Genomic DNA, 70622 nt, shown 5'->3' on the forward strand with positions numbered 1-70622 from the left:
TTTTGGCTACAAAGACATCATGTCCATCCATCTTTCTTTAACAAAATCATTTTTGACAAGTCTAAGCCCTCGGTCAGCGGCGTCATTGGAGAAATTAAAGTCTTAGGCTTTCTTTGGATCAAACATCGTTTGAATGTTAGTAAAGCAAACCGGAGTCATTTTGATTTATTGTAATCTTTCGTTTTTGTTTTGTTGCGCCAGAGGCTGTGGACCTACTTAGTCGAGTTCAAAGGGTCATGCATAGTAATGTTATGACCCCGAGATCTATGGACGTAGTTTTTAAAAGGCTTAGTTTCGCTATTCAAAAAGGGGTAGCGGCGCAGCTTGTTGCCCGTTTACCAACTATCTCAATGTAAATTATCTTTAGTTAATTATTATTAATTTTCAAATTTAATCATTCCTATCATAATAATAAAAAAAGTTGTTTTCCTTTTTTGTGTTCCCTTGAGTTTCTTGCTTGAGGGTTCGTTCTTAATGAAATGCCACCTTTCAAAAAAAAATAATAATGATAAAATTTTTATTTCAACCAATTACCTTTTTATAATGATTTTCCTTCCTTCCTTTGTATAATCATTAATTCATCAAGTCCGGTTATAAATAGGCATATATGTACCTTATCATTAGCCATATTAAACCAAATGGGCATCTCGACTGAATGGCCTCTTATAGCAGCACTAGTCCTCCTCATTTTGTCCATTTTTGTATACCCCAAAAGATTGTCCAAGGCTTATAAGCTTCCCCCAAGCCCTCCAAAGCTTCCCATACTCGGAAACTTGCACCAACTGCTCGGTAAACCTCGTCACGAGGCACTTTGGCAACTTTCAAAACAATATGGCCCCCTTATGCAACTCCATATTGGTTCAAAACACTTCCTTATCATATCTTCTCCTGAAATGGCCAAACAAGTCTTGAAAACTCAAGATCACATCTTTTGTTCCCGCCCGAAGTCTCGTGCGGCCCAACGGCTAACATACAACTATCTGGACATCGCCTTCTCGCCTTACAGCGGTCACTGGAAAGAGATGCGCAAGCTTATGGTGTCTGAGTTCTTGGGTCCCAAGAGAGCTAAACTCTCTAATCATGTGTTGGTGACAGAGATGGAGAGCATTATCAATTCCCTATCACCAAACACAGAGGTAAACCTAAGCAATATATTTTCAGAAATGCTAGAGCATATATTATGCAAGGTGGCGTTTGGTAACAACTATAGAGGAGAACCACAGATGGGTCCGTCATTGAAAGTCATGCTTAGTGAAACTAGCGAATTAATAAACGGAGGTGTTGGTGACATTTTTCCAGTTTTGGGTTTTTTTGTTGACCACTTAAGTGGATGGAACCGTAGGTTGAATGATCTCTTTAAAAATCTTGATGTCTACATCGACAAAATCGTTGATGACCATCTTAAAGATAACGTTGAAGAAATAAGTGAGGAGGACAAAGATTTTGTCCATACTTTACTTGAGATGTCTTCCAAAGAAAATGCTTCTGGCTATCGCCCAAATCTTGCAGATGTAAAAGCTCTTGTGATGGTAAATTAAGTATTTATTTTGTTGTATGTATTTTTATTTTTATACCAAATATATATGGTGTAATATTTAACTAACGTTTCAGAACATAATTCATGCGGGGATCGATACAAATGCCACGGCGTTGACATGGGCTATGTCCGAGATCATTAGAAATCCTAGAGTGATGCGGAAATTGCAAAACGAAATCCGAAATTGCACAGGAAGAATACAAAAGGTAGAAGAAATGAACACCACAAAAATGACATACTTGAAAATGGTGGTGAAAGAGACACTAAGATTGCACCCGCCTGCCCCATTGTTGGTTCCACATGAAAGCTTAAGCCATACTCAAATTGATGGCTATGACATATTGCCTAATACACCCGTTATAATCAACGCTTGGGGGATAGCAAGAGACCCAAGCAATTGGGGGGAGAATGCGGCCGAGTTCTATCCAGATAGGTTTGAAAACGTTGGTGGTGATTTTGGAGCGGATGGGTTTGAAATGCTCCCGTTTGGAGGGGGGCGAAGGTCTTGTCCAGCCAAGAAAACTGCTCCGTTAAATGTAGAGTTTGTGATTGCAAACCTTCTTTACTGGTTTGATTGGGAACCGGCTAGCGGAACCAAGTGTGAAGACTTGAACATGGAAGACTTTGGTACAATCGTTCTTGGAAAGAAAGTTCCCCTTTGCCTTGTACCCACAAAGCATAAGTGGAAGAATTAATGGAGCCTAAAAAATTAAATAAAGTACCAACATACATGCAGGTTAATTTGTATCGATTTTTTAAACGTGTTGGGTTTTCTGTATGTTAGTCTTTATATTTCCATGTAGTCACCGTAACATGTATTCATATAATTATCCACATATTTTACTTGATTCTATTCTTAAGGATAACAGTTTTTTTTTTCAAATAGTGTTACAACCAAACCAGCTCCTTTCCTTTTGGTGTCTTGTCTTTTTTCTTCTTTCAATGTGTGAGGTTATTTGTAGAACTTCATAAACTTTTGCATTTCATTTTATTTTGAAACACTTGATAACAAAGACAATAACCACCTTTGCATTATAGGGAAAAAAATCAACCCTTGATTAAAGAAAGAGTGAATTGCGGTTTTGCTCCTTGTGGTTTATAGTCTATTGTAATATTTTACAAAATTCAAATGTGTTGTAATTTACATACCAAGTTTTCTTTTTTATTGCAATTTCAATCTATCATATTAACTCCATCAATCTTCTAGTTAAATCTTAGTAGACATGTGATGAACAAATACATAATTAACCATCAAAATTGAAGGAAACAAATATTATTGAGATTTTTACATATTTCCCCTTCTTAAGCCTCCTTATTACATATTTCCCTAGAATATAAAATCAATTACATATTTTCCCTTTTTTGAGAAATTACCTAACTACCCTCAATTACTCATGCGTATAATGTAAATCGAAAACCCTACACGCGACCTTTCTTCTCCTCCCCTACCATCGACGTTCAACTTTCAGGTATGTATCTATTCATCGATTCTTACTGGTTCATGGATTATCTATCTGTTCATCGAAAAACGATGTATTTTACAATCGATTATGCTTGTGTTCTTTTTTCTTCATCGATTTTATTCCTGATCCTATTCGATTACTGATCCTATTAATTAGTTCGATTACTGATCGTGTGTTACAATCGATTATGCTTGGTAGTTACAATCGATTATGCTTGGTAATTACAATCGTGTGTTTAACTAGTTCGATTACTGATCCTATTCGATTACTGGTTCGATTCGTTCATAACTGGTTGGAAGTCATCTGATGTGTATGCATATAATTATTGTAATCATTTATGAGACTAAATTATATTTAACATTCAAGAAAATAGATTAAATAAAACCATTATAATACATGTTTTATAAAACAATGGTAACAGCAGCTTACTTATTATTATAAACCAAAAACTTTGAAGGCACAATAGGACAATCATGTTTGTAGTGTTTGGCTGTTTGTATTTATTTTTTGATATATTAGAATTACAACTGTACATCTGTAGGTGTTGGGAAAACTTCTCTTGTTCATCTAATTGTGAAAGGTTCGTCAATAGCTCGTCCTGCTCAAACAGTTGGGTGTACGATGGATGTAAAGGTTTGCCCACATATATTTTCTCCACAACTTGTTTTCAGTACAACCACACATGAATCATATGCTTTTTTCTTTGTCTAAGTATGTTTTTTTATCATAATACTTCTGCAGCATTTTACATATGGATCATCTAGTACTAGCTCTTCAAGTAGCATTAAAGGCGACATGGATAGAGAATTTTTTGTCGAACTTTGGGACGTCTCTGGACACGACCGCTATAACGATTGTCGCTCCATGTTCTATTCTCAAATAAATGGTACAGGTTAGACCAGGTGACGACCGCTATAACGATTGTCGCTCCAAGAATGAACAGAACTAGACCAGGTGACGAGCCTAAAAAACGACAAAAATGTCCACGATGTGGTGAGTAAGGACACCGTGAAAAGACATGCAAAAACTCAGCACCTAAAGATCCTACTCAACAACAAGCCTCAACAAGTAAAAGGGAACGAGGAAAAAGTACAAAAAAGACGTGAAAGTAATTAGTCAAAGATGAGCGGTTGATTTCGAATTTTTGGTATCGTATTTATGTTTTTTGAACTGAAATTATTATGAACGGAATTTATGTTTTTATTATTATGAACGGAAATTATTATGAATGGAAATTATGTTTTGTACTTTTTGGTTTTATGTTTTTATCATTGTAAACAGGGGCGAAGTATAGAAGAATTGGGGTGATAATAGATAAATTGGGTAAATATGTAATTGATTTTACATATTAGAGTGAGGAAATATGTAAATATTCATTTACTAGTTCATTAAGAGTAAAATAGTCATAAATAAGAGTCATTTTAATGAAAAGGGGAAATATGTAATATATATCAGTTAGGGAGGGGAAATATGTAATTGATTTTATGATTTGGGTAAATATGTAATAAAGCAGCTTAGGAGGGGGAAATATGTAAAAAAGCCCAATATTATTTAAATCCATTTATAATTCTTTTGTTTCTACTCTTAACATGTCCCTAAACTTCTCTTTATCTCCTAAAGCTCATGTGGCTCAGGTTTTTACTCATGCCCATTAACTTAAATGAAAAAATCACGTATTCATAAAATAACTAAAATTATCCCCCCCACCTTCTCTCTATTTCCCCCACCATTAACCACCACCCTCCTACCACCTACAGTCCCTTGGTACCAAAAACTAGATTCAAACAGAATTTACGTATATACACACACAAAAAGAGAAACAAAAAGTAATAACCTCATTATGACCAGCAAAGTTAATTTTCTCCTTTTAAACACAGAGGTTTCAAAATTAAGAAGCGTAGATTTGGTTATTGCTGGTGCTGAAACCATACGAGCTCCGAGAGCAGATCCAGATCCGTCATTAGAGCGAGCTCGGAGGGTTTTCGAAGCAGTTTTGGAGGAGAAAAGTCCGATGTTAAACCCTAGGGTTTTGGGAGCGGCCTTGAGAGATTTGGTGGTGGTTGCGGAGGAGGTGGTAGGAGCTAAGGTGGAGAAGGTGGTTGTGGTTGTTGCCGCCGCCATTATGGTGGTGAAATGCGGTGGAAGAAGGGAAACGGCGGAGCAGAGAGAGGTGGAGATATGTGTACGACAGGGTGTAGTGATATGTTGTTCGCACGGTTTGAATTTCAGTCGGGTTCGGTGGAGTGGTAACCGGGTTCAGTGATGTGTTGTTGAAGGGGCGGACCTTAAGTATAAAGAGCCGTAGCACGGGCTCAACTTTTTATCGGTAGTGTAATTTTTTTTTTCGTTTTTTATATCAAGGATACGTCTAACAGCTACGAGGACACCCCTAAGAAAAGTCTGTAAGCCCAAATTGCAGTCTATAAACTTAGTTCCTACTTCTTAGCCCAACCCAAATCAATAATCAATTATAAGAGTATTACAACTTATAAACCTTTATTTATTTGTTGTCGTTTTTTTTTAATATTGTATGATTGCACGGTGAAAAAAAAATTGGGATACCCCTGAGTTAATGTTCTAGTTCCGCCAGTTGTTCGCACGGTGGGGGAACGAAGAGAAAGGTGGGGGTGGGTGAGGTTGGGTTGTTTTTTTTTTTTTTTTTTTTTTTTTTTTTTTTTTTGAGACCGGAGAAGATGAAGGGTAATTTTGTTATTTCACATCCACCTAACGGAGAAAACTAACGGACATCCATTCCAGGGACTATCCGAGTAACAAACTGTCAAACCACAGGAAGCACCGGTGTAATTTCCAAAAGTTGAGGACTATAGGTGTTATTTTGCAAAAACACAGGACTATCCGTGCATTTTACTCTAAAACATACCTTGTAACTCAAATAACACTGCTTATAAAAGTCAACAGCTACAGAGTCAATGCTACCTACAATAAATATTTTTTTGAGTTCTTAATTGTAAATTAATTTAGTGAAAACTTGGTATGCTTCATTCTAAAAAAGCAAAATAGATATAGAATAGTATTTACATGTGAATACAAAGTGATGACACACATCAGAGTCAATTCTTAGGGTGGAGGGAGTGGTAGTGGTGAGTTAGGTTGTTTGAGTTATTCTCTAGCTAATAATATCGTGCCATGTCAAGTCCCTATTTCACTTCTCATTTTGCACTCAATTACTCACAATGATCAAACACCTGGATCGGTGATGGTGACTCCCTGATACACTCCCCGATAGGACTCCGTCCACCCTTATAAATAAATTATCAGAATGGCCCCCCATAATTAGATGCTGGAGAGTGTTAGGGGTCGATGAGCGATCAAATCTTACACCAGAAGTATAAGGTGCCTCTCCAAGGGTACTCACCATTTGGCAACACGAATGGGGTTGTTGCCTTGTATGACATAGTGGCAACAATGTCATAGCGGCTGGTAGCGGCGAACGACATCACAACGCCAAATGAGTAAAAACTTAAGTCACATGATCATTAGATTATGGGGTGTGGGGCGTGGGTTGAGGTGGCGGATTGGGTTTAACGCTGGCTACACCACACCGGCTAAGAGTTGGACATGGCGTTGCCCGCTTGGTGTGGTGATTGTGCCTGGCGTGGGGTGGAGGGGCTGGGTGACATGGCTGGCTTTGGTTGGCTGGTTCAAGGTAGCCGTTGCCAAACGGCTAGTTTAAAAAATATATATTTACATATTAAACCAATATATATACCCACCATTTTTTTACAATTTTTACCACTTCTCTATTTCTTCTAGTTTATCTCTTTATTTTTTATAAAATCAACCCACAACATCCTACAATGCATTTAATTTCCTCCAACAACAAAGGATTGAGATCAGGAAAAATATCCAAGTGTCGTTCGATAAGAAGATATCTCTAAAAGAAAAACGCGAAGATATGAAACTTCTCGCCATGCATATCGATCACCTTATTGGCCCACAATTGATAATGACATTGTAAATGAAAGAAGAAATAATGAAAAAATATAACATGGAGTAACTTTTATGTAGTTTTTAATTTTATGTAGGTTTTTTTTTTTATTTTCTTTGTAGTTTTTTAAAATATTCTATGCAATCTTCTATTTTAATTAGTTTGTTATTTTTAGTAAATTACATATTAAATAGTTTAAACAAAAAAAGATATAAAAAATTCCACATGGCTGCCATGCCCAGCTAAGCCACGCCCCATCACACCCTTAGTTTTTTAGTATTAGTTTGTGGATCTCATCTCGCCACGTGTCGAGCAATGCCTCCAACTCAAGCCCCTCCACACTCCATATTCTTAAGATCTGTTAACGATAAAGAGAAGCTCAGGGACATGTTAAAAGTAGAAACAAAACTACAAAAGAATTATAAATGGACTTAAATAATATTTGTTTCGTTCAATTTTGATGGTTAAATAGGTGATGCTTCTTATGTGACTAGGATGATGGTTGGAGTTAATCTGGTTGAGTGAATTGCAATAAAACAAAAACATTGGTATGTAAATTGTGTCAGGCGGCTATCTGGTACACGCTCATTTGCTCTAAAAAATAACAATTTTGCTCCCAGTTTAAAATTATAGTATTTCCATCGTTTTAGTTTTTTTAGCAAAAGTATAGTAGTGTTTCGTTTTAATTGGTTGACTCGATATAATTTTTTTTTTGAGATCATGTCATGAGTAGTATGTACAAGTAACCAAAAGACAGACATACATGTTATGAGAGAGAAATATTCTACTCGGTGCCTCGCAACGTGGATGGGGCAAAGACTAGTTAACATAGATTTAAGATCAATGAAAGGTGAAAATGACAAAAGTTCTAAAAGTATTGCGGGAATGGGATAAATTTTAAGGTTGTTGGATTTTAATAATTCAAACTTTGACCAATTGGCCAATAATAATCCTTACTTAAAAAATTATCCCTGCCATTCTCAACTTTCAAGTTATTTTCCTCCATCGAGCCTTTACTAACTAGGTTATAACCTAGTTAGTGTTTTGCTGACGTGGCCGCTTATGTGGCACAAAATATGGTTATATGCTGATGTAGAAGCTTATGTGGCAGCATCACCATCACCACCTTCATCACCACCACCCACAACCACCATCTGCCACCACCATCACCCCCACACACAATCGGTAACCTGTTCCGCGACCTTACAACTTGTTTCGACAACCTGCAACTTACTCCGGCAACCAGCAACTTGTTTCAGAGACACTCTTTACTTTTGAAACCACCAAAACGAGACAACCACCAGTCATCTCCAACCTCTTGTGACCTTCTCCACCGCTCAAAACTTCAAAATTTTCCACCATCGTTTTGCCCCACGTTTTTGTACGACGAGGTTGGAGTTGTGGATGGTAGTTTAATAGCAGTGGTCGGAGGTTCAAAGGGTGAAGTGTTCGGTGGATATCCACCTTTCGAACCTCCGGCCACCACCATTAAACTACCATCCACAACTCCAACCTCACCGGAAAAACGTGAGACGTGAAGATAGTTGAATTTTGAAGTTTTGAGCGGTGGAGAAGGTGATGGGAGGTTGGAGATGATTGCTGGTCGTTTGGAATGATGTGCCATGCTAACTAAACAGTCTGTTAGATGGACTTAGCCACTGTTGGAGATGCTCTAAGCCGGTTGTACATAACTACCTTGATAACTAGGAGAGTAGTGACAGAGCTTGAATGAAAAAATCAGTGGGGTCGGACTCTCAAAATCCACATCAGTGCGGTTGGACTCTTAAAAATCCAATATTTTACACTACAAAAAAAAAATTCGAAAATTTTCGGTAAAGTTAACACTAAGAGCGCCCAGCCCACCAAGAAGCTGTGCCAATGTTGGAGAGGGAACATCGCATGGGATTTGATATTTGACAACTGTGTAAGCTTTCTTCGCAATATCGAAAATGGCAAAAGGTATGCCAACTTATATTATTGAAATCTTTTCTTAGTCTCTTAAGTTCTTGCTTTTAATCTTTATTGTTGCAAGTATATTGGACGTTATGATTTCTATTTTTGCTTTAGTGTCAACTTTAGAGGCGCAAGCCTCTTAGAGGGTGGCCTAGGTTTAAACTTGGACAAGAAAAAATAATTCAGAATTATTGGTGTGGAGGAGTAACATTAGCCTTTTAAAAAAAATACAACATAATGGAGTTTTGGATTTCTTCGTTAAAAAAAATACAACATAATAGAGTTTTAGATTTCTATATAATTTACTAGGTTAGAACCTTTTGTATTACACACACTTAATAAATATAATTTTATATACTAAGTAATAAAAAAGTTACATCTTTAAAAACCCATGCATTGTACTAATTGAATAAACACGTGTATTAAACGACTTGAATACATATAAAGTAATTGGTTAACACACACAGTCGTCAATATATGTTTTTGAAAAAATAAACTTTGATGAACTATATACTTTTTATAACATTTACTTTATCTTTTATTAATATGTTAGAAACTTGTATATTACACAGAAAAACAAAATAAATAGTTAAAAAAGATATTAAATAAATAAGCGAAAACCAAAATAAAATAATTATATAGCAATAATCATTGAAATTAATATTAATATAAATAACTCACCTTATTAACCTTATTAACCGACATATATTGATTCTACTATCTAACATAACAATCCATTTGTATTTATTATATGCCTATATTATATATCAACTAATATCTAGTCTAATTTAATATACATAATGTGACAACCTGAACTCTCAAAGTTAGTGACGTCTCATCTTGTGATATGTTAACTTTGTTAAAACGCTACATGGTTATGTATTTGGGCCACCGCACATACGTGAATCAATTCGGCCCAGTTTACTTGTGTTTTTGCATTTCGGCTACATGTTAAACCTACTTCTCGGCCCAACCCTTTCCCCTTTAATCAGATTGGCCCAATATTAAACTTATATGTATGCGTAAGCTAGTGTATATTGAGTTTGCCTAATCCCTAATTTAACAAAGCAAACCCTACATCCCCTACGTACGTGCGGCAGACCCCCTCCCCATCGAAGTGATCCTGTAGTTCGAAGACATCAGCTTCTTTAGTCGAGTCCTCTTGGTTAGTACACTAGATTCCTTGTTTAAGTTGAGTGCTTTTGGAGACCTTGATTTGTGTTATAGTTATTATTATAGTTCTAGTGCAGATCGGAATATACGTGAATATATGATCGGAATCTGTTTCAATGTTGTTTACCAATGTGATCCGAGTATATGTTTAGTTTGATATAACCGATCTGAATGTTAAAGATATATGCTGCTCGTGCATGATGTATTAAGTTTGTAGATTATACTAATAATATGGTTGTACATGTAAACTAGGTCGGTTGATGCCATGATCATATATTCAGGTTAATAAATGAATGATGTGTGTTGTGTATTTGTATGATATTAGATGCATGTTTATAGAACTTTTGGTATGCACTTTATGACCCAGGGATCTAATATGATTGATGATATTGTTCGGCTACACAGACTTCAAGTATGAGGATAAGGTTGCATGTTTATTGATTAGTTGGAACAATGATTGGTATGTCAGAATTAATTCATGATTAAACTAGGAAATAGGGATGAGGCATGTGCATGTTGTCTGTTACGATGATGGGAATGTATGCGATTTAAATGAGACTGGTTGATTAGGGTGATTGTTTGCAAAAGTCAAGGGACTAATTGTCAAGATATGTAACTGTTCGACACAATTTCAAAACTAAAGTTATGCTTTTAGAATAGGTCACACACCTTCATTAGTTTATTAAATTGGGCGACACACGATCGGATTAAACTTGGGCCGCCCTACTTAAAGCTGGGCCACAAGTTTAACTACTCGCGCATAGGTGGGCCGGGTCCCATACTTCAGTCCGGCCAGGGGCTAACTGGGCCACACCCTCGGCCTCAGGTGAACGGACAGGACTCTTGTACCTCGATGGGCCTCATATGTTAATGTTGGGCTTTGATGACTGTGTGAGTGTTATGTGTAGGTATGTTAAGTTTGGGATGTTATTAGTATTGTTTGTAAAACTAGAATCAACATATGAGATGTTATATATGTTTGATGTGAATCCTGAGTACACGAATTAGTTGTAACTGACTGTATCGATAACCCTTTTAGGGTGTGGTTGATCAAACTGTTAAACGAGTAAATAATCTTACCGAGCAAAACCAAGGTGAGTTCACTACTTTTGAGCATGGGTCCCGGTGGTTGGGACAGTCAGTGGGTATCCCGGGGAGGGATAAGTCTTTTGGGTAAAAACTGGTATATATTGGATAATATTCTCAATCTATCATTCTTAAGTCCCATCTTTTGTTACCGGGGAGGTAACGGGGTATTAGTTGGTAGCGCTACTTAGGTTTGGCACCCTCACACCGTACCGGGGAGGACGGTTGTGAACTAATGACCCAGTCGGGCCCAGTGCTTTGATAGGAGCACTGGGGAAAGGGCAAAATATATATCAGGAGCCGTCTTGTTCAGCATCGAGATATTATCAATATTACCTTTACATTTGTTAATAAACTGGATTAGACACTTGGTAACAAACGTTTTCGTAAACTGTGAACTCGCCAGCTTTGTCTGATACACTTGTTGCATGCTCGCAAGTCGTTAGGTATCTTGGATTTAGAAACTTGCTGTCTGGAGGAGCAGGGGTGCTCATGGGTCGACTGAAGAGACTCATATGATTATTTGGTTACTATTACACATTGGTTTTGAACAACTTAGTTATGGTTTAATATTTGCTTCCGCTGAACATATCGGTTTTCGTATAAACTTGTGATGGGATTTTATTATTAATTTGAAAACTTTATTTTGAAACTTGTGGGTTCAATGTAATTAGTGGCGCATTGTCAGTACGTCACACGCCTATCAGGGACACGCCCTAGATGGTATTTTTGGGGGTGTGACAGTTTGGTATCAGAGCCACTGGTTATAGTGAACTTGGTTTTTAAAACGTTTTTATAAAACCGGACTATAACCGAACAGATCCGAAATCGACCATGACACTCAGCTCCAGACTGCAAGGTTCGTTTCTTGTTTACTATTGCATAGTATCTATAGTGTTTGCTTATGGATAACGTCACATGTGAATGCACACTTGGCACTGCAGTATGAACTCTTATGTTACCAACCCACGTTACGTGTTTTAAGAGTGCAACCCTTCTTGAACTTTCATGATCTATGTTGTGGTGACACTTGTCTTATTGCTTGAATTCGGGGAACCTTTCTAACACGAATTGAGTGGAGCTGAGATGAACATGAAAATTGGATTATTATTGTGGGTGCACACATAATAATAATGTGGGGTGCATGTGAGTCCCAGTGAAACTTGACAAGTGTGAAAAGGTTTCCGCTCTGTTAGTTGATGTTATGTTAGAACTCGGAAACCTGGGGAGATCATAGTAATGCTTGACTCCTACTTGAACTTGCTTTTTGAAATCCTTCCTTTACTTGTATAGAATCGTGAGTGGACGTGGAGGACGTGTGGAGGCCGCGGTGGTCGGCGTGGCTGTAAGGACTCTAAAAAGTTCCTAAAATATACCCGTATTTATAAACTCGGACCACTGAAACCCTAAACCATGTCAAAAATCAAGAAAAACAAAATTATGGGTCTCAGGCGGGCCGCGTAAAAGACAAGTCTTGTCTTACGCGGGCCGCGTCAACTTGAGGTTGACCAGATAAGGATGTCGGGGCCACGTGTTGACCAACTGGGGGACCTACTTGTGACCAATCAACCCTACGCGTAGACTAGGCGGCCACGCGGGCCGCGTAACTGTAACATGAGGGTTTACGCGGGCCGCGTAAAACCCTAATTTCAGCTATAAATAGCCTGTTGCATGCACAGTTCACTGATGTCGAAATATTTTCGTAACAACGAAGTCCCACTGCTCTAAAGTCGAAATTTAAATTAGTAACGAGGTGCTGCGACAATACCGGGTATTAACTCGCTCGCTATTACGATTCAACGTCCGATCGATTGAAACTATCCAACGATTATTTAAGTGCTGCTCAAATTGGGTTTATACTTTGTTATTCGTCGTGATTCCGGCAGGATATTTGGGTATTGCCCAAATTCGGGCTATGCTTTGTTATTCGTTGCGAATCCGCTGGATATTTAAGTATTGCACTTTGTCAATCGTTGTGAGGGTTTAATCTCGTGAATTGTCGTAACTGTTGTATTAGTTACTAACCCAGTTTGTGTGCATTGTTATTTAAATTAGGATCAAACAAGGCTAATCAGTAGGCTTATACACTGCTCGTTAAATCTGCAATGTGAGTCATTATCTTTTTATCAAATTACTTTCAAAACCCTATTTGCTTTTCAGTTATAATTACAGGGATTAAGTCTTTGCAAAATCTTAAATTACTGGCAGTAAGTGGGGTATTGTGCACATTACTGTTGTTTTATCAGATTAGGTGGGCGCGCCTAAGTCATGATACATGTCACTTTTAGGTGGCTGGACCTAAATAGTGATATACGTCACTGTTGGGTGACAGGACCCAATAGTGATATGACCACAGTCATAGATCCGGTCGAATGACAACTGGCCAAGATAATTATAAGATAGGAGCAATTGTAATCGCTCTTAATACTGTAAGTTATAACTAAATATTGTTTTAAATAAAAAGAATGATTCACTCAGTATTTCCCCGCTGACAAAACCTTTTTTCAAACATGTTTCAGGTGATCTGGTGTAATCCAAGAAAAGTGCCGTGAAGCACTATAAGCTTAAAAGAGTGGCTTAATGTAAATAAATAAAGAAACATGTTTTGAGAAATAAAGATTTCCCCGTGAAATCACCTTATTGTAAATTACAGGGTTTTATCCCTAAACTTTATGTAATAGAGTAAACGGGCATTTTTAGTATTAAAAAGATCCTGTATTAAAAGACTTCCGCTGTCGCTTTAAATTAAATACCATGGGATTCCTGCCCCACGGCTCCCGAACCGGGTCAAACCGGGCACGTGGGCCGTGACAGGAAAAGGTGGTATCAGAGCCACTGATTTAAGCCTACTACTGATTTAAGATATCACAAATTAGATACTGCACCCAAAGAAAAAGGAACTTCCTCAAAATATCCCGCAAATATGGATGAAGGAATACTTGTCCGTAAAGCACAGTTTGAAAAGCCACTTTCTCCCAGTAAAATAAATTCGATACTTAGGAAAAGTCAGCAAAAAGGAAAGACATCCCAACCAAAGAAAGTGAGGTTTAATCCAGAACCCTAGGAAATAGGCAATAATCCACCATGGGAAGACAAATTAGATGAAAAATGGGCAGATCTTTACATGTTAGCCACTGTAGCAGTGAATGCAAACCTTTAAATCAGTACCTATAAGCCAGAAGCTCTAGAGAAAAGTTATCCCGTAAATAAATAAGTTGTACTAAGTCCTGGTGTGTCTAAAGTTCAGTTGTTCTTTGTATTAAATTAATTACACGGTATGCAATAATACTTAAAATGGTATTTGTGAAATTTTGTTATAAAATTTTAACTTAGCATTTTTGTGCATTTTGCATATATGCTAAACAGCGTGAATGAGCTATCTGAAGCCCTTCAGAATCTCAATCTCTATCCAGTACCAATCGAAGTCTCCACCGACTTTACTGGTTACTTTGCTGATGTGGAGGAACCTATGGAATCTCAAGCTCCACCTCCTGAGAAAGCAAAAGCTAAGAAAAGAAGAAGATATGTAGGTTGGAGGAAACTACGTAGGAGGAAACCCGCAACTAGGAGAATTCCAAAAATAGAAAATCCTACAGATAAAGGAAAAGGAATCGAGACCGAAGAGAACTCTAGGACAGCAGGAATAGAAATCGGGGAAAATTCTAGACCAGCCAAGAGAGAAATAGGAGAAAGTTCTAAACAAACTGAAGAAGTAACATTTCAAGATGAAATAGATCGTCTACTGGCAAACTGTGATATTATTAGACCTATCAACAACAACCTTTACCCTTACTCTGCTGAAACCCAAATTCCTATAAATTTGGAACCAGCCATCCCAGGCCCTTTAATCCACACACAACCTTTAGGAGGAATGGACGAGTGGTGGACTAACGATTTGCAGTTCCAGAACATAATAAATAGTCCTTATACCTTTCTCCCTCAGTTTGATCCAGAACCTATACCAAACCCGCCGCTGAGCAACGAAAACTTAGCTGAACTCCGCCAGTTTGGAGAAGAACTGATAGGTACGGGGAATAGAATCCGGAAGATGGGAAAACAAATCTCCTGGAAATACGACGAGAGGGAGCGTCGCTACTAAACTGCCAGTTGACAAAAAGAGTAGTGGGGTTAGGAAGTATGTCTGTATAATAACAGTAGTAGTAAAATATAACTCTGTAAAATAGCTCAGGAATAAAACGTTGTAATATAAACAGTGTGTATCGATGCCTAATATAATCTATAGAAATGGAAGTCGAGAAATCGACAATTTTGGCTATATATGTATTATGAAAAAGATTTATGTGATTATTTGCAATTGCTTTGTTAGATTAACAATTATTTGATACTAATAGTTATACTTATAATAATTATTAGATGGAAAATGCTAGTAAATGTGCCGAAGAAGATAAAGTAATGTACGCATCGCACCTTTTCAAAGAAGGGGCGCTAGAATGTGGAACACGGTACTTCAAGCCAAAGGAAGAAATGTAGCTTATGCCATGAGCTGGGAAGAATTTAAGCAATTAATGGAAAGAAAATTTTGTCCCGAATATGAAAAAGAACAAATGGCAAATAAGTTTCTGAACCATCGCATGCTAGGTGTAGACTGTCGGGGATATACTTTGACTTTCTTCGAATATGCTAGAGTGGTACCAACCCTGGCTTCGCCAGAACCGGTACTCATTTCTCGCTATATTTGGGGATTAATTGGCGAAATCCATAATATCGTTAAAGCTGTGAGACCTCGCACTATTGACGATGCTGTAGAATTAGCTAATACCCTAACTGATGAACTGGTACGCACAAGAGAAGAAGATCGAAAGAAGGAATTGGCTCAAAAGATTACCCAAGGATTTCGTGTGGGTAATAATAATAATAATAATAATAATAATAATAATAATAATAATAATAATAATAATAAGTTCAAGAAGAGAGGAATGAGGCAATCCGCAAATCCGTCTTTTTGCCGAAATTGCAGAAAGAATCATTTTGGACGATGCAATGTGACCTGCAACTTTTGCAGAGCTATAGGACATCGTGAAGAAAACTACAGAAAGAAGACTATAATCTGCTACAACTGTGGAGAAGCTGGACATTTTAAGACAACATGCCCTAAGCTAATAAAACCAGCAGACAACAAAGCCAAACCAGCAGACGGAAATACTAAAAAGAATGCACGAGCATTCCAGCTGACCACTCAAGAAGCCGAACTCATCCCTGATGTGATAGCTGGTACGTTCCTAGTTCACGACGTGTTTGCAAAAGTATAATTTGACTCTGGTTCAAACCAAAGTTTTATAAATACTTCGTTCTGCCAAGCTCTTAATTTACCTTTAACCACCCTTAGGCAGATTTTTACGGTCGAAACGGCAGATAGGAATTCGTTTAACATAGATAAAGTTTTGCAAGAAGGAAAGATAGGACTTTTAAGCAATAAGTTTTCTGCAAACCTGTTACCTATGAAGTTAGCCGGATTCGATGTGGTGTTAGGAATGGATTGGTTGGTAGCCAACCATGCTCGAATCCTTTGTGATAAAAATTCCGTAGAAATCCATACCCCTACAGGAGAAGTAATTTTAATTACAGGTGATAAGCCACGAAAACCATTGAAATTCATTTCAGTAATGAAGTTGGCCAGTTATTCAAGAAAACAAGAAGTAGTGTATATGATTTCTGTAATCACTAACACTAAAAGTAAGGAACTTCATGACATCCCGGTAGTCTCAGAATACCCAGACGTCTTTCCAGAAGAATTACTTGGATTACCACCTGATAGAGAAGTAGAGTTTAGAATTCATCTAATTCCTGGAAATACCCCAATAGCCAAGGCACCTTACCGACTAGCACCTACAGAAATGCTAGAATTGAAAAAACAGTTAGATGAATTACTAAGCAAAGGTTTCATACAACCTAGTTCATCCCCGTGGGGAGCACCAGTGTTGTTCGTGAAAAAGAAAGATGGATCGATGAGAATGTGTATCGATTATAGACAATTAAATAAGGTTGCAATTAAGAATCGATACCCATTACCTAGGATTGACGATCTTTTTTATCAACTCCAGGGAGCTAGATATTTTTCTAAAATAGATTTACGCTCCGGATATCATCAATTGAAAGTACAAGAGGAAGACATACCTAAAACTGCTTTTAGAACTAGGTATGGTCATTATGAGTTTACAGTCATGCCCTTCGGATTAACGAATGCACCCGCGGCATTCATGGACATGATGAATCGAATCTGTAAACCATATTTGGATAAATTTGTGATCGTTTTCATCAACGATATACTTATTTATTCCAAAAGTCAGGAAGAACATTATGAGCACCTACATGCACTCTTAACTTTGTTAAGAAAAGAAAAGCTTTACGCCAAATTCTCGAAGTGTGAATTTTGGCTGCAAGAAGTGCAATTCTTAGGTCATGTGGTGAATCACTAAGGTATCCATATAGATCCTGCTAAAGTAGAAGCAATTACTAAATGGAAAGTCCCACAAACAGCTATGGAAATCAGAAGCTTTCTAGGCTTAGCTGGATACTATATACGATTTATTAAAGATTTTTCTAAGATAGTTGTACCCTTGACTAAGCTGACCTGTAAAGCAGTTAAGTTTGAATGGGGACCCAGACAAGAAGAAGCTTTTAAGATATTAAAGCAAAAGTTGACAAATGCTCCAATTCTAGCTTTGCCAGAAGGAACTGAAGATTTTAAAGTATATTGTGATGCTTCCAAATTAGGATTGGGATGTGTGTTAATGAAACGTCAGAAATGATTGTTCAGATCAGGAATCGTATGGCAGCGGCACGTGATCGTCAGAAAAGCTACGCTGACAAGCGTAGGAAACCGTTAGAGTTTGCAGTGGGTGACCGTGTTATGTTGAAAGTGTCGCCATGGAAGGGTGTTGTACGCTTCGGGAAGCATGGCAAGCTTAATCCGCGTTACGTCGGGCTTTTTAGAATACTGGAGCGGACCGGTAAAGTTGCTTACAAGCTTGAGTTACCTGCTGAGTTGGGTAACGTTCACGATGTCTTTCACGTTTCGCAGTTGAAGAAGTGTCTGTCTGATGAGACACTGGTTGTGCCATTTCAAGAGCTAAAGATTGACGACAAGTTACAGTTTGTCGAAGAGCCTATTGAGATCATGGATCGAGAGGTCAAGGTGCGTAAACATAATCGTATTCCGATTGTTAGAGTTCGTTGGAACTCAAGACGTGGACCGGAGTTCATGTGGAAGCGTGAGGATCAGATGAAGCTCAAGTATCCTCAACTTTTTCCTAAAGACAAGTCTAAATCTGGTAAAGCTGGCAAATTTCAGGACGAAATTCCTCTTCAAGTTGGGGATGATGTGACACCTGAGCAAAATCCGCAACAATCCTGATTATCACTTCATTCCTTTGTGTTTACTTGTCAAATTTCGGGACGAAATTTCTTTCAAGTTGGAGATGATGTGACAACCTGAACTCTCAAGGTTAGTGATGTCTCATCTTGTGATATGTTAACTTTGTTAAAACGCTACATGGTTATGTATTTGGGCCACCGCACATACGTGAATCAATTCAGCCCAGTTTACTTGTGTTTTTGCATTTGGGCTACATGTTAAACCTACTTCTCGGCCCAACCCTTTCCCCTTTAATCAGATTGGCCCAATATTAAACTTATTTGTATGCGTAAGCTAGTGTATATTGAGTTTGCCTAATCCCTAATTTAACAAAGCAAACCCTACATCCCCTACGTACGTGCGGCAGACCCCCTCCTCATCGAAGTGATCTTGTAGTTCGAAGACATCAGCTTCTTTAGTCGAGTCCTCTTGGTTAGTACACTAGATTCCTTGTTTAAGTTGATTGTTTTTGGAGACCTTGATTTGTGTTATAGGTATTATTATAGTTCTAGTGCAGATCGGAATATACGTGAATATATGATCGGAATCTGTTTAACGTTGTTTACCAATGTGATCCGAGTATGTGTTTAGTTTGATATAACCGATCTGAATGTTAAAGATATATGCTGCTCGTGCATGATGTATTAAGTTTGTAGATTATACTAATAATATGGTTGTACATGTAAACTAGGTCGGTTGATGCCATGATCATATATTCAGGTTAATAAATGATGATGTGTGTTGTGTATTTGTATGATATTAGATGCATGTTTATAGAACTTTTGGTATGCACTTTATGTCCCATGGATCTAATATGATTGATGATATTGTTCGGCTACACAGACTTCAAGTATGAGGATGAGGTTGCATGTTTATTGATTAGTTGGAACAATGATTGGTATGTCAGAATTAATTCATGATTAAACTAGGAAATAGGGATGAGGCATGTGCATGTTGTCTGTTACGATGATGGGTATGTATGCGATTTAAATGAGACTGGTTTATTGGGGTGTCTGTTTGCAAAAGTCAAGGGACTAGTTGTCAAGATATGTAACTGTTCGACAAAATTTCCAAACTAAAGTTATGATTTTAGAATAGGTCACACACCTTCATTAGTTTATTAAATTGGGCCACACACAATCGGATTAAACTTGGGCCGCCCTACTTAAAGCTGGGCCACAAGTTTAACTACTCGCGCATAGGTGGGCCAGGTCCTATACTTCAGTCCGGCCTGGGGCTAACTAGGCCACACCCTCGGCCTCAGGTGAACGGACGGGACTCTTGTACCTCGATGAGCTGCATACGTTAATGTTGGGCTTTGATGACTGTGTGAGTGTTATGTGTAGGTATGTTAAGTTTGGGATGTTATTAGTATTGTTTGTAAAACTAGAATCAACATATGAGATGTTATATATGTTTGATGTGAATCCTGAGTACATGAATCAGTTGTAACTGACTGTATCGATAACCCTTTTAGGGTGTGGTTGATCAAACTGTTAAACGAGTAAATAATCTTACCGAGCAAAACCAAGGTGAGTTCATTACTTTTGAGCATGCGTCCCGGTGGTTGGGACAGTTAGTGGGTATCCTGGGGAGGGATAAGTCTTTTGGGTAAAAACTGGTATATATTGGATAATATTCTCATTCTATCATTCTTAAGTCCCATCTTTTGTTACCGGAGAGGTAACGGGGTATTAGTCGGTAGCGCTACTTAGTTGGCACCCTCACATCGTACCGGGGAGGACGGTTGTGAACTAATGACCCAGTCGGGCCCAGTGCTTTGATAGGAGCACTAGGGAAAGGGCAAAATATACATCAGGAGCCGTCTTGTTCAGTATCGAGATTTTATCAATATTACCTTTACATTTGTTAATAAACTGGATTAGACACTTGGTAACAAACGTTTTCGTAAACTGTGAACTCGCCAGTTTTGTCTGATACACTTGTTGCATGCTCGCAGGTCGATAGGTATCTTGGATTAGAAACTTGCTGTCTGGAGGAGCAGGAGTGCTCATGGGTCAACTGAAGAGACTCATATGATTATTTGGTTACTATTACACATTGGTTTTGAACAACTTAGTTATGGTTTAATATTTGCTTCCGCTGAACATATTGGTTTTCGTATAAACTTGTGATGGGATTTTATTATTAATTTGAGAACTCTATTTTGAAACTTGAGGGTTCAATGTAATTAGTGGCTCATTGTCAGTACGTCACACGCCTATCAGGGACACGCCCTAGGTGGTATTTTTGGGGGTGTGACACATAAATAAAGAGATGCATGATTATTTAGATGTTTCTTAGCTAAAAGAACACACAAAAATATACAGGAATAATATATGTCATGTAAATAAATGAGGATGAAAGAAATTTAAAAAAAAAGCCGGTAGAGAATAATGAAAAATTGATTGTATTAATATTTTATTTATATAATTTGAAGATAATTTTATGTGAAGTTAATAGATAATTTTTATATATCTTTGAAAATTTATAGGAATAAAATAGCATATTATTCGTTTTAAAGTAAAGATGACGAAATTAAATTTGATGTTTCTTCTAGTCTTTTAATATCTATATATAATAAATATCTTTAGTTATAAAAAAAATAAGTATTTATAGTTAAGTAGGGGATAGAAGCAAGAAAAAAAATAGATAGCTTCAACGAATGACACGTGTCCCTATATATTTATTTTATTATATAGTACTAGTTTATGAGCTCGCGTATTACACGAGTTGAATAAAGGAAATATCTCACGTAAGTAAAAAATGTGTATATGACATAAATATTGCTTAAAACAACCCATAACCAGGAAAATATCAATTTCTTTCTTTAAAAATTAAAAGACAACATAATTATCACAGAGAATTATTGCTAATTATCAATAAATACATAAAGTTAAGATTTACCATTTACACAACTTGAATTATTGATAATTTGAAATGAAAAGATACACATGGAAAATCTTCTATTGCTAAATTTTAAACATTATGTTCAAACCAAACTGTTCAACCCGTAGACATCTGGCCTGTTTACATGAAACCGACCGTGTAAACCAGACTGACCGTGTACAAAAAAGAAAATACATTTTATACATTATTTTCATAAAAGAATAAAATAACCAAGGAAAATTTAATCGCTTTATTTTAATACATTTCGTGCAACTTGAAACCACATACGAAATAGTTACCAAGGAAAATTTGATCATTATTTTTAAAAATATAATCTAGTATTTATTTAATATTATTTTATAGTATGATACAATATTAGTAATTCAAATTTGATTTATTACTAACATATGATGATAAATATATCTAAAGTTCTAAACAAATATATTTATATATTAGATATTTAATTTATATTTATATTTATTTGTTATTATATATTTAAAAATATTAGATTAGTATTAATAATAATATTATTAAATTGATGAAGAAAATGTCATATGAGGTTAGATGAAATTTTTTATTAGATTAAATGTCATGAGACATTATATAGATATGGATTTGTCGACACCAATTCTAGAAGCATTAATATGTATACAGATTGGATTCGTAAATCAATATAGGTCCACTCCAATTCTAGAAGCATTAATATGTATACAGATTGGATTCGTAAATCAAGAAAAGAAATAAACGCTACAATAATTCGCCGAACTTTGACGGTTGAAAAAGGTTAGTTCACATACACGTCCTTCTATCCATTTCTATTGGTTGGAAAGACTTGGGTTTTCCTTGGAGATCCAAGTTCAATCCCTATTAGTATCATATTTGGTGGATAAAGGCAATAAAGGTTAGTTCTCTCAGACCCTAAGTCAAAAGTTCGAGCCCGAGCCAACCCAGGTTTTAGCAAAACTCTGACGTCAGCGTGAACCCGGTCAAGACAACATAGTCTGGCCAGAGTAGGGTTAGGGTCCTCTATTTAGGAGGGTGTGAGAACTCTCTCACAATAAATTAATGATTCTCACAGTATACACGTCCTTCTGTCATTCAATTATGTTATATTAATAATTAGGTTAGAACCCCGTGTATTACACGGGTTTAATAAATGTAATTTTATATACAATATAAAAAATAATATATTTTTAAAAACCTCATTTATTACCCGTGTTGAGTAAATATAATTTTATATATTAAGTAATAAAAAATATATCTGTAAGAACCTCGTGTATTGTAATAAAAAATATATCTGTAAGAACATTGTGTATTGTGCAGGTTGAATAAAAATAATTTTATATACCAAACAATAAAAAGTTATATTTAAAAAAAAAACCTGTGTATTCACGGGTGGAAGAAATGTAATTTTATATACTAAATAATAAAAAAAGTTATATTTAAAAAAAACTTTGTGTATTGTACGGGTTGAATAAATTTAATTTTATATAACAAATAAAAAAATGTTATATCTTTAAAAATCTTGTGTATTACACGGGTTTATCTTTAGTTAAAAAATCTTTCTAAATCAAAATGGATTTTTTATTATTTTTTAAGTTAGGTTAATACTATTTAAAATTTTTGGGTTGATTAATAAGTCATTTAATATAATTTCTCATAATTAACAATAAATAATTCATTCATGATTTTATTATTATTATTACCTCCGTGGTAAATGTATTATTAGTAATATGTAGTTCTAACATCAAGATGTTACACAAATAAAACTACATAAAAGATAATCGGCTTATAACCTAACGCTATCATGAAGTGTGATAAATGTGTTCTCATAAATTATCTGCCAAACCACATAAAATACTTTTATTAATATTGTTGTTGTTGTTGTTGTTAGTATTATTATTATTATCATTTTGCATCATATATTATAATTTGCAACATATGTTAACTATATTTATTTTTCTCAACTCGTGTATAAGAAAGAGTACGCAAGGTAAAAAGAAAAGGATAATATGTTTTGTTTGTATATGAATCTAGATTTTTGGGTATTGATATTGAATACGAAAAGAAAGATTTTAATCTATGAATATTTTAAAGTGTACCCAAAAGTTGATGGTTTAATTATCTATACTTGCTCCTTAGTATGAATTTTTGGTATAGATTATTGATTATTAGTAAGAAATAATTTTTGTTATTAAAATAATATTTCTTATAACTAAAGATAATCATCATATTAATTTTAATTTGAAAATAAAATTTGGATAAATTAGAACGATTTGAAGTAAAGTTATATTAATTTAATTTAAAGTTATTTAATTTAATTTAATTTAATTAATATTTAATAATTTAAATTAAATAATAATTATCTACAATTAAAGATGGTCTAGAATAATGACAAGTGTCTCAAAGTTGGTTTCTTTTATTATATGTATAGATTATTATTTGTATTAGATTAGATTAAATATTATTATTATTAGTATTATTAATAATTTTAATCAATTAAATGAGAGAATCTATACATATAATAAAGTAAACCAATGTGTGACACGTGTCATTCATTGGATGCACCTATTTTTGGGTTTTCCCGCCTTTCTTTCATATTTATTTTCTAATAATTTATCTTCTAATTTGTAGATAATATTAAATAGAAAAATGTTTATCTGATAATTATAACCCTTTTATTGAAATTTGAAAAGGGTTTCACGCTTTTTTGGATTTTATTAAAATTCATGACTACATTATATAATTATAAGTTTGAATATATATGTCAAAATTAAAAATTATTCTTCAAAAATTCAGTAACACTTGGGTTTTCCCGCCTTTCTTTCATATTTATTTTCTAATAATTTATCTTCTAATTTGTAGATAATATTAAATAGAAAAATGTTTATCTGATAATTATAACCCTTTTATTGAAATCTGAAAAGGGTTTCACGCTTTTTTGGATTTTATTAAAATTCATGACTACATTATATAATTATAAGTTTGAATATATATGTCAAAATTAAAAATTATTCTTCAAAAATTCAGTAACATCCATACTCTATATATACATTTAGAAAAATGTTAATAATTGCAAATAATACTAAATAGAAAAATGTTAATTGAATACAAAAAAAAATATAGGATATCATCAAATGTATATCGATTACTTAAATGAGTATACACATGCATGGGCGGTGATAAGGGTGTGCGGGGAGGACCACCGCACAGGGTCTGTGATTTCGAGGGGCACGTGTTTTTTATAAAAAAAAACCCGATATCTATTTTAATTTTTTTAAAATAGCATACCAAACATGCTCTTAGTGAGCCCAATACCCATTGGCATTAGCTTTAGGGCATGTTTGGCTAAGCTTTCTGAAAAAAATTATTGCCTTATTGGCTTTTTGAAAAGTCATAATCTACAAAATGATGTTTGACAATATGGGTGTATGTGAGAGGAAAAAACCAATAAGTCAATAAGACACTCCATACTGACTTTTCCAAAACCCCAATAAGTTTATAAGTTGTTTCAAAAAACATAACCAAAAATGCTCTTACTGAGCCCAATACCCATTTTATTTTAAAATTAAATAATAATATTAAAACATTATGAAAGAACATATTTTTTCGAGCTCAAACAGGGTACATGAATTCTTACAGACGACTCTGTACACATGTATGAGATTTTTTTACTATTATTATTAGTTTCATTATTTATCAAATATATATAAATGTCTCCGTCTTTGATTTGCATTTACAAGAAATATTTATTATATAGTTTAAATTGTTCAACCCGTGTAACACACGGGGAACTAATCTAGTATTATATAGTATAGATAGATTCATATAACAAAAAATAAAGGGTTGACTTTAAAACATAAATTAACGTAAATCCAAAATTTTGATATTTATACCGAAATAATACATAAAGTATAAAATATATAAAATATAAAATTAAGAGTAGGGTTCGCACGGAAAATGTGTTTTTCCTAGAAAGTCTAGGAAGCGATCTGGTCCATCCGATTGGTGTGTTTAAGGGTTGAGATTAAATCAATGGCAATCTTGTAATATTTGAGTTTAATTAATTGATTGTTTTAAATGAGTAGGGGCAATTTTGGCAATGGTCGTGTTTTAAATCAATTAGATAACCGCCCAGTTCCTAAATTCAAGCGATTTTCCCTCTCTTTCTCTCTCTCTCTCTCTCTAAACCCATCTTGGAAACCCCAATCCCTACCAAAAATAACTACAATCATGGAAGAAGATAACTTTAGAAACGATGGAGAGCATCGGATCAAATTAAAACACTTCTCCATCTCCACCATCTCCGAGTTCATCATCACCATTCAAATATTGTTCTTATCATCTTCGTTTTCTTGACGATGTGTTTTAACAGCAAGCAAATTAATACAGTTGTGTTTTAGCAGCAAGCAGATTCATACAGTTGTGGTTTAGCATCCAGATTCATACATATGTGTTTTAACAGCAAGCAGATTCATACAGCTGTGTTTTAGCATTCAGATTCATACAGATGTGTTTTAACAGCAAACAGATTCATATAGTTGTGTTTTAACAGCAAGCAGATTCATACAGATGTGTTTTAACAGCAAGCAGATTCATACAGTTGTGTTTTAGCATTCAGATTCATACAGTTGTGTTTTAGCATCCAGATTCATACATGTGTGTTTTAACAGCAAGCAGATTCATACAGTTGTGTTTTAGCATTCAGATTCATACAGTTGTGTTTTAACAGCAAACAGATTCATATAGTTGTGTTTTAACAGCAATCAGATTCATACAGTTGTGTTTTAACAACAATCAAATTCATACCTCCTGTGTTTTACCATCTTTATATTGTGGGATCTATAAAAAAATTGACTTTAGCCCTGTAAACTGTTAAATTCCAGTAATCTTCTGAACAATGGAATATGCGATGTAATGTGACATGGAATTTTAGTTAATGAACACATTGACTTCCAGATTTGAATTCGAAAATAATAAAAATTCCGAAAATCATGGAATTTTAGTTAATGAAGATACATTCCAAAAATAAAATTAAAATGTGAAATTACATGATAGCCATTCTACTTAAAATCCCTTTCCACCCAACTCCTACTCTAAAATTAAAATATCTATATATAAAGCAGTTAAGAAACATGACATATAATCCCGGTTTTTTTAATGATTTTCCTAATTTTACCGTATTAAATGGAATATTTAGTTATGATATCAGTAGGTTGTGACAAATATACTATGCAAGTGGAAAATCGTAGTTAAATATTAGATTAGATTAAATATTATTATTATTTGTATTAGATTAGATTAAATATTATTATTATTATTAGTATTATTAATAATTTTAATCAATTAAATGAGAGAATGACAAGTGTCCCAAAACAAGTTTCTTTTATTATATAGTATAGATATAGATATAGATATAGATATAGATTTTTTTTTTTTTTTTTTTGCCACTAGTTACGAATAAAGACTGGAAATATGAAGGCATTGCATCTTTAATGTGGTTGACTTCTTGTTCATCTTCTTCTTCTTGTTATTTTTGTTATTATTTACTCCATTCTTTCTCGTGGCCATTCTTTTTTATCCAAACCCGATAAACTACTAGGCCCAAAAAACCCGAACCCAATCTAGTGTAAAACCCGAACCCGATTGCCCTTAATCAGGTTGGTGTTTGGGTGAAGTTTGCGAAATCCGGGTGAACCCGAACAACCCGAGAAAGTTTCAAACTTTTAAGTCGTGAATACGTTTATGGAAATTTCAAAAATAAAGTTTATGGCCACTGACCTATTATGAATTATCTTTTACTTATAATACAATTCCATGATCTGAGTTAATTTATAAATACATCGGCATTCTTGTTTCTTCGATCACATCTAGCAGCTAGGGGTATTCAAAAAAAATTGATTCCGAAACCGAATCCAAAATATCCAAATTTATCAATATTTTTTATAAATTTGGTTTGGATATCTTCGGATATCCGAAATTTCGTATACGAATTCGGATATTATTATTCAGTATCTGAAATTTTCGGATATTCGAAAACCTGATAATCTGATCTTGAACACCCCTACCACTCTACCAGTAGCAAACTTTCATTCGAGACTTTTGAGTTTCAATCTTTCCATATGGAGTTTCAAACATTCAATCCAGTTTCCATCTTTGCTAAGGTTCGAGTTGTTGTTTACTCATTAGAATTTGTCTTACATCAGTGGTTTGGTTTATGATTTTTGATTAACAAATTTTGTTTATGATTACAGAACCCAAAATAAAATTCATATAATAAATTAATAAGAATATCAGCCATAACATATTTTTGGATTGATATTCATGATTTTAACTTGAACATTAAACTTGAAACCATCCATAACAATATTAAACTTATTCATGCTTTTTTAACTTGAAATCAATTTTGGATTGATCTTTATGAATAACAACTAGATTTACCACCCGCCGCAATACGGCGGGGCGTAAAACCGTGCCGAATAGCACCAATACCATACCACCGCCAACAACAATCAATACTGAAGTTACGGTGTATTAATGTAAAGAAATTAGACTGCAACGTAAAACAAAGAAAATAATAATTAAGTCGATTTAGGACCCCGCACGTTGTAACGAACCTCTCAAACAGGGAAAAGATAGACGACGTAAAAACGTTGAACCACACACGCACGTTGAGCCGTGTTAACTCGCAAAATCTAGTACGAAGCGTAAAACGAAATGTTAAAACGTTGAACAACACACACGTTGCGTCGTGTTAACTCGCAAAATTTAAAACGAAAAATCAATGAGATACGAAAAGTGTGGGGACCAAAGTTGAAAGTACAAAGTTGTAAGGTTGAATTGCAAGAGATGAAAACTTTTTGTGTTATAAGTAGAAAAACAAACAGCTTTGGGTTAAAAATGAAACATCATTTTTTTTTTTTTTTGAAAACCACCCTAAGCATGAGATACACACCTATATGCATAGAGATGTTTATTTATAGTTTGTTAATTTGTTAATTTGTTAATTTGTTAATTTGTTAATGTCAGCTATAACATGAGTTTTGGTATTTATACATTTATTAATCAGTAGTCTTCTTCCTACAAATATTTTCATACATAAGCAAATATTTTTATTACATTTTCTATGTAATCAGCTAAATTGTTTTATTTTTCATTAGTTATTAATTTATTTTTTCATAAACAATAAGTTATGTAAAAGTTATATCAAATTGCAGGGTAGGGAGAACTAAACAGCCTAGAACCGATAAATCTATACTAACCCAAAACCCAACCTGATAAAAACCCGAATCATTTAACCTGAACATCGAAGAACCCAGACCTAGAATGGTTTGGTTATTGGATTATATTTTTAGTTTTGAAAACCCGAATAACCCCAAACCCAAGAAAACTCATGGTTGAATTAGTATTTAGAGTAAAATGCAATTTCCGTCCCTAAGATTTGGCTAATTTTACGACTTTCATCCAAAAGTTTGTTTTTCTACATTTGGGTCTTTGAGGTTTTCAAATCTTGTCGTTTCATCAACTTCACTAACCCCATCCATTTTCTAAAGTTAACTAATGGGCAATTTGTCTTTTTATATTTTTTTTATTTTATATATTTAAAAAAAGAGTAAATTGCTGTTTTGGCCCCTGTGGTTTAGCCGGTTTAACCATTTCAGCACAAAAAAGATATTTTAACATATCAGACCCCAAGGTTACATTTGTAATGGTTTTGACCCCTGGCACTAATTTTGTTACTTTTTTGCAGTTAAGTGTAAGAGTAATTAGGTCATTATATACCTCAGGGTTGTTTTTGATAATTACAAAGTTTTTTTAATATTTAAAAGATTATTAATGCAATTACTCAAGTTTTTTTTTTTATTTCGATATTTTCACGATTATTATTTAACAGAATATGTTTTAAATATAAAAATAAATATGTATTTTCATTAACCGTTTATTTGTATAAAAGTCGTTTAAAAATAATTTATTATTTTACAACTTAAAATAACGAATTGTTTAAAAAAGTTAAAAAAATGATTTTAAAAAGAACGGTATAAAATGAATCGTTTAAAAAAACTTTAAAAGACAAACAACTTTAAAAAGAACGATTTTAATAAACAAGCGGTTTAGAAATGAATAAATTTAAAAACGATAGACGGTTTAAAAAGGTTAAAAACAAGTGATTATAAAACGACGTTTATAAAAAAACAAACACTTAATGAAAATACATATTTATTTGTATATATAAAACATGTTTTGTTAAATAATAATTGCTAAAATAACGGAATAATAAAAAAAACTTGAGTAATTGCATTAATAATCTCTTAAATATTAAAAGAGCTTTGTAATTATCAAAAACAACCCCTAAGGTATATGATTACCTAATTACCCTTACACTTAACTGCAAAAAAAATAACAAAGTTAGTGTCAGAAGCCAAAACCGTTACAAAATACAACCTTGGGGTCTGATATGTTAAAAGATTATTTTTTTGGCTGAAATTATTAAACCGGCTAAACCATAGGAGCCAAAATAGTAATTTACTCTTTAAAAAATAAATAACTTTTCAAAATATTCAAAACCACCAACGGTTGACCCCGATTGAAATCTAAATAGTAATACCCCATCGCACTTCGTCTAACCCATCAAAACCCATAGCCGGAAAAACATGGTGATCGGTTACATTAAACAGATCATAAACCTCCACAGTCTCCTCCCCTATCTTAAACATTACCATCCTCTCTCTAGAATTCACACCACCCTCACCATCACCATGTCTGCCTAAATTACACACAGTGATTTAACTCCATATTTTGAAAAAATATTCTATTATTCGGACTAGTTAAAAATATATACTTTCACCTCGCCATCGCCATCTCTACCTAAATTAGCACACACAGGTATTAATAATTAATACTAATATGGGTAGAATAAATCTTAAACTCCATGACTCGAATTGAGTAGACGCCGGAAAACTCATGGGCTCATCAAATCACCGACAAGTGACAACGAGCGCTCCCAGATCGGCGAATTCTTGTTGCCATCTCCATCACCAAACATCACATCACGATGATACCACGGTTTAAAATTGAATCAGAAACAAGCAGCTCACGGCTGAAATCGATGTTGATAAACCACCGTCAAAATCGACAATGTTGGGTTTTCAGTTACAAATTCATTTCTGGTGGTGGCGATCTCATGGCGATGGTAGGGTGTGGAGTTGGTGGTTTCTTGGTGTGGGTTTATATCGAAGCTTCTTCGAAGGGAGTGGGCAGTGGTGGCCGAAGTAGGTGGTGTGGCAGTGGTGGTGATCTCCGGTTGAGGTGGTGGTTCAAGTGATTTGTGAACCAGGTTTGAATGAGGTTGAAGATGATTAAAAATAAAAGGGGTTAAATTTTATTAAGATTGTTGTTATTATAGATTTTTCTTACTTTACAAATAAAGATTTCAAAAGAAGGGTATTTTGGTCTTTTAACATAAAGTAAACGGAAATTCTGAATGGGGTTAACGAGTAGGATGAATATGACAAGATTTTGAAACCATGAGGACCCAAACGCGAAAAAAAAAAAAAAAAATTTAAGTGAAAGTCGCAAAAGTGGACAAATGTCAGGGACGAAAACGGCATTTACTCTAGTATTTATCACATTTGCTTCAATGGGTTTCTGCCACCCAAGTGTTTCTACTTTGAGTTCTATATAAAAGAGCTTAACTACTAGAACAAATTTGGTTAAATGATTGCATGGTGATGCAGTCAGTAATAGAATTCCGTCCAGATCTAAAAACACGAGATGTATAGCAATATCTACACACACCGAATCTAAGAGCACTAGATGTGATACTGATTTGTTGTTTCTAGATAACTTTGTTATTCTCACTTCTACTTGCAGTATCTCTAGATTTGCCTTGTGGGCTACAATCACTGGTTTGCATCATGTTTGAAGCTTACTTTGGAGCCGAGTTTACCCTAAAATCGGATCGTCTTCATCAGTATCAATCTTCGATTGCCTACCTGAAGCATAAAACCCAGAACAGCCCACATCCAAAATCTATACATAGGTCTGGTCCTTGGTTCCTGTTTTTATATGTTATTTGGTCTCGGGCCGATTCGGGTTTAACCCGGATTTGTCCAGTTTATCTAATTTGCTCACTCTCATTAATTACTATGGTTATTTAATAAATTATCAAAACTGTAAAGAAAACATGAAAAATGTATTTAACACACTTTTGCACAATAACTAAACAAGGTTCAGATACATTTTTCCATCAAAGGAGTATTGACATGATCCATGCATGCTCAAATACATCAGTAGTTCCTTAATTACACAAGCATTCAGTTTTATCTATCTAAAAATGCTAAAACCATAACAGCAAGCGGACTTACTCGTCTTTTGAAGAGGATTCTAGTCCAGCTGAAGGGTTATCAGCAAAATACTCCTGATGTTTAACATTTACACCATACTGCACCCAAACACCCATCATTTCATCTCAACTGATCAATTCAATAGAATCTCAAAACAAAAAATAGCAGTTCACACCACAAATATCTATCCATCAATGAAATGACCATTTTTTCTTAATCTCAACGGATATTAAAAAAATCAAATATCCAGATTACATTGTTCATGAAATAGAGTTAAAAGCACCTTATTTTTTTCTAATGCTGAAAGATATCTTACGGCATGTTTAATTGTAGTTAAATCTCTCCACTTTTCTATCTCTAATTTTCCAAAAAAAAAAAAAAATTCCTTCTCCAGAAAACTACAAAAACTTTAAAAAATGTGTAAAAGAGAAAATCAATGTGTGTTTAGTACGTCTTCTCGTGTCAAAAATAGTCTACATTCGACAAAGAATCCAAACCATTTTAATTAAACTAAGGTAGTGTTTGGTATGAAGGAATGGAAGGTGGAATGGAATGGATCATTATGATGGAATGAAAAGAAACATGTTTGGTTATCATGTGGTAATGGAATGGAGCATTCCAAATGAATGTAACTCCTTCCAAATATAATAATTTTCATTCCTTGGTATGTATGTGTTTTTTTTTCCATTCCTTCAAGGAATGGAAAGAAATATGTTATTATTATTATTATTATTATTATTATTATTATTATTATTATTATTATTAGTATATTTATACTTATACTTTTATTTATATTTATATTTATTAATATTCATACTAATATTAATATATATAAAAAATCTATAACATTAATATATTATTATTATATATATACTTATACTTTTACTTGTGTTTATATTTATATTTATTAATATTCATACTAATATTAATATATAAAAAATCTATAGCATTAATATATTATTATTATTATTATTATTATTATTATTATTATTATTATTATTATTATTATTGAGGCAATTATATTTTTGTCGTTTTTAATACAGTTGTGTTTCGTTACTTCATCTTTTTTTGTTTATCAAATTGTACAAAGTAATGATTCATTATATTCACATATGAGTAACCAAACATCACAATGGAATGGAATGATCCATTTCATTCCGTTGTCCATTCCATTACCTCGTCCATTCCATTCTCTCATCTATTCCATTACCCCATACCAAACAGACCCTAAGATAAAAGCTAGAGTGATGCACCACGACATTAATAAATGTCAATATTAAAGATTACCTCTTGAAGAGCCTTAGAGAGGTCCTCCATGTTCATAATTAGACGCTTATCCTGTAACAACATAAAATTGAGATGATACAAAGAAGAACAAACACTAGAAATACATAATATCAAGTACCTTTTGCTGTTTGTCTTTTTTGTCCCTGACAACAGCTGCCTGTCTCGCCTTACAGTGTCTACAATAAGATTCAAAAAGATACAAATAGGGGACATACATGTAAATAGTAGAAAAGCAAGGAAATGTCATTGAGCTTCGAACAACCTATCAAGTAGTCTTAAGCATCAATTACAAGTAAAATCATAGCCACCTTTATACCAACCAAGTGTATCAATCAAGATTTCCACGTGTCTACATTTATTTTCAGCTTCTAGGCAGATATTTAATTAATACCAGAATTGACGTTATAATAGGAAACATTTCATGAAGTAAAAAACTTACTGAAGAGCATCAGTCGCAACGTCGGACACAAACTTTTGTGCAGCGACAGCTACTAGCCTGGTTCTGAAATGTAAAGGACATGTTTTACGTCATCAGATTCATTGAAGAAAACTGTCTTAAACTCTTAATCAAGTGCATAGTTATCGATAGCGAATAGCGACAAATAGCGACAAGGTACCTATATGCTATGTAGCGATAGCGATGAAATAGCGCCCGCTATTTCGTGTTTACCGATAAGGTAGTTAAAAATTAAAGTAATAAAAAATAGCTATCTATAAATTTTTTATACATATATAATGTTAATGTTATACCTTTTTATGTATAAATTTAGAAGTTTATGGACCAAATGTAAGCTAGTGAAAATAGGGAGGTTAAATGTTAAAAATACACAAACTAATTTTACACTGTTATGTAATTTTTTACAAGTTGTAGGGACTAAATGTAAACTAATGAAAGATAGAGGGGTTAAATGTTAAAATCCATAAAGTTTTTTAACCCTAAAAAGACTAAAACGCAAGAAAACGCAGCCCGCTCTTCTTTCTCCTATTTTCCAGCAAGTTTCCGGCAGAAATTGCAGGTTTCCAGCCAGAATTCGTCGCCGGAATCCGCTAGAATCACGCCATTCAGTCGCTACATACAGATTGCGAGACCTTGGCGCTTCGCTACGAAGCGCGCGATAGCGAACGCTATCTGCACTATCAATAACTATGATCAAGTGAACTGACGGGTAACCATTCTATTTGTCAAACTTATTGTAATACTTCCTAATTTCCTATAATACAAGAACAATTGCAGAAAAACAAATTAAACATTAGTGTGTGTGTCACACATAATAGGGAAGATATCAGAAACCTACATTCGAACATCTGGACATTGGAATCCACTCTTGGCTAAGTAGTGTTCCACCAATTCATCGGGAATCTATATGGAAACATAGCATAGGTTAGTTTTCACTAAACCTTTTCTACAAATGGAACAGATTGAATAACTAACATTCTAATAAATCTTACAGTTGGGGTGTAATCCGTTAAGGAAGCAAGAAATTCCGAGAGTGTGTTTTCATCATCATGCCTAACATCGTTTGATTGCTGATTGTGATTCATTTCTGTAGTAACTAGCAAGGATAGGTTCCTAAAAAATTTAAGACGATTCAAACATATGATAAAAAGTTATAACTTATCTACTGAAAACTAGAGTTCAATTCCAATTACCGAATGAAAAGTTGGCACATTGGCATGCATATTTTTTCTAAAGATTGAAGATGTGAATTCTGAAAGTCAAACATGTGTACTCAATAACTCAACAAAAATATGTATACTTCCGTCATTCTTGAAACCCATTGATTCCACATTAGGATACTTCACTAATTAAAGCATGTGTTTTTTTAGAATTAACCGATAAAAGAAGATTATAACATTAGGCTTTAACTAACAAATAACATTACTACAAAATAGCATTAAGGGAAATGATTAGGGCGATCCATACGGCGCCATACAAGGGGTTATGAGAAGAAATTATCCTAATAAGTATTCAGCTCTACATTATTATTTTCTTTAAAAATTAAAAATGATCAAGTCCATGACTCCATGTGTGAACTGTTTTAATTATTAAACTTCTCATGAGATGCATCAATACACATACACAACCATTTTCAGAGTTTCTATCAATAAAAATGACCTTCGTGTGAATTTGCTAATATGATTTCCATATTACACATTTGAGCCAAAACCTTGTATATTCTTAGATTGAGTAAGTAGCAACCATTCACAGTTTATAGATCCATTTGCCACATGCTCAAGTAAAAATTATTTCCTTAACTTAAAAAGAAACTACATTCTGTCTTTCGATACAAAGCCTAAATTTTCAATTGCATATCTGATATTTAGAGTTAAGTTCACGTAAAAATAAAATAAACGTACGAAACATACGAATTGAAAGAAAGTCAAAAAAAGTGGCGGTATCATTTTGGTAATTATCACCAACTTCAAAATTACTCTAGTAGAGTAATTTTAGCTTCTGTAGAGTAATTCACTAACCCCCCCCCCCAAACCAAAAGCTAAAAACTAAACCATAAAGCTAAACCCCATAACTAAATGCTAACAAAATTACTCTGCAAGACATTTTCCAAAATTACTCTACAGAAGTCAAAATTACTCTACTAGAGTAATTTGATAATTACCCTACATTTCCCAAAATTACTCTACAGATGCTCAAATTACTCTACAAGACACTTTTTGCTTTTTCCCCCGTTATTTTGAAGTTGCCCCATAATTACAAAATGACACCGCCACTTTTTGCTTTTTCCCTCAATGCGTACGTTTCGTACGTTAATATTATTTTTATTTGATCCTTTACCCTGATATTTAAATGTTAACTTAAGGATAAATACAATAATCAAATAAAAAATTTACAGCAAGTTAAACAGCTGTGATAATTTTCGTGATAAGTTTGTAACAAATAGACATCAATTTGCATTTATAAAGAAAAATAGGTGTGAATGTTTCATGATTCAACTTTGAATTTGCAACATTCAACATTTTTCCGGTAAGTTAATAACAAATTTAAACATCAATTGCACTCATAACACCCTACGTTTCATAATTCAATTTTAGGTTTTCAACCTTTAATCATCATGAACGTACTGCAAATAACAAAATACGGAAACTCAGCACCAAACTCACAAACACGCAAATGAACATAACCATAACAATAACGATGATGACAGCAGTAACAAATTCTAGAGGAATCACTGACTAAAATAGTGAAATAACGAAATATGAAATCAAATTATGAGTTAACAACAAACAGAGTGATAAGAATAGATACCGGTGCCGGATAAACAACCAGTCGCCGGAAGAAAGGGTCAACGAGAATCGAACCAGTAGCCGATCTTCCGGTCGAGAAGCGAAAACAAGGGTTCGTTCTTTTCTCGCAACTGGTGATGCAAGCAAGCAGCGGTCTATAACTTTATATTGTTGTGTGGAAGTTTTAAAAGTCATAAAATAAGCACAAAACTATTTAACTATTGCTTATTGGCACAAAGCTTTTAAAACTTCAAATTTTACCTACCAAAGTGGTAAACTACTACTAAACTAAACTCTATGATCTCGTTTGACAAGTGACGACATTTTATTTTTAGCTTTTTAAGTTTTTGTTTTATTGAGAACATCTACAATGCATCGGGTTTCAAAAGATGATAAACATATCATGTCAGTTGTCGCATTAAATGTCCACTCATATTTCAAACACACTCATTTTCTCTCCAATGCTACGTCCACTTTCAAACACCTAAAGAAAATGAAATAATACACACACATATTTATGTATTGTATGTGTGTGAAAAGGGTCTGTAATCACTAATCCGAGTTTGGAACTCCAAACGACTTTACAAAGGTTTGAATCCGGACGGGATCCTCCAATACTACATTCAAATTACCAAGACGTCCGGATGTCTGGAATGCATCATTGAAGGTGCTCTAAAGACTATAATCTTGACACAAAAGGATATTCTCTATAAATGTTTAAATTTTGAAAAGTAAAGCTCAATTAACTATCTCGATGTAAATTTTAAATATAAATAAAAAATATGAGTCATAGATGAAAAAAAAATAATTTTATTCTGTGAATGATGGTTGTGTTGGTGTAACCAAGACTCATGAACCAACTTGTTTCGGATTTCATAAAAAGAAAAAATCAATGTCGTGTTAGGTTTTTTAGGATACTTTATGGTCCAGTTTTCCAAACATTCGGTTTACAATTTCTTAGAGAGGCGCACGAGCGAGAGATTAGATATCCTATGTCAGTCGTTCGAACTTTAAAACACAAATGGTTTAGCCACAGAGTTGGGGTAAGTAGTAATTATATATGTATAACATGCATTGCAGATTTTCGGATTTCCAAATATCAGAAACTCTAGAAAAACTGTATTCCGAGTCCGTATATGAAAATTTGGATATCCATAATTCTGGATAACAACAAATCAGGTTGTCGGTTCAGATGCTTGTTTTCTAAGAAAGTAGATGAAACCAGAAAACACTGCCTCATGAAATGCTTTGGTAAACCTGTTTGCTTGGTAGCAAGAAGAAATGAAAAACATATGCAAAGGGTCACAAAATTCAAACATTTAAAACCGCTTGGCTTCCATTAAAGCGAGCATCCTGACATCATTTGAGTAAACCTGGTCGCTTTATTACTCTTTCATACACTAGAAAATGTCTTCACTTTCACAATGGGGAGGCTAAATTCATTATTCATAATGACATATTAATCAAGTTAAAAGGATTTACAACTAAACAAAAGTTGAGATTTTAGATGATCATAATATAGAAGATAGACTGGTGTTGAAACTGGATACTACCTAAGAATCCAACATGTTTGTAAAAAATAATTAAAAAAAAAGTGTGTTTCAAGTTACATCTGCAAAAAGAAAAAATGAAATTAGTTAGCAAACACACACATAACTCAATTAAGGATAAGAAGACGAAATTATACTTACCTTGAACAATTCTCCAAACATCCCTTGTAAGGGATTTTTACGGCGTACTCCATAGAACTTTTCCCCAATGTCTTCTAACAACTGCACGCAAATAATAATATTAACAATTTATTTCATGGGTCCCACTTAAGACACGAAAGCGTCATTGTGGGTCCCCGTCCCACTATATGATTCAAACAGAATGTACTCACCTCGTTGAACATAGGATCCCGTTCTATACTTGAGCTGAATTTTTGTTTCAACGTATTGAATAATGGCAACGCATCTCTCATTAACCTGTGATAACAACTTGGTCAGATATTATTTTCTTTCAATTAATTTCTACACAAAGTTTAAAAACGTATCATATTATGCATGCGAAGATGAGAAAGATAGAACTAACGTTTGCAAGAGATAGTTGATAAATCGCATCAATTCTGAATCAGGAAATTCAAGCCCCTTGACCTCAGCAAGTTTCTCTATCCCATCCATAATATTGTTAGCATCTCTTAGGTTACCAACAGAAAGATACCTACACAATATAAGTTAAAGATAAAAATAAATGAAAAAATCTGATGATAATCTATTGACAAAACAATTTTACTTACATTAAAACGGCCCGTGCAATCGCCAAGTCGTCTTCACCTGGATAACACTGCAAAGCCAACAATGGAAGAAACACAGTTGCGTGATCCATCAAATAACAGTAGAATAACATGAGTTGGTTAAGTTCAACTACCGTTGAACTAAACAACTCATATCTATTATAAAATATTTGAAAAAAAAAAATAAGAGAGAGAAAAAAACTAACCTTGCCCATAAAGTTCACAAGGGTTGAAGCGAACCTGTTTGGATTTCTACCCCTCGCAAAATGGTAACACACTCTAGTCATATCCTGAAAATTAATTAGCATAATAGTTAATGGAAAAGATATTTCCTTCAGGGCCCGGGATATAGAAATTAAAAATTTTGATGAATAACAGACTTAGACTTACAGGCTCTGGTGATTCGGAGTATATGTATTCAGCCAACATATCATGTAGTTCGGGAGATCCAATCTTACATGGACCAGAGTCTGCAGACCACCTAGGAACACAAGAAAACGGTCAGAGGTTTAAATTCCAGTAGAGGAAATATTAACTAATTTCATACATATTTATTGATGAACTTTCATAGTGTCATTCGTAACTCCCTTTATATATTGAATTTCACATGCTTAACGTTCAATCCTTTTCTCTAATAGTCCTTTATCTTTAAATGTTCGGTGACGAAGTGAATTGCGTATAGATGTATTAAAAGTTCCTTGTAGGTGGTATAAAGTAGTAAAACAGTAACTGTCGATTCGAGGATCCGGCGAGTCTGACGGAGCTTCGGTCCAGATCCGACGTGTTCGGTGCGTTTATTACGACCAAGAAAGGAGTAGAAACAGAATACGACACCGATCAGTCACTTATAATCTGGTCTCTATTGATTATTCAACGTTTACAGCACCACGAGACCAGTTGGACAGCATGTCCCCTCTGGGAACCAAAAGCTTGTCCAAATGGGAGCCCTATCTCCCTATTGATAGACAACTAACAACATGTGTCATCCGATCGGATTGCCATCCGATCCGGATGCACCTTTACAATATCAAAACCTGTCCAACTATCTCTATTCTATACAATATTCAACACACGCTCTATCTAACTATTCGCACAGTGGCAGACGTACAAAATATGCACTAACAGTAATAGATGTTCCTAAACACTTGTGGTTTTAGTAGAAGGTTCATTTGATAGCAGTCACTCACTTGATAGCAGCTTTCAAAAATGATGAGCAGCTCTCAACACGTATTTTTGCAGCTCCAAATGTTTCAGATAATCGATGGATTGCATCATCATCATCAACCATGTCCAAGTTTTGAGGAATGGGAATCCGAGGAAACTTTTTGTAGATTTTCCTGATACGATCTAAGATTGGTGGTCACAACAAAACAATAACAGAACAAAAAATATGTAAACGGTTAGTCTCCTCAATATTTGTATTTGATGCACGTGTATATGCATTCATGAAACATAACACCAAAGTGAAGGCATGAAGCATCCGCGTAAAGATATATATACATATATAACTAACCAAGATAGTCTTCATCAAAGTCAACTTTAGCTTTCACTAGCATCTCCACAAACAACATAGCAAGCTCACCCCCACAAGTTACCTACAAGTTTTACGCATCCACCAATTAGATTTTGGATCAACAAACAATACGCTAATTTGATTTTCATGAATCCATTTCTTGTACTGGAAGGAAATAATACATATCAGTATTCTTCATTTGGTTTAGGGGTGGCTCAATTGTATAAAAAAAAATTAAGTTGTAGCTTAGGGCCCCCACATTTAAGAGGCCCCCAAGTTTCTTCATTACATACTAAAACCGTACATCAATTTTCGATTATCTGAATATGGTTATGCAATTTTTTGTCTCGTCGACATATTAGAAAGTGTTTGGATAGGGTCTTTCTGGCATTTATAATCCACCGAAAAGTAGAAAAATATGTGACATAAAAAAGTTGAGCCGGCGCTGATTTAGTTCTAAGACTTCTTTCATGGGTGCTAAAAGCTTACCTGCTCGTGTTCTAATTGAAGACAAGCACCAGACTGAAGAAGATCAAAGGCTTCAGAAAATCTTCCAACTGTAGCATATCTATAATGAGCATAAGCTAATGCATAAGAAACCATCAAATAAATTGTTCTTATGTCACATATTTTTCTACTTTTCGGTGTAATTATAATCAAATGCAATGTGAAAAATTGAAACATTTATTCCAATAAAGTTAACAACTTGACATATCCATAAGATGATATGAAGTGTATACCACAGCATATCATCTGCAGACTACAATATACCTTGAACTAGTGGTCTTGTACATCTGTTGAGCCCCATAATAATTCCCTTCTTTTACAATGTTCTTTAGCTTTTCAATATTCTGCAGTTAATAACACTCCCCAAATTCAGTTTATGTTTCATAAAAATCAAATTACGTTAACTAACTGTCCAATACTAAATGGGTCAAGATGTTAGCAAAAAAAATCATACAATTAACATTCAAATAACATAAAACGTTTGTGTGAATTAAACCAAATTGATGGATTAAGATGCCGATTAAATGTAGGGATTACCTCAGCTCCAGGAGGTAACAGAGCTTTCCTGAATCTTTCTCGCGACATGGGTGCTATATATTGTACGTCAGTCTGTCGTCGATCTGCTGTGATTTGCGTCACCCTGTCGCCGATCGCTGTCGATACCGACGGTATCGTTCTGATTTGGGTGATGAATATAATTAATTTTTTTATAGGTTTTAACTAGTTGAGTCTAATAAAAGCAAAAAGTTTAACAACCTGAATACCCATAAGCATTTTCTTCAACCATACGAGTCTAAATTTCTAACCCTTACCAACCTGAATACCTATAAGCATTTTCTTTAACCATTTGAGTCTAAATTTCTAACCAAATTAGAATTTTTTTGTTAAGTTTTGTTAAATGATCAAATTACCCCTATAAAACACATGGACTTAAAAAGAAAAAGAATATATAATTATAATTATAATAATAATAATAATTATTATTATTATTATTATTATTATTATTATTATTATTATTATTATCATCATTTAAAGATCATATCATCATCTTCACCAAATGGATCAACAAACCCACACATCTTTTCAACCATATTCAACTCAAATTCCAATTTCCATAACAACCTCACTATCATCTTCATAACCAAACAACACATTCAATGCAGTAGCATCTAAAAAGCCAATTTTATTATGTTTATAACCATCTAATACAAGACTTTACAAGTTTGACTTGAATCACCATAAGTCAACTTATTTACTTTCAAGGTTCAAACCATCAACTGCATACTGCATAACATCACATAAACTTCCAGACTTTCTAACACATGAAACTAAACCTCTCCATTATTAATGAATTCGGAGAAGATGATTATTATTCACAGGCAACCACCAACACGAACAATGTCGGTTCTATAAACCCCTACTAAATGACCACTTTCTGAAAACTTTTCGATACGTTTTTTAGTGAATGCATCTCCAAAGCAGCGGAAAGACCCTGCAGCATTCTCAGGATCTCGGTTGTGTCTTCAAGAAAGTATCTTATAAACATAATAAGATTGGCTTTTTAGATGCTACTGCATCGAATGCATTGTTTGGTTATGAAGATGATAGTGAGGTTGTTATGGAAATTGGAATTTGAGTTGAATAGGGTTAAAAAGATGTTTGGGTTTGTTGATCCATTTGGTGAAGATGATGATATGATTTTTAAATGATGATGATGATATAACAATAATAATAATAATAATAATAATAATAATAATAATTATTATTATTATTATATTCTTTTTCTTTTTGAGTCCCTGTGTTTTATGTGTTTTATAGGGGTAATTTGGTCATTTAATAAAACTTAACAACAAAATTCTAACTGGGTTAGAAATTTAGACTCAAATGGTTAAAGAAAATGCTTATGGGGACTCAGGTCGTTAAACTTTTTGCTTTTGTACTCAATTAGTTAAAACCTATAAAACACCGGGACTTAAAAAGTAATTTACCCTAATTGTAAAAAAGGTTGCGACGCTATAATACAGCAGCTTTAAATTTGTGCAATTAGTAGTGATACCTTGGGCTAAATCTCTTGTACGTTATTGTTTACGGTTTTTTTTTTCTTTTTTTTGGGTTTTTTTTTCCTGGGAATTCTTTTATTTTTTATAACGGCTCCATATAAACAAAGTTAGCAAGAAAGCTAGATAACAATTAGCGTAGAATGTAGCTACAGTGTCAAGTACGTGTCTTCTCATGATTGGTGCACAACTTAATCAACACAAGGTATAAAGGGTCCTGACAAGTTGGTCTAGTGGTTAGTTATTTAGTTTCTCTCTTTGAGGTCCTAAGTTCAACTCCCACTAGCATCACTTTGAAGGACATTTGGTGGTGGCAATGAAGTTTAGAACTAGGCCTCTCTGGAGGTCGCCAGTTCGAAACCGAGCCAAACCGGGTTTTACAGTAGTGGGCCTTCGGGCGACGGGTTTTCCCCGGAACTGGTGGCTTGATGGCTCGGGTATGCATTTGCTCGATTGAGTACGCCTCAGGATGCTTATCTGGCGATTTAGTTGACCGTTTAAAAAAAACAAGGTACAAGGTCTAACATTTGTGAATTGGGAACAGTTAAACAAAATAAGAATGTGAGGTCATTTTACTATTATTTTTTTACATATTTTTTAAAACATGGTACATTTTGATAATGCAGGAGTTTTTGTTTTTTTAGAGTTAATTGCCAAAATCGTTTCTGAGGTTTGGGCATGTTTGCCATTTTCGTCTAAAATGACACTTTTGTACCAAATTGCCTTCAACGTTTGTAACTTTTTGCCATTTTCATCCAAACCGCTAACTTAGTTTATTTTTTCTGTTAAGTTGAGGATATTTGGATGAAACTGACAAATATAAAACCACGGGGACGATTTTGGCAATTTACTCAAACCCTTTTTAATTTCTTTTATTTAATTATTTTTGTTACATATATAATAAAAAAGAATATACATGGAGTTTTAGAAAAAAAATTAATAGTTTTGTCACATAATTTTTATAAATTTTCATCCAAATCACTAACTCAGTTTATTTTTTCTGTTAAGGTGAAGGATGTTTTAAATTTTATAAATTAAGACAGAAATTAATTTACAGCTTATTTATATAAATCAGTTTTATAAAGAGAAAACGTCATTGGTGTGCAACATAACAATCGATTACAACTTTTAGTATTTATCAGTTGTAGAGATAGAAAAAAATTGTAAACCGTTACATATTTTTTAAATGTGTTGAGCACCTAGGAAATATGTTGGTAGAAATAAAATATTTATTTAATTAAGATTATGAGGGTAACTAACTAATACTTATTCTGAGTGGCTTGAGTAAAGAAATTTTTGGTTCATAGCATTATAATTACAATTTGGTGGGTAATTTTAAGATTTGGTAACGATACGTTGTTTGATAGAGGGAGGGGGGCATTGGCTTCTGTTTATCCTTAGGAGCGAATTTAAAAGAGTAGAAGATAAATTACAAACTTGGTACATATGATAAGATTTTTTTTATTTGAACTTTTTCAATAAGGTCATCAGCATTTTAGTTTTATAAAATTTAGAGGTTTAAGTAGATTTTACTTTTATAAAACTGATCTGTATAAAAAATTAGAAATTAATTTATGTCTTAGTTTATAAATATCTTTCGCCTTAATAGAAAAATTAATTTAGTTAGTGGTTGGATGAAAATTTATAAAAATCATGTGACAAAGCTATTATTTTTTTCATATAAAAATTGCATGTATATTCTTTTTTATTATATATGTAACAAAATTAATTAAATAAAAGAAATTTAAAAGGGTTTGAGTAAATTGCCAAAATCGTCCTTGTGGTTTTATATTTGCCATTTTCATCCAAATATCCTCAACTTAACAGAAAAAATAAACTAAGTTAGTTGTTTGGACGAAAATGGCAAAAAGTTACAAAGGTTGGGGGCAATTTAGTACAAAAGTGTCATTTTGGACGAAAATGGCAAACCTGCCCAAACCTCAGGGACGATTTTGGCAATTAACTCTTTTTTTTATAATTAAAGTGGGTGATCATATCATAATTTAAAAAAAAAATACAATTTCAATTAATTTTATAAATACATTTCATTATTCGCCTTTGATGTCTATGTTAAATCATTTACAAAAATTCAAGTTTATATTTGGTATTTAATTCAACGTGCGTGTGTGTTTCGGCATCTTTACGTCTATTTATTTAGGTTTAATAGTCACGTCGCAACACATGGTTCCTAAATCGAGTTAGTTATTCTTTTATGTGGTTAACGTTTTGGTCTAATTTTGTGAATTAATATACTGTAAAGCGTGTGTGTATTTCAACGTTTTTACCTTTACTTTTTTGTTTGATTTAATGGTCCCAGTGCAACGTAAGGGTCCTAAGTACTAGTTTATATTTGAAAAGCAATGACATTCGGTTTTTCATATCTATCTCTGTTTAATAAAATTATACATTTTTATTTTATTTTCTATTATTTTTTCTCTTTCAGATACTCCAACAGTAATAAATCTTTGTATTTAGAGATTCACGGTATTATCTCTATATTTATTTTCTTTTCTTGTAGAGAATCGAACAGAGGAATGATTTAGATAGCTTTTTTTTACAACTCTCTACACGTAAATTTTAAAGATAAACCAAAGAAGACAAGTTTCCCTCCTTTCCTTTTCTGGTTCTTTTTGCTGTTTCTTCTTATTTTTTGGAACCCAACTTCCAAGCAAACCCAAAATATTTCTCGGCCCACCTTCCTTTTCTACCCATCAAATTTTAGTCCACCTTCTTTTATATACCATTAAGTAGATGTGATATTTTCAATCGTAAATAGTTTTCTTTTATTTAAAGTTTCTGATAGAGGTAAAACATGTGTCGATATCATTTTCAGTATATCACGATTTTATTTTTGAGTTTGCTCTATCGGTTGCTATGTCGAGTGTCAGTACCATATTAATAATACCATGATAAACCGATAATGAGTTTCCGACGCAACGCATACGAGAATTCCATTCCAATAGTTTACAAACAAAATGCAACCAACAAAAAAGGAAAAACAAAAACTACCATCTTTGTTACTTTTTTTTGAACGACAAGAAACGACGTGCCAACCACCATGACACCGGGCGCGTTGTGGCCAAGGTCGACTACTCGACCTCCGCCAGCCCCTTGGCTCTCCCAGATGCGCGGAAACCCGACCTCCACCCGCTCGAAGGCACGACAGTGGAATAATCGGTAAAACCTCGCGCCTCTCATCCAAGACGAACCGGCGCCACCCGTATTCGCCCTTCACCTGAATGCCGCAGAAAATAATGGGGAGAGTGGGAGTCAAACTTGAGTCACAAGCAACACCAAGTTTTTCCCAACCACTCCAGCCTTTGTTACTTTATTACCTAGTGTTTCTTCCGCCCACCATGATGGGCTTGAAGCTTCCATCTTGGATTCGTGAGAATGGGCCGTATTGGCTCGTTAAATAAATAAATTTCAAGTTCATGGGCTTGGACGGTTGACTCCTATATATCATCATTTCTCTTAAATTCGTCCCTGCTACTATACATACTTCATACATGATACATGATTAGTTGATTACAAACATACATACACACTTGGAAACACATTTAAAAAAAGGCTGATACAGTGATACTAATAATAAGGTAAGAACAAACAAAGTTTTAGTTCATGTGAACTTCCCATTAAAAAAAACAAGTTAAAACTCTCTTTTGCATGATTTATTAAACCTAAAGTTTGGTTAAATACTTATAATAAAGATGATAAGACAAAGCAGCCAAAACAACAATGAGTTTTAGTTATAATCATAACTATGATTGGAGTTAACAATTCCATGATATGATATGATATATAACTAAGAAATTGGAATAGACTGATATAAAGGAGGTGGCATGGGTATGTGTATGTTTTCACTAAAGTGTAGGGGATATAGATCGATGCTTTATTTTCAAAATAAATGGGTGGTAAAATGACCTTTTAAATAATAAAATTGCAGGGCACATATGTTATGATAGTGTGTGTGCTTCTATTCTGACTTCTAAGGCACTTCTTCTAGACAATGATTATTATTCTTTGTTTTTGAACGTTGATGCATATATTATTGCGTATAATTAAATCAAGCGTATGTATAGAATGTGTAGGTTTTAGAATTCCAAGTGGAAATGAATTATGGTGTTGAACGCTTTTATATTGATTTGTTTTTTTTTTTTTTTATTAAAGACAACACCGTTATCATTCCACACGAAAAAGGGCAATTACAAAGCAATGGCAGGTAGTCGGGCAACAAGTTGCGCCGCCACCCCCTTTTGAATAGAAAAACCAATTCTACTAAATACAAAGTTTGAAACCCTTAGCGACGAAAAATTACTATTAACGACTTTTTGAACCCGATTCAAAAGTCGCACAGCGTCAGGAGCGAGACCACCAAAGGTATCAAACGCAAACGGGACAAACACATGTTGATTCTCCAAGCAGGCTTTCTCATGTTTTGCCACTTTGCTCGCCTCTGCCTTGAGCACCGCTTGCCCTACGACAAAGCCCTTGTCCTTGAGCCCGACAAGGGGGGAGACTCCAGTTAGATCTACACACGCGTGTTTCCCCCCTTCCCATCCAAACACAAGGATGTCCGCCGGGCGTAAAGTGGACCTCCCCTCTAAGGGGTCAGTCAGAATATCAGAAATTTACTGGGGCATATTTTAATCATATTTTAAAAGTTTAATTGGGTGATTTAAAGAGTAAATAAAATTAGTAATGAACGTATGTGTACTTTATACCTCTTAACTCAATATTAATGTTTATTTTTTTCCTTTGGTTTTAAATAAATATAATTATACTAAAATGACCACGACAACAATAAAATTAACCCCTAATTCTATCAGAGACGTCTCTGAGAATTCACATACCCTGTTCGAGCTTGAAAAAATATGCCCTTCCATTATGTTTTGTTATTATTAAAAAAAAAAAAAACAAATTAGTACTGGGTTCAATAAACCTAATTCCAAGTGGGCTAAATTCTAAACCATAAAAAATGATTTGTAAATGGGCATATATTGAAAGTGGTATGTGTTTACTATTTAAAAAAAAAAATAACATATACATATCGGATTTTTTTTAAATCGCATGCCCCTCGAAATCGTGGGCCTTATGCGGAAGTCCTCCCCGCACACCATCAAAGCCTCCCATGAATTCTATACACACTTAGTGAACCCACATTTGAGGTCGTGACGCCACTATGTGGTAGGTGATAGAGTGATAACAAACGAACTTACGAAGGTTGGTGTGAGCCCCTTTTAGTTTTATTTTTTTTTTTCTTTTAAACAAACTAAATAAACTTTGTAAGTTGTGTTTAATCTTGTAATAAAAAATTTAACAATTTATATATACTTATATATAAAAGTGTGTATATTACTACATTTGCGTATATAAATTTATATCGATATGAAAAACTACATCATTTGTTATTTTAAATTACTTGATTGTGAAAAATAAATTAAAATTAAGTATCTTCTAACTTCTAAGTGTTTTGTAAACGTTTAATTAGTTCTAACAGAATATCAGAAACTTAATAAATACTTCGTAACTTTTGGTATTAAAAGATAGAGCCAAACTATAAGACACACCGACACCAATATTATTGTCTCTAGTAAAATTATATAAAGTTGAAATAAAAATATATAAAATTCCCTGCAACTTCTGTGTTGTTTTAACTTTAAGCTCTTATGAAATACAAGGAATTTGAAGTGTAAACTTCAAGAAAAAAAACTCCCAAAAAAAAGGTGAAAAACAAGAGGTGAGAATCAATGATGACAAATGATTCTTTAACATCAAAATGGAGGTGGGTCCTATCTTTCTCTCTCATATAAGATATGAGCAAAACTTGATGTGTTTTTTTATTTCAGAGACAAAATAATGGAAGGAGCTGAAGGTTTGAGGACTGTAGAGTGTTTAAGAGGTAGACTGCTTGCTGAAAGAGCAGCTTCCAAGGCTGCTAATGATGAATCTGAACTAATTACCAAAAAGGTTTTGTGTTTCCTCTAATTTGTGTGTTTAAATAATATATATTGATCCCAAAAATAAGATAAACTTATGTTTTCCACATCTGAAATGTGTGTGGTTAATTTCATCTGACGTCTCATACCAACCAATATTGTCTGTCTGTTTTGCAGAAAAGTAGCTCACATATTTGTTTTTGGTTTTTTTACGGAAAGTGACATCCGCGAGTCTGTAACTTTTAGATATTGAATTTGAGTTTCTTAATATACATGCATTGATTGAATATTGCAGTTGATTGAGCTAGAGAAGCAGTTGAAAATGGAGATCAGGTCAAGAAACAAAGCTGAAAAGAGGCTGAGATTCTTGATGAAAAAGCTTGATTCTTTGAACATATCATATGTTTCAGCAGATGAATATTCTTCAAGTATTTCTGAAAAAAGTGAGATTTCATCTGTTTCATCTTCTAAATCTCAACCTGATCAGTCCAGTCAAAAAGATGGTGATGAATATGATCTACAGAAAAAAGACAATAATGGGTATGTTTCTTGAATTTAAAATATGATTATCAAGACATTCATTTTAATGTTAACTATTCAAATTTCATTTGTTTGTTGCAAAAATGTTGTTTATATTTTTCTCACTTTTAATCTGTCGTTGACCAGGTCAAGATCCTTTGTTATGCGTGACAACGATGATAATGTAGAACGTGATCAAGGTACATATCATAATGTTGATAACTCTATGGCATTGATTAAGGTCGAAGAGAAATCGATTACGTCAACTAGAAATGATGAACATGATGATGATATATGTGACAACTCCATGGCATTAGTCGCGGTCAATTCGACGATGAAAGAAGAGAATAAAGATTGTCCAATATCAAATGGTAATGTGAAAGATGTACTTGATGCTTTAAGGTATGCTAGAGAATGCCTTCAAACTTCAATGGACATGAGAAGACATATGAAATCAAATATTGTTCAACATAGGCTTGATAGGATCTCATGTTAAATTTAAAGTATTTAGTAATTCTAATACATCAAGACTCTTCATTTGTACAACATTTTCGTCAAAAATAATTTTGTAAATTAGTCTTGTTATTGCCCTTTGCAAAACGTGTTCATGTCTTAAGAGATAAATAAACAAACAATCAAAACACTATTACGTACACACAAATAGTGTGCAGTTATAATAATAAATATGAGCGGGAGTAAAAACCGGACACTCTTTGATGGGAATCCTATTTGACACACAAATAGTGTCGGTTTTTGCAACCGAGTTATAAAAGTAAGATTATCTTGATAAGGAGTTTTTAGGCATTAGGTGCCTCCCTTTTTAGAGGGGGAGGTCCTAGGGATGAACGGAAAGAACGAGTGTGAGGAGGAGAGAAGAGAGAGGGGAAGTCGGTTCGGTTTCAAGACGGGAGATTTTTTTGAGTGGGCAGGTGAGAGGATAAGTAGCGCAAGTGTTACATCAACTCGCTCTTAAGCAGTCTTATTGAAAAAAGCTTTAAAGTCCCCGGTTAGTTGAAACTATCTATGTTTTAAAAATATCTATGATTTTAAGAAGAAAATATTTACCAAAAAAGTTAATTATATTACTTTTGTTTAGTTATAGTCAAACCAACTAACATAAATGGTCGATTTAACTACGAGAATAAAAGAATAACTTGGGGATGAAGCTGCTGATTAAATAAATCGCTCACATAAATATATAAATATAAATTATAGAGTTGTTAAAGACTTAAAGTACAATTATAATAACACCCATCAAATTTTGACTGTCATGATATTCAAAACGACATTTCAAGTAAAATAATTCCCTTCTTATGCAAATTCTATTGTAAAATATGATCAATTACAGTTGTTTATTAAATTAATTAAATCATTCGTATAATTTATTATTTTAACCATGAAAATAATAGCTTTAATATCACGAAATATGTGTTGACTCAAGTGTTATTTTGTTATACGGTTAGTGGTTTATCCAAAATCATGAAAAGACTTGCCACACTTATCATGATTTATGTTATTAAAATGTTGATTGTTCTAACAAAAAAAAAAGTTCAATTGGCATAGACACTTGGTCAAAATGTTGTTATGTATCCTTTTACTTTTTGGCCTTTAGGAAATAGATTTATAGTTTCGGAAACAAAAATATAGTTTATTGGTAGATTACTTTGAACACTCGTTGTAATGGTTGAAGAAAAACCTTTTTGAGTTTTGTCAAAATTTTATAACATTTATACGGTCCCAATTCTTTGTCACTTGTCGAAGTACATAGTGTCATGTTTATAACTTTACACCACCATCTGACATGCCTTATTCATGTGGTCACTCCCCATTGTAACCTCTTTTCGGGGTCAGTATTCATTTAATTTTTATTGCATGGTATCATAAATGTGATAAATAACTCTATAGTGTTTATTAGAGATGTTTGGTGGAAAGTCCGTTTACGTTCGTTTATTTAATAAATGAACGAACATGAATAATTTTTTTTGGTAGTTCAATTGAACAAACGAATATGAACACTAGTTTTGTTCGTTCGTTTATGTCAGTGAAGGTCCGTTTATATTGGTTTAAGTTTTAATAAATACATAAGTAGTTATATTTATCTAGTTATAAACATAAAAAGGGTCTTCTAACTACTTAGAGCATTTACAATCAAATCTGTAACTCTATCTCTATAATTACACTAAAACACTACATTTTCGCTCTCCTTTTCAATTATATAATATTTTTGATACTTTTATCATTACATTTTCTCTCTTCTCCACTCACAACCACTTTTAAAAAAATATTAAAAAATTATAAAGGTAAATAACATCTCTTTCAAATTTACTGATGAACGGTAATTTTTTCTCTTTTGTATCTCTCCTCCACTCACAACCATCTACAATCACATATAAATATAACTAATTAGCAAGTAGACTTTTTAGTAATACAAAAAGGCTTGTTCAATAATACAATTTAAAAAACTGCATATTGTTCGAATGTTCATTTGTGTCCGTCTATGGTTTGTTCAGTTATTTTCATTTGTGTTCGTTTAACTTTGTTTGTTTATGTTTGTTTGTGACCGTTTAGGTTCTAGACAAATGAACACAAACAAGTACGAACATGCTCATTTTCTTAATGAACGAACTTGAACAAAAAAAAAATCATTAGATTATATGTTTGTGTTCCTATTCATTTTCGTGTTCGGTTAAAGTTAAATGAACGAACACGAACATGCGCCCATTCGTGTTTGTTTGCAAGCCTAATTTGACCCTGAAAACGTGACATCTACTGATCTACTTAGAAGCATACAATTCAACACAAGCCAACGACTACAATTACTAAATCAACAGAAACATAAGTTACGATTCTAATGATCAAATTGTTACTATAGATTATTGTCAATTATTATCAATTGATAGATCATAGTACGCAACGACTACAACGTTGCATATTCTGTTATGGATCGAGATTGTCTCACATCGGTTGTATGAGCAACTCATGTGGGGTTTATATACCAAATGGGCTCTCTCATCCATCAGACTAGTCTTTCGAGTTGAGTTCTCTTGTTTGGTAAGTAACATTGGTATCCGAGCTAGAACTCGGAGTGGTGGCCTGGAGAGAGCAGTCGTGACCAACGAGGCTCTGGGTGTTGGCCCATGGAGTGGTGGTCTGGAAAGAGCCAGTCGTGACCAACGAGGACATTGGCTCTTAAGGAGGGTCGATTGTTAAGGACTGAAACCATTGCAAGGTATGGGATTTGTCCCACATCGATTGTATGGGCAACTGATGTGTGGTTTATATACCAAATGGATCCAAATTGTAATCTTTTAAAATAAAATTTGTGGAGTTGAGTGATGAGAATAACTAGGGTAAATTTGTTTTGAAGGGTAATTTATAAATTCTCTCAATGACAAAGATGTAAATGTTGTTTAAAGTGGTAGACAACTTTAGCTCAGTGGTTATGGTAATGAGGGAAAAACTCTTGGCCGAATGGTCTCGAGTTCGATTCCTGATCCACCCGGGTTTTACCGGCTCTGCATTGTCGTGCCCTCGGGCGGGTGAAGGGTCGGGTTTTCCCCGGAACTGGTGGCATGGTGGGCTAGGGGCTCCGTGCGTGCAGGTTGGGCTGCCACGGGCTACCTTTCGGCCAATGGGTGCCACGTACGGAGTACCTGGCGATTCTTATGTTGGACGTTCAAAAAAAAAAAAAAAAAACTTTAGACCAACATATTTGCTTATTTCATGCTCAACACGATCACAGCATACACTAATAACAAAGGTCAGACATGATTAGAAGAAAGCTCCATACAACATATCTACCTTTTCTATCATGAGCCGCTTATCTTACTCGCCTTCGCAAAGTTAAACTAGTTTTTGGAAGATGCATACAGTTAATTGCAAGTTAGTGAAAACAATTAATCATGTCAGTGACAAAGTTGCATATAGAACTTGCAACAAACTAGATAACAATTTATGACTCCAGGTGAGAGCCTAAGCTTAAAAGTCCATGTAAATTGGAGCTGAAATTGAATGTTCTTCTCAAAATTCCTTTGTTTATAGATAAGTTACGTTATGAAATGTTATAATTTCTATCTTTAAAAGGTTACTTCAATCAAATCTTATTTCAGATTTTAACATATCTGACACTAAGGGTGTAAACAAGCCAGGTCAAGCCCGAGCCCGTCATGCTTACTATTTTGAGATCGAGCTTGGCTCAAAAGTAAAACCCAAGAGCTCGAGTTTGGCTCGGCTCAAGGTAATGTGAGAACAATTTTAATTGAGCTAAAAGCTCGGCTTAAGCTTGCTTTGATAGCTTAAACAAGCTGAAGCTCGACTTGCCAATGTTAAATAGTAGGTATATTACATATTAATATATAGTATAAAATTTGTTTGGGCTCGTTTAGGCTTTGTGTGCAAAGCTCGAGCTCAGGGGTCAGTATCGTTAAGGCTCGTCTTGTTAGAAGTTTTTACCGATCCGATCCCGAGTAGCTCTCGAGCCGCTCTGCCTCGTTTACACCCCTATCTGACACCCATTTACATGTACCAAGCATCAACAGATTACGCAGCGGATAGTATGATCAAAATAAACATCAAAACAACCCTGAAAAGTCAAAAAATACATCAAAGGTCTTGCCCCTCATTTCCTATCCAAGTATTAAATTCGATACAATATACATGAACATAATCATTGTCCTTTTAACATTATGGCCCTCCCTTCTTCGCTGCACAGATATAACAAGCAGCCCAACAAGATTAATAGCAATCTCCTATCATTGTGTCGCCTATCTTGACCATACTAGCAAATTAACCCAGCCCTTTTTCCTTTTAGTTTTTACCAGCAATTTTTTCATATAACTACTTCTCTAAAATTAGTTCATTCTACCCTAGTAACCAATATCAGATATAAAGCAAGTTTTGACATGAATAATAACAAATGTCTTTTTTTTCTTTTTGTCATGGTAAAATTTCCAACCTAACATCAGATGACCATGATTCTTGGTGTAAACAAAATGCAGCCCTAATATGAAATCATCATTACCTGAAGATGTATTGATCATTAAATAGCAAACGGCAACTCAAATTATGCTTTAAGCTATTGGGCATACAATTTGGGATGATGTAAGCAAAACATATAGATTCATGCTATCTCAATATATGCAACTAGTTGACCAAGAATCATGGACATGATGATGCTAGACCGGCAATTATTAATGTTTTACTAACACTGCAACTGGTTTGCAAGATCTAATATTGAAAAACTATGAGGGCGTGAACATGACAAAGACGATATGAAAGTTTGAAACTAATATGGAACGCAGCTTAAGTACTAGTTAGTTCTTGTTAAATTATGATATTCTACGATCTAACCCCATTGCTATTTCATTAATATTAATTAATACATCCTATTTTAGTTTAGGCGACACAAAGAGATTGCTAAAAATTAAGTTGGGCACACCAGCTTTTATCCATTCTCACCGCACTTGATACATGAGGAAGCACCATAACTGCAAAATGTAGTTGTTCAGTGTTTAACAAAAAGTTGATAACTACAGTATTCCAAGTGAGAACATGGTTAAATAGATTGACATATAAACACGAAGCCTTACTAGAAAAAGGACAAAGTACAAGGCTCAAGCCTCTCCCCCTGCCTTGCCAGCAACGGTTGCCTTCTGTTTAAAACAGGTAAAAAGAAGCTCAGTATAAAGCACATAAGAATTTTATAAAAGATAATAAGAATAATAATAAGTTTTAAAAAGCCCCTACTGGTTCAATTTTTCCATTGCCAGTCACTGATGTTCCTGAAAACCTGTGGAAAAGTATTCAGATTATTTGCTCAAACTTAGATGGAAATTAATATTGTTGATAAACAAATTACCTGAGTGCCCTTGCTTTCTTTTTCTCTTCTTCTAGAGGATCAGCACTAGGAGTTGATCCAAACCTAGAAAGTCTAGCCTTCTTTTTCTCCTCTTCCTCGGTAGGTGTTGACTTAGTGATACCAAATCTGAACAACAGAGATATACAATCAACAGTTAACGAATTAAACAGTGATAACTCTATACAAATAACAAAAATAAAAGCTTTTTCTATGTTTACGGTCTAAATTTAATTTGAAACATGCAGTACCAACCTCTCTGCTCTAGCCTTCCTTTTTAGCTCCTCCGCTTTCTTTGTGCCATCTGATCCTTGTGGCCCGGGTGTCGTTCCAAACCTGATGCACAACACGGTCGTAACATGAGTTCAAATGATCTATCATATTAGTATAATAAGAGTAACTATTGGATTTAAAAGATTCAACTACCTACAAAAAAACAGACCTATCTAATGAGGCATACAGAAAAGAAATATGTGTGCAACTCAAAAGTAATAATTTGATTCCTTCCAGAGACGGATAACAAGAGATGATGGCATCCTAGTCTACGCCAAAAGTTAAACTCTCAAAGTGAATCATACTATTATTTCTTATATAACTATATACAACAAAATTGTATAGTGGTTTGAAGTACCAAATGCTCTGTTGTGAGTTGGTAAGAACCACGTTTGATAACGGGCAACGAAAAAACAAAACAAGCCATGGCTAAACTCCAAAACCAGTGATAAACATACTTAACAAGCAGATATTATCAAGAATAAATGGAGTGAGGGTGACTCTTGGAAACATCAGAAAATGATATTCACTACAACCTGAACGTACATTTCTACAAAATAATGGTGTACACCACCACTAGCTTGGTTTTAAAAAGCGTGAAGCGTACAAAAGCAACGGGGCGCAAAAGCGGTGAGCTTTTCGTACACAAGGCGCAAAGTGATTATATAATTTATTTTATATATCCCATAGGTTTTTAGCATCCCCTACCTATGGTTTACCTATAATTAAGCTTTATATATGTTTTATTATGAAAAAAACATAGATGTACAACATAAAAGGCCTGTTGTACAACACTCAGCTGCACAAAAACAAGCAAAGTACAAAAAGTGCGCGTCTCAGATCAATTTTTACCCTAAAAAGCATGCCTCACTTGCGATTTTTGTACACTGTGCGCCTTAGGTCACACAAGGCGCAAAGGTTTGCGCCTTAGGTCGCCTTGAGCCTAGACGCGCCTTCTTAAACCAAGACAACGTCCCCCGCGGACCGGACCCACGGCCAACATGAGAAGGTATATCGTGTCCCAGGGTAGATCGGGTGGTGTTGGGGTTTGATCCCTGGACCTCCACAAAATATGTTTCTACATGTGATGCTACAGATCAAACAATCGACCATAGCCAGTTCCCTCAAAAAACTACGCAGCGATAGAAGTATAAATAGCGTAATATACACCATAAACTGTATAACCTGGTAAATGTTAAAGCCTATCACTAATCGTTTATCACAATAATCACTCAGCAAATGAAGCACAAAGTGAAACAGGAGCAAGTAAGTCGGCACAACTCATAACAGACACAAACGTAAACCCTAATGTAAAACACAGATCAAACAACCATATCAATACCAGAAACCCTAGCTTCACATATAGAATCCTTCCAAAAAAAACATATACACATATGATAAAACAATAAACACTAGTGCAGCATAACTACTAATCACCTCTCAGCACGAGAATTCCGCTTTTCTTCTTCAGACAGCTTTACCGGCATACCAAAACGCTCCGCACGACGAATCTTCCTCTGAGTATCGGTAACTGAACCACCGTCTTCGTTGTTGCTATCCGCCGCAACCGTCACCGGATCTGTTGTAGAATTGGACTTTGTTTCTCCTGAATCGACGTCTTTCTTGTCAGCGGACGAAGCTGGCGGTTGTTTCTCGGTTGTTGTGGTGGGAACCGTGTCTAGGGTGTTCGCAGGACGATCGTCGGTCGCCGTCGTAGTGGTGGTTGATGCTGTGGTCGCCATTTGAGTGAAGAGGATTCGATTTGCGTGACAGATGAATGATGATGGAATGATTTGCGTGCCCTAGTTTGTGAACGCCTCGGCACTATATTCTCAAACTTCGGGTGTTAATTAAAAGTTTCAAAATATAAGGGGTCAAAGTGTGCATTCCAAAATGCAAGGGCCTAATATATAAACATAACGACGGTAAATACTGAGATCGAGATGAGCAATAACTGAATCGTTAAACAAAAAACCGAAAACTGATGAAACCGAATCGATATTAATTGAAAGAGGTTATCCGGTTTTTTTTACCGTCCATTTTACGTATTTAGTATTTATACATTCACTCCATGTATTTCTAAGCATCAATTTTAGCCTAATTTTGGTTTGGTTATTAACCAATATTAATCGAACCTGACTGAAAACCAACAAACTAGTGAATAAGCCAAACGATTGGTTAATGAAATAGATTAATCCATAACTTCGATTTTGGTTGAGGCTGATAATCGAATCGTACACAAAAGAGTTTTGCTATTAATACTAGGTTAACCCTCAAGATCAGTTGTTTTATTCTTATGTAACTTGTAACTTTGAGTCCAAGATACGATGGTAGCATTTTTTTTTTTAATTTACGTTACTGTTTGTAGTTCTATTTTACATTTTACAACTTTAAGATATAGTTTTTATATAAAATATTAATACGTCGGTTGGAGGGAATAGATTCCACCAAAAGTCCATTCATAATGGTATGGTCGTATTCAAAATTAATGATGGATTCTTGACGGTCGACCACATTACCGAAATTTTCTAGTTGATTCAACTATGGGTAGGGACAAACACAAGTTGATTCAAGAATTTTTCCGACGTCTTCAATTTTATAAAGTTTGGAACGAAAGAAACTTCTTAGGCTATGTCCATCCATAACCTTCTCCAATCCATCATTTTAATAAAAAAAACTAATTTCTCTCTCTTTCACCTACACAGCCCAACCTTCTACTCACATTCACAACCCAACCTTTAAAACATTTTTTATTAAATATATATTTTTATGCTTATTATTTATCCATAAATGTGTTAAAAATAATTACAATTAATGTTTTCATTTGAAACCGATTTGTTTTAAAAGCAAAATAAATAACAACAATATAAGAAATATTTTAATAAAAAAAACACATACATTCATCAAACATAGTTAATAAAAATGACAAACAAATTACAACGATCACATGAAATGTAAAATTACAGGTACATAAAATACAAACTATATAATTATTCATCAATTGCAAATTTGTCCCATATATGCTCATTTAGATCGTTTTATAGAGCATGTGGAAAAACAAAGATAATGTATTTTTTATTAAAAAAAATTAATTAAAAAAGATATTTTTTAAATAAATTCGGTTTTTGATAAAATTTATATCGATATGTTCACAAAAAAAAAGTTAAACAATACTGTGTTTTCAGATTTTTTAATAATTAAATATTAAAAAGTTATTAAAGCACATCATGTTTTAGGTAGAATTAATTGTTATAAAACAAAAATGAAAAACATAATTAAAAAACTAACCATTCACTAGCTAACATGTGGCATCTTCAAAATATTAAAAAAAAAATCCCCAACCAAAGTTGCACCCACAACTCGGTCGTAATATTTAAATGATTTTTTTTTTTCACTTTTTGACCAACCAACCAAGCATTTGTTCACTTGTAGCCTTACCTTTGAGCAATGTGCCAATGTTTAACCATGGCCACTTGGTTAAAGGTTAGGGGGTGTGTGTACAAGGAACTGGTGTAAAAAAAAAAAACAAATTTGGTGTCCAAATATTGATGCACATATATCTTTTACTGACGAGGCAACGCCCAAGTCGTCGAACCAAATCTACATGCATGGACTAAGCCCTCCGTCCGGTCAAGCCTCTTCGAACTACGACCTCCGAACTACATGATGAGATAAGATCCGGTTAGGCCCAGTGCAACATTTTAGGGCCCACACACATATGATCCAACAAAGGCTTTGGCCCTTACCATTACCATGCACTGGGCCTAACCGGATCTTCTCCTTCTCCTCTCTCTATACATATTCACTTACTCCCCCTCTAATTTACTTGCACTTTACATACACGCTCTTATTACAACGAATATCACACTGACTTGAACGTGGGAGAGTAATCCAGAGACCCCAGTCTCTTGTCCCTTTCTAACGAGTTGTTTATGTTGTTTTGCAGCACCTACTCGGAGCAGATCGGAGAAAACAAAGTGTGCTCCTTCTATCTCCTCAATAGATGCAATGACCAAATTACCCGACGGTAGATCCTTGCTTGAGTAGTTGCTTCTTCATGCACCAAGTATAGAAATAAGTAAATATTCATCGGAAGTTTGTGAAAGGACTTTAACTTGAAAGTGGTAGTGAATGGATAAGAGAGATTTAATATTTTTGAAAGTGTTTGTGAGTGGAGGAGGGAAATGTAATGATAAATGTATAAAAATATTATTTAATTGAAAAAGAGAAAAAAGTAGTGATTATTAGTGTAATTATATGGATATGGAAAAAGAATTCAATGCGAATGCTCTGATATGATATCTAAATCAACCGAAAGAGTGGAAAGCAATAAGATAAAACTTGCTATAAATGGTTGTAACACGACATTACAAGACGATGGTAAATGCTTATACTTTTTAATATCAACAGACTAAAAGAGTTTTGAAAAAGAAAAAAAACACCGATGTAATTTCAGAAAATTTAAAATATAAAATAAATTTGTATTTCCTTTCTTACCACCTAATATCTTGTCTCTAAAAGATATGGCTTACACCTTATATTTAGAGGGGGCTCATGTGGAGGATGAACATGATATAACTCCAGCTAGGCATTTGACAGATATGAAATAAAAAAAAAAGTCTGTAAATTGAATCTTACATGAAGTATCAATATCAATATCTACCAATAAACCAACTTATGAACTGCTATTATGTTATAGTCAAATTTTGTAGAACCAAATATGGTTTCTCGAGTATTTAAAACCTTCACAACAAATAAAATATATAAACACCAACAAATCAACCAACCAACCTGTACAAAGACCTCCATGATAAACTAGCCATCGTCAGGCATTGGTTGAACTGTTGCAATTTGTTCCCTTTACGAACTGTCCTTTAACACGTGGTCTTTGTTCTGCCAGTTTCTTTCTATTTTGATATCGCACCTGTGAAATCAAAACTCAAATCAAATCCAAAATTGTATAAATAGGCAACGAGATCACAGTTTTAGTCAGTAAAGCACGGTATCATGTCACCTTTTTCTGGAAGCATCTTGCATCTCTCTTTTGGCGAAACTTAGTCAACGCCGCTTCTCTTTGTGCAGATTTGTGGTGGTCTCTATCACCACCACCGCTACTAGCATCACCGCTTCCACTTTTTCCAGCTACACCTGCATTACTTTCTACATTTGTAACCTCGAGATTCACACCAGTGTTACTGCCATTAGGCACATTGCTTCCATGCTTGCTACCTGAGCCACTTCTGTCTATACTATTATTTTCAACGTTACATTCAACAGCCCCGCCCTTGATATTTGATGACCCACAATGCGGAGCGTCTGCGGCTAACTTGCTTAAACCGAAATCATCATGTTTGGACAATAACGGTTGATCGGTTGCTATGTTATGGTAATGATGAACATGGTGATGATGATGTATGTGTTGAACGTGGAGATCTTGATGCAAAACGTCACTAGGTGTGGTGGCATCAGCTTTCCTTGGTGTTACTTGCTGAAACAAGCATCAAAGATTAAATTAGGTAAGTTTCAAAGTAGATAGTGCGTGTGGCCTTTATAATTAAAGTTTAATCAAGTAGTCACAAACACAGACACACATAGTTTGTGGGTCAACCGGCCAGTATTAAAAACTGTCGCGTTTCAACTTTTTTTTTTTTGAACGACTAATTTTTCCCCCTTAAATACTTACACCTCACAAGGATTGAACCTTGGTCTCCCCACAAGAGATAATTTCTCTTGACCACTAGGCTATAGCCTCAGTCTGTCGCGTTTCAACTCGAGCCCATTTTGGCACGTTACGTAACCCATCCATCTTGCCGTATAATTTATCTAACTAAAAGATTTAGTCTTGGCCTTTTTAACATTTATTTCAAACTAGTAAATTTATCCCGCTCGTTGTGGCGGCGTTGAAACGTAAAGTAACGCGAATTTATACTGTCTAATGAAAACGTATTATATTTGGCCCAACTTGTTTCCGAACAAATTTTACGTCAAAACATAGACCAACTGAAAACTTACATAAAAATAAGCACGAAAATCTTTAATATTTGACCGACTTATTTCCTAAACGGCTAAACAAATTACATCGAAACGTAAGAAAATAGTGTTTTTTAAGTTAAAGGACGGTACCGCGTTGCAGCGGAGGCGGAACGTAAAGTAACTCGAATTTATAACGCTTGATGAAAACGTATTATTTTTTGTCTGACTTGTTTCCAAACAGCATTTACGTCAAAACGTAGACCAACTGGAAATGTACATAAAAATATGCGCGAAAACGTATTATATTTCACCCGACAAAATTTAAGTCGAAACGTAAACCAACCTTGGTTTTAAATTGCATGATGCGCTCCGATGCGTTTGGTCCAAAAATCTGATGCGCGATACATGTTGCGCGATTTATAAAAAAAATATTTAAAAATTATTTATACATAAAAACTTATAAAACATACTTAAAGTAAAACAAATGACGTAATAAGAAGATAAGAGTTGTGCTTTTTGTTCAAATCAAGCATATAAGATATTAAATATTGAAAAAACCGAACCCAGTTCATAAAATCTGGAAAAAAAAAACATAACTAACAATGTTGCGTGCATCAGAGCGCATTATGCGAAATGCGCGCAATATTCTCGCATCACGTAAACGCAACGCATCAGTTGTGGCGATGTGCTCTCATCAGCGCGTCGAGCGCATCACGCATTATGCGCGCATTTTAAAACCAAGAAACCAACTTGAATTTATACCAACACGTACATATATACAAATAAGCACTTCAGACTCAAGGGGGGTCAAAATGACATTTTATAAAGTTTTTAGAAAGTTAAGGAGGTGTAAGTGTAAAAAATGAAAATTAAGGGGTGAAAGTAAGGAAAAGACAAAAATCAACAAAAAATTGAAAAAAAAAGTTACTGTAACTCTGATGTGACGGACACTACACTGCTACAGTAACCCAACTTGTTCTTTTTTTTTGAACGGCAAATTTGGATCACTGACGAACCACTGGAGTATCATTGTGCCACCAACGGAACCACCCGATCATATCCATCTCCACTAGGCATAATGCCTATACACCAATTCAGGAGGAAACCCAATAAATATGGGAAAACCCCCCTTGTGGGAATCGAACCCAGGACCTATTGGTCCCAAAGCCTTATCCCACCACCAAGATGCCACTAGGCTAGAAAGCCATGGGCAACCCAACTTGTTCTTTAATAATATTTATATATTATAGTATTATTTAAATTTGAGGGTGGTATGAATGTTTGTAAAAGAACAGAAATGTGTCATCACCAACCTCACAAGAGCCTTGATAAATGAGATATCCATCAGAATGAGCATCATGATTAGATTCTTTCTTCAAAATACTAGTTCTATTATCAGGTTGAGAGCAGCTACCGACAATTCCAGGTGTACACTTTACAACATTCGAGTTCGTGTTGTATCTGCAGCAATTCAAAACCTAATTATCAGTCTACTAAGCATTTAATTTTTTGAAACAAAACATATTCAGACCTCGTGAAGGCTGAAAGCTGTGAATGTCTCAGAATATTACACCCATTTTGAAGTGTCCTCTCGTCTTTTTCAGTTGCACGGGGCCTCTTTAAGCCATGCTCACCCATTACTACTTCATTAAAATCATCAATAACCTTAGTATTTGTATCCATAATCTTGTCACACTCTTCTTGACCCTTGATTTCTCCATTTTCCATGTGAGGATCAGACAATTTTATAGGTTTCTCAATTTGAAACTCGATCTGCATTTCTGTGTCTCTAGATATGTTTATTGCAGTTTCTTTAGCTTTAGCTTTTGCATCGTCATCTGAAAAACAAGACATGCTTAATCGAAATAGGTAAAAAATGATTCAAATAACGTAAGTAATCCAAATATAGGAATACCCGAACAAGATTGTCCTTGCTGATCGTTAACATGCCTTCTTGGGCGTATAACTAGACCACAAGTACTGTCTGGATGCTCGGTTATTTGGTCGCATGGAGATGCAGCTTCTGGGCTCTCTGGTTCATCACCTTGTTTTGTCCAAGAGCTCTGCTAAATCAGATTCAAAATAATAATAATGATGATGATGATGTCATATATATGCCATGTCAGATCAAAAAGTGATACCTAATAAGATTGCGAAAGTACCTGAGAGCCACTGCCATCATCGCTACCACCATCAGTGCTCCCGTCGTCATCCCCGTCTTTCCCACCACTGTTGTTGCGCCTTAAGTTGCTTTTCGAGTTTACAGATTTTTGGGCATGCGTGCCACTTTCGCTCCCGCTACCACTAGACTGATAGAAACAGTATATTTTCGCAGCAATGGGAAATAAATATATCTTGAAGATTGGCAAGCAAAAACCTATATACAATAAATATGTTACTTACACTTTGACACCTCCTCCAGACGTGCTGCCAAAGAATTTTAAGCTCGTTTTTACGAATAGGCTTCACCAAAAAGTCTACCGCACCTTTGGATAAACACTTAAAAACTAAACCCATTGAATCATGAGAAGACATCACTGCACACGATCTCATAAGGAGTGGTGGTTAATCACATCGTTTTGGTAAGCTTTTGCAGGATACAGCTACATTTGCTGCTAATTTTGTTTGTAGAAAAGATTAAGCCGGGTACTTACTAATCACAGGGACGTTTTTGCGTGACTTGTGGCTCATAATTTTGCATAGAAGACCGATTCCTGAAAGAAAAGGCATGACTACTTCAGTTAAAACAATGTCAATGTGAACGGATAGATTTTCCAGAATCTTCCAGGCTTGTAATCCATTGGCTGCTTCAATAACTGCCAGAAAAAAGGACAAAAGGATGAACCGTGTTAGATGATCACCATGTGACTATAATGACATGCATTAAGTTTTCATGAAATATAGGCCAAAAGACTAACCTTCATAGTTACAATTGCGGAGCAAAGCAGTGACAATGTGACGAGTACAATCATCATTTTCGACCAACATGACCTTAATGGATCTAACATGAAGAAACTTCTCCCAGTGAACCAGTGACCCTTGAGGCTGTTGCTGAGGTGCTTGAACAGCAGCATTCCCCTGCCCTGCCACCTGGCATTCGTCTTGCCCATTTTCATCAACTTTACGAGTTCCCGCCAGTTTGTCACGTGCTTGTGAACCCGGTCCATTGCCCACAAATCCATTCACATCTCTCTGACGTTCAGCTTTCACGTGATTATTCACCTGTTGAAATCCCTTGCTCCCTCCTTGGCTACTGGTCATCTAAACGTGTCCTGCTACTGGTCATCCAAAAACGTAAATTACGAGAAAGGTTGGAAAACTATATTGACACCAGTCAAACCTTTTAAATTCAAGAAAATATGCAGCACATAGCAGCTACATCAAGGTATCCAATCTCTTCAAATATCAAATACAAAACCTTCCGTACCTGAACACAACTTATGATTAATCGACATACTAACAAAACTCATGATTAATAGACATACCAAAACTAAACCAAACTCTTCAGTACCTGCAATAACGACCTCCTGGACTCTCTATTTATCCCTGTTACAAACAACATACAACATATTATCCAGCTCTATCAAAAAACTATTTCAATTACAAAAACAAGAGATTACCTAACATTTTGAGTAAAATACAACAATTTTCAACTAAAATCAAAATACAAATTCAATAAATCAACTAAAATCCACAAAAACAATACTGATACCACCACAATCCAACATAATCCATATAAATTATTAATTTCAAAACATCTGAAACTACATAAACGAAACAAAAATCTACTAATTGTATAATCCGGCATGTTATACTAATTAACTGTTTAATAACCACCTATAATTCGTTATATTCGCTAATCGTAAGCTAATGTCAAACTAATGATGAAAAAATCGATAAAAAACAACAATAGCTATTATTTGCGATGATTAATATAGAAATTACCAGTAAAAGCTTTGAATAACGAATCGGATTAGCAAGTGCTCTGGAATAAGATCGAATATCAGACTATCAGAGCAAACTGTTAGGGTTTGGCAGCAAAATGACAAGAAAAAATCTGGCTAAAGGAAATGAAATTGACTGGTTTAGAATCAAAGGGGTTGATGAGTTGAGTTTGCATAAATTGGAGGACTAGAAAGGAAGATTTGAGATATTATAAGGTCCTACATGTGTCTGACGTGGACGAAGTTTAGGTTCATAAGGACACACGGTGGATTTAAGTTGTGTACGTGGATAAGGAATTGGTGACGTGGAGGGTGATGTGGACTAAATCTAAAAAGCAAAATGGAGCGGTTCAGATAGATTCGGAGCGTATCATACGGGTGTGGATAGTTGAGACACGTAGCTGTCGCTTGCTAAAAAAGATCTTTTTCTGATCGGAAATTTGTTGATAAATGTGCAAATTGTCCCCCTAAACTTTAAAGTGTTTTATGTTTGGTCTTGTCACGCACGTTTCTTTTATGTTTGCATCAATCATTGAAATGAGATAACATGTACGATTTCAATTCTTATTTTTTTTAACGTCTAACGAATTCTTTAAATGGGCTACTGGTGAAATTCACCGTATCAGGATACACTCGTCTCCGAACTGAGGAAAACCCTCACCTAGGGCTGAAGCCCGTGAACACTCGCCCGAAGGCACGACAGTGCGGTTAGGTAAAAACCCGTTCAGTCCAACGATCGAACTAGCGATCTCCGCTTAATCGCCTAGTCTCCCATCATCACTAGGTGCCGCAGAAAATAATGAGGAGAGTAGGAATTGAACTTGGGTTCCTCTCCCATACCACTCCACCACCACCTCATTGGCGATTTCAAATTCTTATGATTCATATTTTTATTAATGATTAATATATAAAAGGCCGGTTTTATTATTGATTTTCTCTATGAACTTGCTATTACATTTAGTTATTTTGTTATCGCTTATTGTTAAGTAGTTAGTATTTATCTAGGGTATCTGCCGAGGTTTTAAAAACACACAAAATTTTGAACTAAGTCTTCGTAATCGAAACAAAACTAATTGCATATATTAGATTACTATGATAAAGCAAAATAGTTAGGGGTTGTTTGGCAACATCTGAATGGTTAACTGCTGAACCAGTAAGAGGTCTGAACCATTAAGTGCTGAACCAGTAAGAGGTCTGAACCATTAAGAGCCTGTATAATGCGTAACCGTTCAGAGGCAAATGTCTGACCAATTCAGATTAGAGGTCTTAACAATTCAGAGACTCTGTATAAATCTTAACCATTTCGAGGCAAATGTCTGAACCATTCAGACATCTGCTCGTGAAACAAACAATTTGAACCATTAAGTGCTGAACCAGTAAGAGGTCTGAACCATTAAGAGCCTCGTTAAGAGGTAAACAAACAACCCCTTAGTCGATTGCTTAAGTGCAACACATGACCAAATTACGGATTCAAAACTTGTATTGCAAGTGTTACAAGGGTGAAATCATGTTTACAACATGTTTGTTTAGAATACAAAAATTTAATGATATTCAACCGATGTTCAATCGGTTGAAAGCACGATTGTTAGTTTATGAAGCTTGTCTAGATAAAAAATGGACTAAGCTGGTACCGATATCAGCTATGACTACTCATAATTTACAACTTCCACACCATAGAAAGGAAAATGAAACAAGCCTACTGTTGTTTGTCATAATTTAACGTCAAGTTGTATTGTAAAATAGTCAAAACGCTTAGATCTACGTTTTTAGTTAAACCATTTACATGTAAGTTTACATCCATCTATAAGCTTTATGTTTAGCGCTCCGTTTTAAGCAATGTGATTTCTAAGTTTTAAGTTTAGAGCTCCATTTTAAGTTTAGCAATTTCTAAGTTTTAAGTTAGAAGCTAAGCTTTAAGTCAATAACGTTATTTTGTTTCTCAAGCTTTTTTACCGCCACAAAAGAACAATATATTGATATGAAAATCAAGAATAGCTCTAATTGATGCTAAATTACCGACCAAATCACTATTGTCTAAAAAAAACTTGAAACTTGCTAAATTTGAACATTGAATGTGAAACAATGGGCCAGAGAACACACGTAATCTCTTGTGTTTGCTTCCTTAATTACTTTGCTTGAGACTGTGAGAACCGACCCAACCGACTCATTTTACAAGCCTGAAATGATTATCAAGTTTCATACCATTCTCAGTATTTCACATTAGACGATAATAGCAAAAGTTATCTTAAAGTAGAGGAACAGCACTCTTTAAGTTATTATAATTAAGAAATTTAAGAGACCAATCGTATTTGTTATCAAAACATACACCATCACATATCACAAGAGCCGTTCTAGCTCAGTTGGTAGAGCGCGTGGCTTTTAACCACGTGGTCGTGGGTTCGAGTCCCACGGATGGCGTTTTGTTATATGTTTTTTTTTTGTATGTTTTCTGTTTTTGTAATAGACATTTAAATATCATCAGAAAAGTGTTTTACATATACCATTTTCGTAAAATATGAGCCGTTCTAGCTCAGTTGGTAGAGCGCGTGGCTTTTAACCACGTGGTCGTGGGTTCGAGTCCCACGGATGGCGGTTTGTTTGTTTTATTTTATTTTATGCTTTTGTAAGTAACATTTATGCAACATTTGTTATGCTACTTGGCATTTTAACCTTGTTTCATGCTCAGCTACACTCCCCAAGGCTTATTAAAATCAGCGTGAAGGTTCAAGGTGTCGGCCCATTCACGCTCAAAAACACTTGCACAAACCTTGATGCTTTGTGTATGAATTGTGATAGCCGATAAGAAAAATTCATGTGTCATGCCTTTTTGTCTCAACCAATCAACTTTAACTGTGATAGCCGATAAGAAAAATTCATGTGTCATGCCTTTCTTTTTTCTTTTTCATTTATATGTTATTTTAATAGGTAGTGGGTGGTAAAACCTTGTTAGACCATAACACAAAAATATAAAAATAAGTGAGAGCTTATGTCTACATGGTAATGATGGGCGGTGAACATATAGGAGACCATAACACACAGCTTTAAGAATATTAGCATATTTATGTAGCTATAAACAATATTCAACTACTTTCTTTCCAAAATAGTTGAAAAATAACTTTCATTTACAAATGACAGAAACACCAAAATAACCAAAAGTATATGGCTTTCTAAAAGTGCCACTTACATAGCATAAACCATAAGAAAAATCTTTCTGTATACATTCAACAGACTTTGAGTTCCCCCTTCTGTCTTATTTGAGAAGAATACCAGGTATCTTAAATTTTACAAATAATGATATGGGTTTGTTTATAAACAGAAACAACTCAAACTATGCAGCAGCTGACTTTTTATGATGGTAATCATCTAGATTAAGAATTTCCAGCAACTTTGGCCAAGATTCTGGGATCCCTCCAGGGAGATCAAACTCAATTAACTTCCCTTGCTTTCTGTAATAATCCTCTACCGGTTCACTCTATACATCCAAACACCAACATAAATTCATCATTATTTTAATTTAAAACAAAATAATCGGATAAAAAAAGGCATTGACACATGAATTTTTCAATGCATACAAACCTCTTAAATCGTTAATTCGATATTACTATAAGAGTAACGTACACAGACGGTCCCTGTGGTTTATCAAAATTCTGGATTTGGTCCTAACTTTTCAAAAGTACACGGATCACGGATGGTCCCTGTGGTTTGCACTTTGTAACGCATTTAGCAGTTAGGGACTAAATGCGTTACAAAGTGCAAACCACAGGGACCATCCATGTACTTCTGGAAAAAGCTGGGGACTAAATGAATTACAAAGTGCAAACCACAAGGACCACCTGTGTACTTTACTCTTACTATAATAACATAACATTGAGGTCATATTTGGCATGCTAATTGTCTATAAAAGTTTTTTGAACAAAGCTTTGTTCCGGGTCAACCCAACCCGCTTGACCCAGCTTCTTTGCCGGTGAATGAAGGGCAAGAAACGCGAAAAACGTTACCTTTTCTTTATAAACACGAAGTCGCTCTCTGACAACAGGTTCAGTGTCATCAGCGCGAGTAATGAGCTTCGAAGCACACTGCTGAGGTGGCAGAAGCGGCGGCATGCTCATTCCTGGCAACCCATTCTCGGCCTTTGCATCGATTGCAGCCACATTGAAACCTTTTCCACATTCACTGCATATCCTTCTTCCCAAACATTTCTCAATCAGTACATCTTCTCTCAGTTTCAAATTTACCACCAAATCAATTTCTGTCACCTCATCAAGAATTTCCTTTAGCAAACAAAAACTTCAGGTTACAAAGTTTTAATGTCATAAAAAAAAGGATTGTTATTTGAAATAAAAACTGACCCAAAGCTGATCAACTCTTTATGCATTATACCAAAACATTTGATGGTTTATAACAAGACACTTACAGCTTGTCTTATTGTTCGAGGAAAACCATCAAGAATAAACCCCGATTCACCTCTTGATTCTCCGGCTTCGAGTCTCTTTGATAACAAGTTAAATATAATTTCATCTGAAACCAGCTTCCCTTGATTTACTACCTCATCAAGCTGAAAAACACAATGAATTATTCAGTTTTGTGATAAAAACAAGAACCAAATTTATTAACTTATAACATAAAATTTCTAAGTCAATCTATCGCTTGTAACAATTTCATTTATTTACAGCTGATAAATAAAATATCACAGCCTAACTTTACCTGTATTTATTTTCATGGTTTTTGATCGATATAAAACGCGTTTCCATATCTTTACTGTATTTAAAACGTGGTAGTAATGTTGTTTTGACTTCTGACCCTGTCTTACCTGTAACGAATTGAATCGATATTGACCGAGGTTTTTTGCGACGGAACACCTTCTAAAACGTAAATTGTAACAGCTTTGATGAAAACATAGAATCATACAGACACCAAACATGTGAATTATACCGACACATATACCTGAGGAGAAAGAGGTAACTCTTGTCGGACGAGATCACCGGTGGCGATGTGAGGGACACCGAGAAGAGTGGAGAGTCGGCTAGCATATGTTCCTTTTCCGACGCCGGGGGAGCCTAAAAACACCCACTGGAAGCTTCTAGAACCACCATCGTTAGGATCATCTGTGTGGGGCGGTGAAGAATTGGTTTGGGAAAGGGTGGAAAGTGATCGGTGGAATAATAGGGATGAGAATTGGGGTTTGAAGAGGCGGGTGAGGGCCGCCATTGGTGGATTGGAAGAGTTGCAGAAGTTTTCCAGACGGAAGTCAGTCGTCGGTACCTAACGTGCTTTCATTCGGTTTTTATATTAAAATGGAAAATATGCTTTGTTAGTTTCTTTTTTGGAGAATATTTAATTAATGTGAAAAGGAAATTTTAGATATTTATGATGACGATTTCACGCATGTGTCATGGAGACCACTTTCTCACTAGTTTTATACGTTTACGAAATAAAATAGGTTAAGTTACTTTTGGAATATGGACATGTG

The 70622-nt window shown here is 34.6% G+C and overlaps 8 protein-coding genes and 2 non-coding genes across 18 annotated transcripts; 4 read left to right on the forward strand and 6 right to left on the reverse strand.

Annotated features, from left to right (window-relative positions):
• Window positions 1-585: 585 nt before the first annotated feature.
• On the forward strand, window positions 586-2390 carry LOC110904359 (parthenolide synthase). The gene is made up of 2 exons (XM_022150207.2): window positions 586-1529; window positions 1612-2390. Exons 1-2 carry the CDS (start codon window positions 639-641, stop codon window positions 2230-2232), a joined length of 1512 nt encoding a protein of 503 aa, XP_022005899.1. The 5' UTR covers window positions 586-638; the 3' UTR covers window positions 2233-2390.
• A 1107-nt stretch (window positions 2391-3497) lies between these two features.
• Window positions 3498-5254, reverse strand: LOC110904360 (ketol-acid reductoisomerase, chloroplastic-like). Its single transcript, XM_022150208.2, has 2 exons — window positions 4835-5254; window positions 3498-3963 (listed from the first exon to the last, which is right to left on the reverse strand). The coding sequence occupies exons 1-2, from the start codon at window positions 5119-5121 to the stop codon at window positions 3894-3896; spliced, it is 357 nt and encodes a 118-aa protein (XP_022005900.1). The 5' UTR covers window positions 5122-5254; the 3' UTR covers window positions 3498-3893.
• Window positions 5255-31616: 26362 nt separating this feature from the next.
• On the reverse strand, window positions 31617-36466 carry LOC110904361 (transcription initiation factor TFIID subunit 10). 2 transcript variants are annotated; one of them, XM_022150210.2, is made up of 8 exons: window positions 36321-36431; window positions 34706-34764; window positions 34505-34625; window positions 34351-34415; window positions 33495-33557; window positions 33174-33231; window positions 33056-33106; window positions 31617-31866 (listed from the first exon to the last, which is right to left on the reverse strand). In XM_022150210.2, exons 2-8 carry the CDS (start codon window positions 34729-34731, stop codon window positions 31786-31788), a joined length of 465 nt encoding a protein of 154 aa, XP_022005902.1. In that variant the 5' UTR covers window positions 34732-34764; window positions 36321-36431; the 3' UTR covers window positions 31617-31785. The 2 variants fall into 2 exon arrangements, with proteins under 2 accessions (XP_022005902.1, XP_022005901.1); XM_022150209.2 differs by lacking the exon at window positions 34706-34764 and having other exon boundaries at window positions 36321-36466.
• A 1194-nt stretch (window positions 36467-37660) lies between these two features.
• On the reverse strand, window positions 37661-41304 carry LOC110904362 (Golgi to ER traffic protein 4 homolog). Its single transcript, XM_022150211.2, has 12 exons — window positions 41131-41304; window positions 40858-40937; window positions 40576-40654; window positions 40087-40168; window positions 39761-39920; window positions 38964-39054; window positions 38780-38863; window positions 38577-38623; window positions 38372-38500; window positions 38181-38265; window positions 37990-38070; window positions 37661-37910 (listed from the first exon to the last, which is right to left on the reverse strand). The coding sequence occupies exons 1-12, from the start codon at window positions 41176-41178 to the stop codon at window positions 37905-37907; spliced, it is 972 nt and encodes a 323-aa protein (XP_022005903.1). The 5' UTR covers window positions 41179-41304; the 3' UTR covers window positions 37661-37904.
• A 6986-nt stretch (window positions 41305-48290) lies between these two features.
• On the forward strand, window positions 48291-49654 carry LOC110906103. Its single transcript, XM_022151397.2, has 4 exons — window positions 48291-48435; window positions 48500-48620; window positions 48885-49129; window positions 49256-49654. The coding sequence occupies exons 1-4, from the start codon at window positions 48401-48403 to the stop codon at window positions 49602-49604; spliced, it is 750 nt and encodes a 249-aa protein (XP_022007089.1). The 5' UTR covers window positions 48291-48400; the 3' UTR covers window positions 49605-49654.
• A 3993-nt stretch (window positions 49655-53647) lies between these two features.
• LOC110904365 (protein MODIFIER OF SNC1 11) lies at window positions 53648-57072 on the reverse strand. The gene is made up of 6 exons (XM_022150219.2): window positions 56673-57072; window positions 55218-55298; window positions 54966-55091; window positions 54854-54896; window positions 54697-54759; window positions 53648-54594 (listed from the first exon to the last, which is right to left on the reverse strand). The coding sequence occupies exons 1-5, from the start codon at window positions 56975-56977 to the stop codon at window positions 54721-54723; spliced, it is 594 nt and encodes a 197-aa protein (XP_022005911.1). The 5' UTR covers window positions 56978-57072; the 3' UTR covers window positions 53648-54594; window positions 54697-54720.
• Window positions 57073-59839: 2767 nt separating this feature from the next.
• Window positions 59840-65299, reverse strand: LOC110904364 (two-component response regulator-like APRR3). Of its 8 annotated transcripts, none has more exons than XM_022150215.2 (12): window positions 65154-65299; window positions 64720-64754; window positions 64549-64635; window positions 64127-64480; window positions 63863-64024; window positions 63612-63745; window positions 63371-63517; window positions 63124-63274; window positions 62740-63046; window positions 62522-62669; window positions 60250-60723; window positions 59840-60159 (listed from the first exon to the last, which is right to left on the reverse strand). In XM_022150215.2, the coding sequence occupies exons 4-12, from the start codon at window positions 64467-64469 to the stop codon at window positions 60061-60063; spliced, it is 1965 nt and encodes a 654-aa protein (XP_022005907.1). In that variant the 5' UTR covers window positions 64470-64480; window positions 64549-64635; window positions 64720-64754; window positions 65154-65299; the 3' UTR covers window positions 59840-60060. The 8 variants fall into 8 exon arrangements, with proteins under 8 accessions (XP_022005907.1, XP_022005905.1, XP_022005904.1 ...); XM_022150213.2 differs by having other exon boundaries at window positions 64127-64483; XM_022150212.2 differs by having other exon boundaries at window positions 64127-64486.
• A 2198-nt stretch (window positions 65300-67497) lies between these two features.
• Window positions 67498-67570, forward strand: TRNAK-UUU. The gene has a single exon. It is a non-coding gene; the product is annotated as a tRNA-Lys (tRNA).
• A 101-nt stretch (window positions 67571-67671) lies between these two features.
• TRNAK-UUU lies at window positions 67672-67744 on the forward strand. The gene has a single exon. It is a non-coding gene; the product is annotated as a tRNA-Lys (tRNA).
• A 509-nt stretch (window positions 67745-68253) lies between these two features.
• LOC110904366 (adenylate kinase 1, chloroplastic) lies at window positions 68254-70445 on the reverse strand. The gene is made up of 4 exons (XM_022150220.2): window positions 70097-70445; window positions 69567-69707; window positions 69151-69423; window positions 68254-68624 (listed from the first exon to the last, which is right to left on the reverse strand). Exons 1-4 carry the CDS (start codon window positions 70358-70360, stop codon window positions 68481-68483), a joined length of 822 nt encoding a protein of 273 aa, XP_022005912.1. The 5' UTR covers window positions 70361-70445; the 3' UTR covers window positions 68254-68480.
• Between the last annotated feature and the right edge of the window lie 177 nt (window positions 70446-70622).

This window comes from Helianthus annuus, chromosome 14 (assembly GCF_002127325.2).
Source record: "Helianthus annuus cultivar XRQ/B chromosome 14, HanXRQr2.0-SUNRISE, whole genome shotgun sequence".
NCBI classification, from domain to species: Eukaryota; Viridiplantae; Streptophyta; class Magnoliopsida; order Asterales; family Asteraceae; genus Helianthus; species Helianthus annuus.

Coding starts and splice junctions, on each gene's coding strand:
- LOC110904359 (XM_022150207.2), top strand. CDS start 639: ATGGGCATCTCGACTGAATGGCCTCTTATAGCAGCACTAGTCCTCCTC. Junction 1,530..1,611: donor ATGTAAAAGCTCTTGTGATG/GTAAATTAAGTA, acceptor CTAACGTTTCAG/AACATAATTCATGCGGGGAT.
- LOC110904366 (XM_022150220.2), bottom strand. CDS start 70,360: ATGGCGGCCCTCACCCGCCTCTTCAAACCCCAATTCTCATCCCTATTA. Junction 69,708..70,096: donor AGTTACCTCTTTCTCCTCAG/GTATATGTGTCG, acceptor TGTGTTTTTCAG/CTTGATGAGGTAGTAAATCA. Junction 69,424..69,566: donor CTCGAACAATAAGACAAGCT/GTAAGTGTCTTG, acceptor TGTTTGCTAAAG/GAAATTCTTGATGAGGTGAC.
- LOC110906103 (XM_022151397.2), top strand. CDS start 48,401: ATGATGACAAATGATTCTTTAACATCAAAATGGAG. Junction 48,436..48,499: donor TCTTTAACATCAAAATGGAG/GTGGGTCCTATC, acceptor TTTTTATTTCAG/AGACAAAATAATGGAAGGAG. Junction 49,130..49,255: donor CAGAAAAAAGACAATAATGG/GTATGTTTCTTG, acceptor GTCGTTGACCAG/GTCAAGATCCTTTGTTATGC.
- LOC110904364 (XM_035983383.1), bottom strand. CDS start 64,469: ATGACCAGTAGCCAAGGAGGGAGCAAGGGATTTCAACAGGTGAATAAT. Junction 63,518..63,611: donor TCTGGAGGAGGTGTCAAAGT/GTAAGTAACATA, acceptor TGTTTCTATCAG/TCTAGTGGTAGCGGGAGCGA. Junction 63,047..63,123: donor GCAAGGACAATCTTGTTCGG/GTATTCCTATAT, acceptor CTTGTTTTTCAG/ATGACGATGCAAAAGCTAAA.
- LOC110904362 (XM_022150211.2), bottom strand. CDS start 41,178: ATGTCGCGAGAAAGATTCAGGAAAGCTCTGTTACCTCCTGGAGCTGAG. Junction 40,938..41,130: donor TGTTACCTCCTGGAGCTGAG/GTAATCCCTACA, acceptor TATTAACTGCAG/AATATTGAAAAGCTAAAGAA. Junction 38,501..38,576: donor ATTGCACGGGCCGTTTTAAT/GTAAGTAAAATT, acceptor TATATTGTGTAG/GTATCTTTCTGTTGGTAACC.
- LOC110904360 (XM_022150208.2), bottom strand. CDS start 5,121: ATGGCGGCGGCAACAACCACAACCACCTTCTCCACCTTAGCTCCTACC. Junction 3,964..4,834: donor ACTTTGCTGGTCATAATGAG/GTTATTACTTTT, acceptor GTCGTTTTTTAG/GCTCGTCACCTGGTCTAGTT.
- LOC110904365 (XM_022150219.2), bottom strand. CDS start 56,977: ATGGCGACCACAGCATCAACCACCACTACGACGGCGACCGACGATCGT. Junction 55,299..56,672: donor CGGAATTCTCGTGCTGAGAG/GTGATTAGTAGT, acceptor GTTGTGCATCAG/GTTTGGAACGACACCCGGGC. Junction 54,897..54,965: donor AAGAAAGCAAGGGCACTCAG/GTAATTTGTTTA, acceptor ACTTTTCCACAG/GTTTTCAGGAACATCAGTGA.
- LOC110904361 (XM_022150210.2), bottom strand. CDS start 34,731: ATGCCAATGTGCCAACTTTTCATTCG. Junction 34,626..34,705: donor ATGTGCCAACTTTTCATTCG/GTAATTGGAATT, acceptor TAAATTTTTTAG/GAACCTATCCTTGCTAGTTA. Junction 34,416..34,504: donor TAACGGATTACACCCCAACT/GTAAGATTTATT, acceptor GTTTCCATATAG/ATTCCCGATGAATTGGTGGA.